At 43.0% G+C, this 60,909-nt stretch overlaps 1 protein-coding gene across 2 annotated transcripts; it reads left to right on the forward strand.

Annotated features, from left to right (window-relative positions):
* Positions 1–1,051: 1,051 nt before the first annotated feature.
* foxk2b (forkhead box K2b) lies at positions 1,052–16,574 on the forward strand. 2 transcript variants are annotated; one of them, XM_084372629.1, is made up of 9 exons: positions 1,052–1,528; positions 8,520–8,714; positions 10,680–10,833; positions 11,480–11,626; positions 11,756–11,949; positions 12,060–12,262; positions 12,349–12,594; positions 13,673–13,873; positions 14,922–16,574. In XM_084372629.1, the coding sequence occupies exons 1-9, from the start codon at positions 1,236–1,238 to the stop codon at positions 15,116–15,118; spliced, it is 1,830 nt and encodes a 609-aa protein (XP_084228755.1). In that variant the 5' UTR covers positions 1,052–1,235; the 3' UTR covers positions 15,119–16,574. The 2 variants fall into 2 exon arrangements, with proteins under 2 accessions (XP_084228755.1, XP_084228754.1); XM_084372628.1 differs by having other exon boundaries at positions 1,053–1,528; positions 14,916–16,574.
* The last annotated feature ends 44,335 nt before the right edge of the window (positions 16,575–60,909 follow it).

Raw genomic sequence — 60,909 nt, forward strand, 5'->3', positions numbered from 1 at the left:
AATTTGTATCATTATTCCCACAAACAGAAAAATTAAGTCTTGTTTTATTTGTATTTATTTTTTTTATTTAATAATTTATTTAATCAAACCAGACTCCAGCTTGCTGTTTGTTTGCTCTCTCCGGGTCATCAGTCTGATGCTAACTAACCTTCCTCCATGCTGCTTTCAATGACAACCTGTTAACGCCTGCTCATTAGTTCCCACCTTGTCAGAGGTGTTATCATCTGTGATAGAGGGCCTCGGCTGGTCACACGCGCACACACACACACACACACACACACACCACTTCCGCAGAGACAGTCCCACAGTGTTTACAAACAAGTGGCCTACAGATGGCAGGGTCACTCACCCTGATGATAACAAGGCGTGCAGACAGACAGACAGCCCGGGCAGACAGACCTGCAGCCCCGGCAGGCTGACATGATGCAGCTCTGTCCGTCTGCCCTTCTGTCTGTCTGTCTGTCAAGGCAACACGGCGTGTTTGCACTGATTACAGCCTGTAACGTGGATTTAAAAAGACATCTAACCTCATCATTATAGAGCAGCAAGGTGCTGCAAAGGGGGCGACGTGGGAAACCAGGCATGGATTCTGTAGTGGAGCAGGACGACCATCATGCACTGTGTCTTTACGCTGCTGCGACGTGGAGACCGTTTGGAGCCGAATCCTGCAAAATGACCACATACGTGTGTTTGTTTCTTCATTTTAATACGTGATCAGTCAGTGATATCGATGCATGGTCACAGATAATCGATAATCTTTCGCTGCGGTGATTATTGTGACTGATAGCACGTGTAAACTCGCCGCTCCACTCCTTCTCTGTGCGCTTGGAAAAAGTCCACTCCGCCTCTTAGTTCTCGCCAGGCAGCATATGCGCGTATCGCTACTCACCAACCGACCTTGAATGTGTCCTCGGATTAATTCTCGCCCGTGATTGGTCGCAGTCGCGGAGCTGCAACAGCTTACTGGATTCTCATTGGTGGAGCGCGCTGTCTGTCAAGTCATATCCGCCTCCTGCTTCGTTTGGTTGGATCTCTCCGCTACCCTTTCTCTCGGCGGTGGGTCGGAGCCGCTGTCCCTGGCCTCGCATGTTCCCCTCTAAATTCCTGTTTTGAATTTGATGCCCCTCTTGTAGATTTACTCAATTTTCACGCCTCTGTACGGCCACAGTCGGGCGTCTGCACACCGGTGTTTTATTTTGTCCCAACGTTTGTCGTTCAGAGAGTTTAACCCGAACATGGCCGTGGTGAGCGGATCGTCTGGGCCGGTCGCCCGGCTCGAGGGCCGTGAATTCGAATACATGATGAAAAAGCGCTCGGTGACCGTCGGCCGGAACTCGTCTCAGGGCTCCGTGGACGTGAGCATGGGCCACTCCAGCTTCATCTCGCGGAGGCATCTGGAGATATTCACCGCCAGCGACGACGGCACCGGCAGCGGAGATTTTTACCTGAGGTGTCTCGGTAAAAACGGGGTGTTTGTAGACGGAGTGTTCCTCAGACGGGGCGCCCCTCCTCTGCAGCTACCGCGAATGTAAGTTTCCCCTCCCGGTGAACATGTGGATGCTAGCGCTAGTAGCCGGTCAGCTAAAGTTAACAGTTAACAACATTGGGTTTATATCGGCTAGCAGGGTGGATGGGGACCACGTGTTTTAGCATGTTAGCAAGAACTCCGCATCCTGTTCCCAATGCCATTTTCTTTGTTGACATTTTTGCTAGCAACAGTGTTAATTAGCCGCCTGCTCTTATCCCACATTCCTCCCCCGTGGTTAAGTTAGCGTTAGCCGCATTCCTCAGTGTCTGTATCGGAGCTACCTAGCCAAAATAACTCTGCTAGCTCTTAGCTAAAGGGATGCTATTGTTGATGTTGACTTGCGGTGTGTTTTCTATCACGTGGAGACTCTCGAGACGGAAATGTACATCTGTTGATACTGTAAACAGTCGCCCTTGTTGTCATGCAAACATGTTAGCTAGCAGTTAGCCGCCGCTTCTGTGGAGTTGTGAATGGAGCTCCTCTCGACCCCTAAACGTAAACAAACCAGTCGGTCCCCGCCCTGCCGGCTCACAGCAGCAGAGCCTGCGGGACCTTTGGCCTCCATTCAAACTAACCGAAGTCAAGCTAGCCAATGTTTTTCACCAATAATCTACCAACTTTAACCATCAAACAAGAATTGGAGCTCGGTTGTTTGATTTAAAGTTAAATGAGACGTTTTTTGTAAGGGAGTCTGGTTCATCTCCTCAGAGAAAGTTTCTGGGCCATGGTGTGCAGGTTTCAGCTTGCCTGTTCAACTTTTAGGATTGTTGATAATGTGCTGTTGTGAAATGTGCTGCTTTCTAAACAAACATTTATCACACAGAGGAATCTATATCCCTGATATGAACTAATGGGCTGTAAATCTTGGCATCTGAATAAAAGTAAATATTTTTCTGCTTGCTTTGGATGTAAGTCATGCTTTAGTTGGCAAATGCAGCAAGTCACAGATGTAAGTAAGTGATAAAGTGGTAAGAAATCGGTTTTGTAACGATATGAAACTGATTTCATCAGCAGAATCCTAATCACCACCCAATCACCAACGTTATTCTGCAGCAACAACAAAGGTCGAAACATTTCCTGGTTCTAGTTTTTCAAACGTGAAGATTTGCTGATTTTTTCACTTTGAAATCATTGATCATTGAACATCTTTGTGGTTTTGGTCTGTTGGTTGGACAGAACAAGCGATTTTGTCAATGTGTTGCTGTTGGGAAAGTAACTTACAGTTTTCAGTCATGGTTCAAGTTTCTTTATTTGTCACATACACAGAGCATACAATACAATTAATCCAAGATTAGAAGAAAAATAGTAATAAAATAGAGATAAAAAAGGAATATTATGTACGTATGTGTTCATGTTATCACCGTTTCTGAAAATGAAAGGATGAATCGGTTAGTTTTAAAGTACAATAGTTACGTGAACCGACAGTGAAAATAATAATTAGCTCCACAGACAGAATGTAAACTACAAACCAGAATGGGAAGATCATCTCGACCAAAAATCAAACAAACCAGTTTGTTGACGTTCGGACCAGACAGATTTATTTGGGATTTGAGCTCGCCAAAGAGTGGCTGCAGTTTATTCACTGGAGTGACTTGTAATGTAGACAAACCTACCAGGCTCTGCCAACTCTGGCCAGACTTCCCACACTGCTCTCAGCTATTGTGCAATCCCTCAATGTGAAACCACTTTTTTTTTTTTTCTTTGTACGCCACAAAGAAAAAGCTTGTTTTGACTTGATGCAATTTCGGCACCACCGAACTGTTTCTTTGCACTTAAATATTTTCAGCGGCTGAACGTGTTTTGTGTTGAGGGTGGTGGTTAAAACGGTCGCTGCCCCGCTCGTCGCCACATCAGGCGTGTACCAGTGCATTTCTTTCTACCGGTTCAGCCACCAGGAACAAGGAAGGAGGAGCAGCGGTGGTTTCAGGTTCTTGTATTGATCGTTGCCAACTGCCAATAAAGAGCTTTTAATCAGCTGCGCTCTTCACTGCATCCACTTCCATAAGTAAGACGCTCATGCCACATGCTTTACTGTAATCCTCAAGCCAGATAGGACACTTAAAGACCCTCACTGTCCACGATAAGTCTGCTGCAGCCAAAGACTGACAGCATGAGAGAAGTGGTTGAGCTGTGGCCCGGGGGACGGCTCGGTTGTGTTCCAGGGATTCCTCTTTGGTGATGTAAACAGTCTGAACTGAAAGGAGCAGCCTTCCCTTCCCCTCTCTCTCCCCCACCTCCCCGTCCTCTCCCACACCCGCAAATTCTCTCCGAGTTGGTGCTCTTCCCGTCTTGCTGTCTTCTTTTGTTTACATTCTTGTTTTTTAGCGGGGCGGGTGGAGGGGGGAAAATCAAGTGAAAGTTTTCAGCCCAGCAGGCTTTGTTTTGTTGCCGTCCTCGCAGCTTAGCAGCATAGCAACTGTGCGTTTTGTGTTTTTGGAGTTCGGGCCTCATTGTTCATACAGGAGAGAAATGGGGTTGATAAAGAGGCTTCAGTGAATGCTCGCTTTGAGGGGGGATTCTCAACAATGCGGACGCAGTTTTCCGGACCACCAAGCCTCACCCAGACAATTAAAAATGCCTGATTATGAATTAAAAGTGATGCATGTAGTGCTGTTTAGTTAAATTAAGCAATTAGTTAATGCTAGGACTGTGTATGGCTTGTTTACTTGTTGATCAAATTAACTTGTCTAAAACATGAAGCATTTCGGACTATTCCTAGATGTATAGACATCCGGACAATAACTAGGAAAGAATAAGAGCACTATTTTATTTTACTGGTACTGGTGGATCGGTATCTTTTTAGGACTGACGCCTAAAATTTTCCAAATGAGAATCAACCCCTTGATCAAACAAATGTCCCTTGTTTTGGTCATTAAGATGCAGGAAATAACAAACTTTTGCTGGTCCAAGCTTCTCAAATGTAAAGTTTTATATCATGGCGAAAAACATCTTTGGGCTTTGAGCACTTGTCAACATTTATAGACAAAACATGTAATTAACTGTGAATTAAATAAATGGTTTATACAGGTTAATCAGATGCAAAGACCTATTATTTTTTTCAATGATAAACGCTACAAATAAAAGGAAGTAATCATATTAAATAATTTATCTCCTCATATTTAGAACCTGTGTGCACATTTTGATTTAAGCATGCAACAAAATATCAAATATTAATGTATAAATATTCGATCTCTGAGACTTTTCATGCTCAGACCATCCATAGCACAGAAGTAGCTCCTCTTTTATGTCCTTGTTTAGTCTCGGCTGGTCGCACGCCTCCTGTTCTGTGACACGTTCACTGTCCTCCATGTTTGTGTGTGTTGCCTTCATGTAAATTTCCTGACTGCATACAATATTTTCTTTACACCAGCAATCTTCAAGTCCCGCCCTAAACTGCCTCTGATTGACTTGTGTTCATTGCCTTCATTACTTTGGTTGGTTAGGATCGAGGATTAGTCAACCTGATAATAACGAGCGGGTCTTCGCGGAAATACCGGTTGGGGAAAAGAAATGCTGCGTGCATCCACGTCAAGAAATATTGCTGTAACGAGTGAGATTTGTTACTGAACCGAAAAAGGAGCATTTTCTGAAATAACAGATATTGTCACATGAGATAAACGTCATATCACACAGCCCTATGGTGTATTACTTGATAATGGTCAGCCCCAGTTGGAGAGATAAAACATTTTATAATGAAAGATTTGATCATCTTCTCAAAAGTCTCATTAAACAATAAACCAACATTAAGTCTCGTCCACATACCAACCAAAAAATGTTCATCGTACAGAGTATCAAACACAGCCGAGTGTCAAAGGTTTGAATCTAATCCAGTCAAATATTTCTTCCATCTGGTTTATTTAGTATTTGATGATAGTTCCTGACCTAGTTCTTTGGTTTAGTACAGAAAGAGCATGCATGTGTCCCTCAAACCAAAGCAGTGAGACACATATTATTTGCTAGCAGAGACGGACCACTTCCTGTGGAAGAGAAGACCGCCTTCACTAATATACAAGAATCAAGTCTTTATTGTCATTGTGCAAAACAACGCAACAGCAAAGCATCTTTCTGAGCGGCGTAGTGCAGAATCTAGATGGAAGTAGTGATAATAAAATAAAATGGCTACTGAAGAATGAAATTGATCCCAAAGATAAAAATGTCACCCAGAGCTGCTGCTTCTCTGTGAACAGTGAAGGCCACAAAAACCTCTGTTTCCTCGAGGAGACCCTGAGAAATATTTCATGCAGTCTGAACCAACCTACGCTGCCTGTGTACGATACTGTATACAGCCCTCGTGATTTAATATTCCCGTATCAAAGTTGCCCGAATGGCTGACAGCCGAGCTTGTTTGTGTGGTGACTAATATACAGCGGTGCTCGCTGACAGCGCGGTGAACCACAGGGAAGAGCATAAAGGAGCATGATTGTGTTTGATGATTTATTATTTATCGGTATATTTAGATCATCATTGTCCCCACTCTGTCAGTTAAACACAGCCTCCAGATATTGAGATCGCTCTGATGTTATTTAAGGATCCTCCGCAAACTTCATCAGATCCACAGAGAAGAGTCTCTCTGCCGTTCCTGAAAGGGTGCTCGGAGGGCACAGGCATAATGAAAGCGTCTCCCCTCAGCAGCCCGGCTCCAGGAAGTGTTTCGGTCTCCTCCTGTGAGTGGCAAAGCTAATTTGAGATGTAGGTGTCGGGGAAACAGTTCTCTCAGCAGATGCCAGCTCTGTGAGGGCCTGGCGAAAGAAACTGTGCCTGGCACCGTTTAACTAAACGAAAACCAAATGCGTGCCCGCTCCGTCTCCGGGATGTTGAGAAGGCTTCCTTCTATTCACTGTTATCTGCCAAAGACTTACCTTCATCCGTCAGATATAAATGTTTACAGTCGTCCAAATGACGAGCCACTCCAAAGTATTTTAATTAGAAGGAAACCACCTTTTTAAAATGTGCTCAGTTTCTGTTGGCAGCTGCCACGCATTCCTGACTCCATCTTGTTTCTTGTTGTAGTTTTATAACTTGATAACATCGAAGAGAGACGCGATGGTCGCTCTCATGTCCAGCAGTAGACCCCAGTAATAAACGTGAGGGGTGCAGACCTGTTGCATCAGACTGCACAGATACTCATAACACCAGTCTGTAAGTCAGTCATCTGTAATCATGTCACATTTTCAAAAAATCAAGTTTGAACGAATGAGTGTGTTGTCTCTCTTTTTCTGTCCACATGCACCGTTTACCTGCATGCAACCAAAGCCTGCTAACACATGGTTGGTCAGAACTACTTGGACTACAAATCAATTAAAAAATGGAAACCAGAACACTTCAGATACCAAAATCTTGACTTGACATTTATAAGCCAATTAAATATTATCGGTTTTTGATATTTTTTGTTTATCTTGAACACATAACAAACAAGTGTTTTTGGTAAGGATCCCTCATAGTGTCGTCAGAAGTATTGAAACATCAAAGTAATATCGATACTGAAAGCGTTTCAATAATCATTTCCACAGTATCGATTCTGATTCTAGCTGCGCTTTCTCAATCTCGACACACACACACACACACACACACACACACACACACACACACACACACCACTGCAGTTCCTATATAGGCCCGCCTCCTCACACCCAGTTACCTAAAATGCCTAACACAGAGTACACAAGCCCTGATATGTTTATCCTCCAAGTTGTGAGCATCCATATTTATCACATTTACCATATTTAAAAAAAAAATAGCAGAACATTTCTACAGTCTTGTGTTTTGTTATATATCAGCAGTCATACAGGCAGATACTCTGGATCTGTGCTCCGCTTTATCAGCCTGACCGTCAGCTGTTGACGTAGCTTCAGTCTGTGTTGCGGTTGGTTGTTTAGGCGGTTGCGGGTTTGAACGCAGCCTCACCTGCGTCCGGGATTTTTCCGTCTGTGGTGTCACAACCAAGATGCGTCGGCACGTCACTCCTCAGATGGTTCGGCGTCATGACGATTGACTCGGCAACACAAGCTTTTTGCCATAATGAGGAGAACAGCAGTAACTTTATTTTATTGAGGGCAGCAGGATGTGCTATAGGACGGTTCTGGAGGTACAGGTACCAGATTCTGTTGGAGGCAGCCTCATTGGACCACAAGGTGTGTTGGGAAAGTGGAACAAGTCCTTAGCCTGTTTTCAGCAACGCTTTGAAAGTCATTGTTGTGGATGAAGTAAAGGTTCAGAGGATGTTGGAGGAATAACAGTGAAATCGCAGGTGGCTGATAACGGTCTTAAATAACTGTTTTGAGATGAAAATGAGATAAAATGTCAGAAACTGACAAGTAATATGGCTAATGCTGTTTCCTGGAGCCCACCGTCATGTCGTCATGTGTCTTATTTTGTCCGACCAACAGTCCAAAACCAAAAGAAAATCAACTTGCAGACAGAAAATCAGCAACTCGTCACATTCGAGACACTGGAAGTAGTCACTATTTATCATTCTACACCTGATATGTCTGTTATCAGTTCATTTGTTCTGAATCAATTGACACATTTTAAAGCAGAAGTTCACCTTGTCATCTGAGACGTGTTTCTAATTTGCTGGCATGATGCTGAGGCCACTGCGCTGTAAGCACACTTTATATTTACCACTCGGACTAATTTAGGCCTGTCCTCCATTGAGGCCACCGCTCCCCCAGAGCAGCCACACCACAGCAGCTTCACTCCTCTGCAGTGGAGCAAAGTGGAGCCATCTAATAAATCCTTCCTCTGCTGCCTCCAACTAAGAGTTTGAGATGATGCTGGTGGAAGACGGGAGCCTCATCAAGCATCAGTATTCAGATTTAATTAACTTGCACGTCGTCTCTCTCGGCTAATTAAAGTCGGTCAGTCAGTCGGCAAACGGTTCCACCTCAGCTGCAGTTGATGTGTCGTTATCAAGCGCTCGCTGATTTGATTCTTCCCTCGTGTTTATAAAAGAAAACAGTTTGTGAATCTTGTGTTTGTTTTCCTTTCGCAGGTGCACGTTCAGGTTCCCCAGCACAAACATCAAGATCACATTCACAGCCCTGTCCAGCGGGAAGAAGGTGAAGCGTGAAGCTCCAGAGTCCCCAGTGAAACCAGTGCAGCCCCAGATCTCCCCACTGACCATCAACATTCCAGACAACATCGCTCACCTCATGAGCCCCCTGCCATCGCCTACCGGCACCATCAGGTACTGCAGGTTATCACGTGTGTCACAGGCAGGAAGTGACTTTTCTGCATGTGACTCAAAGATTCAGCTGCTGCTGAGATGTTTTACTCAACAGATTAGTAGGAAGTCTGCTCACAGATGATTGTGAAATGTTTAGTGAGTGTCACAGCAGAGATGTGTTAGTATTTAGCAGTTTGCTTCCCTGGTTTGAGGCGAGTTTTGAAGCTTAATCCATATGTTTGATAAAGTTGAAGGTCGTCGACGTCTTGTTGTTTTATTGATTGATATTTCTGATTGTCACACTAGTGTAACTTCAGTACAAGACCTTGGAAAATATCTATCGATACCATGTTAGATACCACAGGGAAGAACTGGCACAACTTTGAGGGCAAAACATTTTTTATTTTAATTAAAAGATAAATATATCAAGGCGTGTGTTCTGTGTGATAAGCACAACAGCTTTTAAGGTAACTGGGTTCAAAATATGACGTCCTGACAGACAGGAAACTTTACATAAACTTAAAACAACATTTTACCTTGAAACCAGTAAATCATTGCAACACCAGTCAAACATTGTCTGTCTCCATCTTGAACGAGGTTGGTGGACTATGAATGGATTATGGGCCGGTCCACATGTACACGTGTATTTCTTTAAACAAAGCATTTTCTGTGTGTCCGGTCTTTAGTTCATGTAAAAGAAATAATAAACTGTGTCCAGGCTGAAGATGTTCAGAAGCTCAGTTTGAGTGTTTAGAGTCTGGACGACAGAAATAAAGGTTGTTTTCATTAAAACCTCATTAAAAACATGTGGACAAGGCCTGAGGTTCATCCTACCTACTGGAGCGGTGAACGTTTCCATCGCATGAGAACCGTACGTGATGGCAGTGATTGTTCTGCTATAAACACATGAAAATATAAATGAATGGTGTAATTTATTTTCTTTGGCAAGTGACCATGGTATAAGCGGGATAATGACCTTCTTCAAGGTGTCTGTAATCAGGAATTAATGGGCCCAATTAATCTGGCTCCCCATTAATTCCTGATAATGAACACCTTGTTGGGCATTATCCCTTACGTATTACAATGTTGTTAATAAACTAAATATCAGAAGTCGTGCTGTATCGGTTTCCCAGGAAGAAGACTGTTGGACCTTCTTCCACCAGTTTTCTGAATCTGCGACCTTCAGTGATCAGCGCAGGGTGGCGAGGAGTCACTCCCACACGCCCCTGGGTGACCTTGACGTGTCAGCTGACCTTGATGTGGCCCCTGCATGGTGATCAGCTTAGGCTTAGTTCAGCAACTGCAGGGCTCAGAGAGAGAGCCGGCTCCATCTCAGACTCTTAGATCCTCTCAGCCCCCTGATCTCAGCCAGATGGCTGAAAACCAACCAGGTTTCTTCCGTCATACGAGGCCCATTTGAAGGTTATATGATAAAACATGTTTACTGTTGGCAGATAAACAGACAGTGTAATGAAGGAGGCAGCAGGTGCAGCACATGTTCCTAAATCCTGCGCTGCTGCTGCTGCGTCTTTGTTTGGTTTACCAACATCTCCGCTGTCCCCCGAGTGCTGAAACACACATTAAATATGGAGATGGTTCTTTACATTAAGTCTCTTCATCCCCTGGTTATTCACAATATTAACCGGGATAATTAGAAGTGATTAAGGTTTGAATGCGTCGTAGCTTTAGGCCTGATTGTGGCTCCTGAAGTGACTGCAGTGTTTTGAGACGATCTGGGAGGTGGTGGTGTGATTTGCATAGAAGTCGGCCAAAAGCGTGCCACTGCAGCACAGACTGCGGATGAGCCGAGCCAGGAAACATAAACTGTGGCCCTTCTGGGACACGACGGGCTAGTTATGTTTTAGCTCCGAGCTCTTAATCCAAACCTATTGTTGGTTGTTTATTTCTGTAAATCATCTCTGCACTGAGTCTCCTGGCAGCTGACGGTCTTGTTCTTGTGTGTTTTTTTTTTTTTTTCTCCTGCAGTGCTGCTAACTCGTGCCCCTCCAGCCCGCGAGGCGCAGGCTCGTCAGGCTACAGGATGGGCGGCCGCATGGTCAGCTCTGCAGAGCTGCAGCTTCTAAACGACAACTCGCAGCCTGAGAACGACAAAGACGCCTCCGGAGGGGACAGTCCCAAGGTGAGAGCGGGACTAACAGTCCGGTCGCTCTGCCAGAGTGTTTCAAAACCTGACCTTTAGTTTGAGATGCTGCTCAACATGTCATCACTTATTTCACTGCCCTTTCATACGCAGCCACAGGGCAGTTTGTTCCAGCTCCAAACTGGTTCTCAATGCGTCTTTAAATACTGCTGTCTACACACAATATGTCATCCTCTGTCACAGCCTTTGTTATCGTCTGCCTCGTCATGCTTACCGAGTATATTGGAAGACGAATTTCTCCCACATTCAACTTGTAATAATCAACAGGAAAACATTTTTATGTTTACATTTCCCAGAGCAGGTTCTTGTTCTGACCAACAGCTTTACTAGTGTCAGACGAGGAAAACATTAAAATGCACAGTATGCAATTTCTGGCACTTTTCACTCCTTGTTAAAACATTAACAAGCCAATAGAGTACATCATCAGATTCACTGATCGTTAGACATATATCTCCTGTGATTTAAGCCCAACTGTCTGTAAATATATTTTTCCCTGCTCAGTTTTAAGTGCTGTGTTTACATATTTGACAGCTGCAGTCGTCTGCTGTTTGTTTTCATTGTGGAGGAGCCTCCTGGTGTTTGTAGATACATAATTCATAATGTGTGTTTATGCTCTGCTCCACAGGACGACTCCAAACCTCCGTACTCCTATGCACAGCTGATAGTCCAGGCCATCACACTGGCGACGGACAAGCAGCTCACACTAAATGGAATCTACAATCACATCACAAAGAACTACCCTTATTACAGGACTGCAGACAAGGGCTGGCAGGTGAGTCTGTGTGCGAGAGGACGATCTGACTGTTTGCATGATGGCGGTATAACTCGCCTGTTCCAAAACAATGTGCGTTTTCCCAAAAATGCCTCGATAACAAACCTTTTTCTTTCTCCTCCGTTGCAGAACTCGATCCGTCACAACCTGTCGTTGAACCGTTACTTCATCAAAGTGGCGCGGTCGCAGGAGGAGCCGGGCAAAGGTTCGTTCTGGAGGATAGACCCGTCCTCGGAGGGCAAGCTCATCGAGCAGGCCTTTAGGAAACGAAGGCCCCGGGGAGTCCCCTGCTTCAGGACCCCACACGGACCCCTCTCCTCCAGGTCAGCACAGGAACCTTTTTTACTTCTTACACTCAAACAGTCATCGATCACCTCTTAACTCTCTACCTGGATACATATACTGACATGTGACTGGCCTGTCTGACCCTCAGGAGTGCCCCAGCGTCTCCCAATCACTCGGGGGTTCTCTCCGCTCACTCCAGCGGCGTCCAGACCCCCGACAGCCTATCACGAGAGGGCTCCCCGGTCCCCCTGGAGCTGGAGACCTCCTCGGCTCCTGCCCCGACCACCACCACAGTGACCCAGCCCAAACTGGCAGTCATCCAGGAAGCACGCTTTGCACAAAACACACCAGGTATGAGCCCCTCTCTCTCTCTCTCAGCCGTCTGATTGGCCTCCTCTCTCTGACTTCAGAGGTTTACAGCAGTGTTTGTGTCGCAGGCTCGCCTGTTAACAACCAGCCGGTACTCATAGCAGTCCCGCGTCAGTTACCTCAAACCATTAAGCCAGTGACCTACACCATGGCCTCCCCCGTGAGCACCAGCACCTCCCAGCCTGCTGTCCAGACGGTCCACGTCCTGCAGCAGATCCCAGCAGGGTCCCTCAGCTCCGCCGTCATCGCCCAGCCGGCCACCATCATCAACAAGAGCGAACTGCAGGAGAACGGAGAGCACACAGAGGTCAAAGGTGAGGCGGGAGGGGAATAGTCTCATCTGCTGCCGTCAGAGGCCTGTTTATCAAGATTTACCAGGATTGTGAATGGGCATTATGCTTGAACAGCGCTCTGTCTTCTCAGGCACTGAGAAAGTACAGTTTTGGTATCAAGGCTAAGATGTTTCTATCGATACCGTCGACAGCAGCCGCTGCTCCCAGAGCCTGATCACTTAAAGTCTCTGAATCCCTGTTATTTTCTTGATTCATTAGTTGTTTGGTCTTTAAAGTGCTGGTTAAAATGTTAAAAAATGTCGATCAGTGTTTCCCAAAGCCACAGACAACATCCTCAAACATTTTGACTTTGTTTTCCTTTAAATTTACTCAACCTGATTAATTGATGATCAATAATGATGAATTGCTTTGAGTTCATCGCAGCTGTAATGCTTTTATATTTAATTACAAAGATGAATGAAAGTTTGGAAAGTGCTTGATTTTAACCGCTATGTTTTCAAGGTTGGGAATATGCTTGAATTTAATCACAGTCCTTGATGAAATGCTTAATTTTTTAATATAATCTGGTGTTTCATCATCATTCATGTCAACAAAAACATCTTTTTTAATATTTAAAAGGACGTTTGATCAAAACATGCAGTCAGAGTGAACAGATGGTGAAATGAATTTCTCAATCAGCAAAGTAGTAAAAAATGTAAATACAGTTTGTGTGTCTACAAAGCAGCTCTAAAGATGCAGCTTAACATTTAGTTTATGCTTCATAACGTATTGTTTATAATTTAAAAGGAATGATATCAGTTTGTTTCATAACCCTCAACTCTCCATATGACTTGTGTAACAGTTCAGTCTGTACTCGGCTTATTTTTATAACAACTGTTGTCTTTTTCTGAGAGTAATGAGATGAAGTGAAGATGGAGGGGGGGGGGAGGGGAACATCTTCCAAACTTTGATCTTTCAGTATATAAATGAGACTCACATGACAGTCAGAGTTTTTTAGTTTTGATTCATTGTTATTTGCTCAAATGTTCCCCAAAAAATTCCCCTGCCACACGAACCTTCACTGGAGTCACTGTTGAAACGTCTCGTGTCCTCCTCTCAGTCAAAGTGGAGACGGTCCCCACCATCACCTCTATAGGCGGCTCCAGTCGCATCATCCAGAGCACCCAGTCGGCCACGCCCCTGCAGACTGTTACCATAGTGCAGTCGGCCCCCATGGGTCAGCACCAGCTGCCCATTAAGGCCATCACGCAGAACGGCACCCACAGCATCACCACTGCCATCCAGGGACCCATCAGCTCAGGTGAGACACGTCAGCTGTGTTTATTTTCATGTTCGCGTGCAGTTATTGCCGTGTCTCTTCACCACCATCCTTAAAAACTGTTTTAAGAGTCCTAAAGTGAATGTAAACATCCCAAAATCATCAATAGTTGTTAGTTACAAGTATTCACACTGTACTCAGCTGAAGAACTTTATTTACTCCAAACTTGTGTTGTCTTTCTGTGTTTTGCTGTTAGCTGCATTAGCTCTTTTAGCTTTGTTAGCTGTTAGCTTCCTTAGCCAAACACACCACAAGGCTCAGCTTCCCACAGCTAGTTAGCTGCCCAACAACGAAGCAGCTCTCCTGCTGATGTCAGCATAGTGTTTGTGTTTGATGAAGCATCGGGGGGAAAAAGGATTTGTCGATGTTGAGTTTCGGGTCTCAATGAGTCATATTTTTCAGGTCTCGCTATGAGTAGACATTCAGTCATAGTAACTACATTACATTATGAGAAGAGGCGCTTTGTTGTAATGAACATCGGTTGAGTTTGTCTTTTGCTCAGCAACAGTTAAACATCGTCCTGGACAAGATCTCCGTTGACGCAAACACTTAATTTAATCATCTGATCTTAAAAATGTCAGAACATGTTAATGATCACAGCTCTCTGTGACGTCTTCAGATAGCTGGTAATGTCTAAAATCCAAAGATATTAAATTTACAATCACATGAGATGAAGACGAGAAGAAAACTTTCATGTTTGAGAAAATGAAACCAGAGAATTTTTGTCACTTTTTCTCTAAAATCTTTTCATCACCTCACTGAATGACGGACTTCTCCTTTAAACTCTAGTTTAAAGTCTTGAGTTGTAATCGTTTCCACTGTGGTTACTAACTCTTCAGACTGAAGTTAACCACAAGGCGTCTGTCAGTAAGCGAGATGTTAAACAATAAAGACTTTCTGAGCCTCCAGTGAATCACGAGTCTTTGTTATCCGCCCGTCGGTTAACCACAGTGTGAACAGCTCTGGCAGTCGAGTGTTTCCCCTGCTAACCTGCCACTTCTCTTCTGCTTCCTCTCCCGCTCAGCTACAGTTGTGGCGAGCCCCCTCCACCTGCTGGCGACCCACGCCTCCGCCTCAGCCCTCCTCCCCACCAAACGACAGAACGGGGACCAGCTGGCCGCCGAACAGCCCGACGCCAAGCGCATCAAATCAGAAGACGACGGGGCCCCGGCCTCCTCGACCCCGGCGGACTCGTCAGCAGCTAACAACTCGGGAGCCCACAACTAGTCTGTACAACCACACACCACACGACCCTGCCCCTCCCACCACCGCCACCTCCACCTCCACCTTCTCCTCCCTCCACGGTTTCTCTCTCTCGTCCCTGTCGTTCGTTTTGTTTCTCCTCCTTCTACCACTGACTCCCGAGGTGCCAAAACGGAGAGGACTCTTTTCATTTTTCACTTTGGGTTTATCTGTTCTAGAGCATCGAAAAGGAAGAAATAATGTCCACCCCTTTAAAGACTTGGAACGTGGGTTGAGAACAAAAAAAAACAAAAAACTAAACGGGACAAAGATGAACTCAAAGGTGTCCCCTGTGAGCCACTGAAACAGGAGAGTGACTAAAAAAAAAAAAAAACCAAGACCACAGGAAGCCTTAACAACAATTAACCCTTAAGAGCTGACCTTTGACCTCAAGCGGTCCAGCGGGGAGACTCGGCTCGGGCTGGACGCCACCTTTCTGTCGCATCTACCTCAGAGCAGATAGGAGACTCCGGCAGCCAGCAGACGACACCCCCCCTCCCCCCGGACCCCCGCCGGGACGAAGCGACCAACCAAGCAACACGTGTAACGAAAAACAAAAACGGTCAACGCATTCAGAAAGGGATCAACTCGGAGCCAATATTCCTGAAACTCTGGCAGCTAGCCTCTCACAATACTGACCTTCCTTTATCGCAGCTGTACGTAGATATGCAGTATTTTGTTGTTCAGATGTGGAGCATAGGATTTTCTTCTTTTTTTTTTTAATGTATTTTCAATTATCTAGATAAGTAATTTAATTAAAGGAAGCGTACAAAACGATGAGGTCGATGACATTTCGGTAACTAAGTTAGAAAATCTCACTTCTTTTTTTTTTTATTTTACGTGGACTTCCTCCTTCTGTTCGGTGAAACAGTGTAATAGTTTTTTCGTAATATTTGTTTCTTTTCTCCCCCTCGTTCTGACATATCCATATGAAATTTGCTTAGTTATACCTACATATTTTAATACTTGCACAGATAACCGATATTAAGCATATGAAATCTCCATGTGTAGTTCCAGATGTTGACCTTGCATGTATCCGACAAACAGAGAAGTTAAACTGTAAATTGAACAGAGGAGAAAAAAAAAGGAAAAAAAAAGACCTGCTTTGTCCAAAAACCACACCTGCACTTGATTAAATGTTTGTGTTTTTCATTTCCCTCCTCCTCCTTCTTCTTCTTTTGTTTCCCCTCACACCTTCCTCCTCCTCCTCCTCCCGGTCCTGGTCCTCCTCCTGGTCCTGGTCCTCCCGGCTGTGTTGACGTTGTGGTGTTGGCAGACCCCCCCTCTCCTCCTTTTTGCTTGATTATTTTACTCTGTTCCGGCGACCTGGCGAGTCTGTTTTCTGATTGTACACGTTCCAAACAATAGTAACGAAAAAAATTGATGTTTGTTCTGCTTCAGTGGAGAAATGCTTTTTTTTTAATAAATTAATTTAAAGCCCTGTTCTGCATCCACGTCTTCTGCTTCACCTCATCAGCATCACGGGTTGTAATCCCACTCTCCTCCACCGGGGGGCAGTGCAGGAATGTTTTTACAGGCTGTCGGATGGTTGGAAAAGCAGCATGTTTGTCCTTTAACACAAGATGGCTGCATCCTAATGACACAAGAGGTCAGAGACACAAACACGAGTAGAGCAGGAACATTTTAATGCCCCTAATTAATATTATTACTCATCAAGCCATGAAATGTTAGTGTTTTTTCAGTTAACTTCAGGTGTAAGGAGACGGATCATCACTACACACTGATGTAACAGAGTTCAAAGTTTAATTTTGTATAAAATTATTCCTTTTTTTTCAATATGATGAATCTTTATTTCTACATTTGACAGCCAACAGTCTCGTTAGTGACGTCGTCTCGTTGAGCTGCTCCTGTTTATCAGCAGCTCACAGAACTGAACCAGAACCAGCTCTCCTTCCACAGATTTATTGTGATTTTCATCTTTTTTACGACCTTCTGAGACCATGTTGGTGACGATGTAGTTCACTGAGCACTTGACTTGACTTGAAAAATTGTCTTTTAACCCTCAAAGGTCAAAAAATATCTATTGTTCTAACATGTTTAACAACTTTCAAACTGCTAATCTTATCCATCTGCTTTAAACACTCATGTAAAGAGTTTCTCAGCTTTTAATTGGTGTCACACGTCTTGTTTGGGCCTTCAGGGCCTCCGTAGTGAACCTGATTACACCATCATGTTGTGAAGCACTGACTCGTAGTTTCTTCCTCTGAGCCAACAAGCGATCGTTGTCGCCGAGTTACTTTTGTCGCTCATGCACCGTGAAAAATATATTCCTCTGAAAAAAAAGTCTCTTTTGCTTCAGTGTCCTCTGTTATGATTTAATAAAGGTTCAGTTTACTTTTTGGACACGTCTACGTGGTCGGTAAATGAAAGATGCTGCTCTTCACTGCGAAACGCCAATGATGATTTAATAATAAACAGCTGTAACTTACTTACAAAAGATCAGATTAAGACAAGAGCTTGTCTGAGTTTACTGTAAAAAGACGACACCAATTTTTGACTGCTGTTTTTTTTATTCTCCGACGAAGCAGATGTAGGATTGTGACTTTAAATGAGCCGGACTGAAACATAAAGTTCTCCTGAATCAGAACAAGGAGGCAAAACTAAATAAATACAGGAGAGTCGGGCCCCGAATATGTTTTATATTATCCTGATATCCTGTCAGTCGTCCTCACGGGTCCAACATCAGGACGTCCACTGAAGATCAGTCTCATACAAACATGTCTGACAGCAATCGAACATGTAACTCTTCTTCTTCAGAGGAGAAGTTTGCAGGGATCTTGACCTCTTTGCTCCATCAGTGGTCCAGCTGCAGAGTGAACGCCCACAGGGCAGAGAGCCGCTCACCGACTCTCACATGTTGTTCTCATGTGTTGTTGGATAAACAGACGCCCTGCGACAGTGAAACAATTATCCAGTTTGCAGCCCGCTGAGTTCCAACATTCCTCCTTTTGTGTCGGACGAGCTAAATAAAGCCGCCGCGTCGAAGGTGTTTCCTCACTCGAGCTGCGACAGAAAGCTGCGAGCAGATGTGCTGAACACAGCAACAAACCTTCAGAGCGAGAGCGACGGGCTGCGGCAGCTTTCAGTCAACGCTTTCATTTGTTTATCATCTCATGTGATCGTTATCTGTGCATGAAACCAAAACTGGTGACTCTCATGACACAGGGTTGTTTTATATGGTACGATAGAAGCGAACTAATGTGCACAAACATCAGAAGATTAATCGTCTCCTGCAGGTTTGTTAGTTTATAATGAATCCGCCGGGAAACTGACTGATGATCGCACATATACAGTAATAACCAGAGTCTACTGGGACTAACACAACATATAAATAAACACAAAGCATCGTTTGCTGACATATTAACAAGGTGGAAGCTCATTAACAAGTGTGCACCACGAGCTGTTTACATTCTCAGGTACACAGATGGAGGAGCTGTGGGCAGATGTGGGTTGTACGTCAGTTAGAAAGTTGTGTATCATCTATTTCAGAGCAGAAATAAACCTGCAAGCCGGTCTAGGTGCTGAACAAATACTGCGAAAGTCTGAAGGCCCTGTTCAGACCTGGTATCAACACCCGTCCTGTGATCCGATCACAAGTGGACAGCTTTACGCCGGTCAGGTCAAACCCAATATCAACATGCGTGTACTGACTATCGAATCTCACTTACACACGTACATCGCTCGGACAAACACGATATTTTTTACACAAAGAAAGAAATATCTTCATGTATAACATTTGCCGAATTTACAAGACGGCCCAAATGATCAAGAATTTGTTGTCGACAGCGTTTCACAAGGTTTAGAAAGTTTCTGCTGACTCCACAACTCACAAAATTTATCGATTTCTTAAGGGAGTCTGGTGGCATTCACCACGGGCGACAAAAAAGTAGCCTATATTGGTTATTTTTACTTTACTTTTACAATTTTACATGCTTACCATCAATAAACCTCATAAATGTAGTGCTTATGTTCAAACAGCTGCTAAATGTCAGCAGGTGAGATGCACTTTAGACACAGAAGCAGACAGGCTGGTACAGCGATGCTGAGACAAACTGACTCTTTTTACAAGGAAACAAACAACTTCATGTTGCATTTAATGCCAAGTTTACAAGAAGGAACATATGATCAAGAATTTGTTGAATATAGTGTTTCACAAAGTTAAAAAGTTTCTCCGACCTCCACAACTCACAGAATTGAGCAATTTCTTAAGGGAGTCTGGGGATTTTCAGGATGGGCTTCAAAGAAGTATAATGTATATATTGGTTACTATTTACTGTATAAATTATGTAATGTAATTAAGTTATGAATTTCACTGAATTTTTACATGAGTGTAGTCAGATTTTATGAATACAGTAAACAGTAACTATATAGGTGCCTTTCTTGAAGTCCTTGAAGAAACTCCCCAGACTCCATTAAGAAAACACTAAAATTTGTGAGTTGTGGCTTTGTGGAGAACTTTTTTAACTTTGTGAAACATTATCGCTGACAAATTCTTAACTATTTGGGTGTTCTTGTTAATTCGGCAAACATCATACATAAAGAAGCCATTTTTTAAATTCTCTTTTGGTTTTCCAAGAAAAAATCCTGCATTTAAACTATTTAAACAACATTAACTACTTCAGTAAAGGTAATTGCAAGTATTAGCATCAAAACATACACACATATATAGCAAACCTAAAGTATAAGTACTCATTATGCAAAAAAAGGCTGATTTCAGTATAAATATAATATATATATATAATATATTTTCCATTACTGTGTTATAATCAGTGATATATTAAATGTGTGAGCGTCACTAAGCTGGTAGACGTGCAGCTCGCAGGGTTAAATTATAATGTTGTGCAGCTACGTGTGTTGAGCTTTCGTCGAATGAAAGTTTTGTAGAAAAAATGTATTTCTCAGTATGAGGTTTTGAAAATTTCTACTATTTTGATATCATTTGTGTCCCTGTTGCACCTCAGCCATGTTACGTAACCAGCTGTTCCACTGATGAGTTCGCTGGTCTGATGACGAGGCTCTGACCTCCAGACAGGAGCTCCTCTGTATGTAAACGCTCTAAACACGGAGTCTGTCTGTAAATATCCAGCTCACTCCGACATTGTGCTGATAAGTGACTAACAACGGGCAGAAGAAGCAGCAGCAGCAGCAGCATTTAAAACACTGGGAAGTGACGGGGGGTGGGGGGAGATTGACATTATGAACACATTTGTGTTGCCTCCACTGCTGCCTGTGTAGGTGGAGTCTCCATAGAAACCAGGAGCTTATTGAGACGGCCTGATTCGAGTGTTGACGCTCAGGAAGCTGCTGTCTAAAAAAAAAAAAAAAGAAAGAAAAAAGAAACACCAAGAAATCTGCTCCGCATGATTTCTTCTTATTCAAACGGTTCGCAGAATCATCTTTTCTTTGAAAGTAGGAGACTTTTTCAGACACCCCAAACCAGAGTCTGATGTCTTTTATTAGCTCATCTCTCAGGTCATGAGGTTGCCGGCTGTTTGTATCCACAGAGCAGGGAAACTATTCCAGGACTCTAATCCTCTGATAATATCTGCACTCTGCATGTTGAACCCTTAAAGCCGCCGTTTCCTCGAGGAGCCTCTGAGGATCGGGGGGTGACAGAGGAAGTGGATGTTGTTGTTTTTTTTAAACATAAAAAAAAAAGACATTTAAAGCTCGTCGGTTTGCAGAGGAACAGTCCTGGTTACACAAAAAAATCTCCCTCTACACGTGGACGTCCACTTGTGATCCTGCTATTTTAAGAGACTAAATCCAGTTATTTGGTAATTATTGCAATCCCGGTTTTGACATAACAGTAACAACAAAAAGCCTTTCAGTGTTTCCAGCCTCACAGAAGTGAGTTTATGTCCGATCAGAGCTCCGGATGCTGCGACTGGATCATAAACCAGCGTTCACCGAGTATTTACTGACGCTCTTCTCGCCATTATTGCAAACTTTTTCTACGTGCAGATAGCAAAAAAGTGGACGCATCATCACTCGTAAATTAAAGATTAACTCCAGAGTCCATGCTCACACATTGGTTGCAAGTATGGCGTTTAATGTAGTTAGCGAGACGTGTCATAATTAATGTCAGAAGACATTAGCTCTCATTATTTTTGTATATTTATACTTTTGCTGTTTTGGTATGGTTTAGTGCTGTGTTTTTAACAATGAGCATTTTGTTCTTCTGTATGTTATGTTATATTTTGTTAATTTGTGTCTTCATGAAAGACATCTGTGCAGATTTACCACTTAAGGGGGGAAACTACAAGGTTACAGGCCATCGTTGTGTTGCATTAAGTAATTCTTTGGCAGTGCAGAGGAAATGCACGAGCCACCCGCTGAACCATGTTGCTGCACAAACCAGGAGTTGGTTTTGTTGCCATGTGGAGTTACTTCTTACCTTGAGAGGCTTCAAACTCTGCCCTTGTGGCTGAACAGGCGCTGAACCAGAAAGTGTCAGCTCCAGCCGGGCTTTAGGTGTGAAAACCAGCGAGAGCGATGTTTAAGAGCGGCACTGAAGGCTTTCCTCCATGGAAAAGATGTTTTCGCTCTTCTCTCGACCGGCTTGAGTCACAACACCCAGGTGGCTCGACTGGAAGCTCTCTCCTACTGTTGATCTGATCGGTTTCCTGCCAAACTGTTTCTTTTGGTGCCTTTCTAGATGGTTTCATTGTTGTGTTGCATAAAATAATTCTTTGTTTTTGCGCCTGAACCACTTTTTTTTTTCCAACTCTTTTTTTCTGACTGTGGTGGAAACATTTATTATTGAGTTACATGAAATGCTTCTTGTGAATTACTGCAGCGCAGACGCACTCTGTCATCACTTGTAAACACTTTATCGACAACATTTCGGTCATCAGTCGTCTGATTGGTGCTTTTTCTTACGTAAAAACACAAACACACCTTTTATTCACATGAAATCTGCCTCAGATGATTATTTCAACTGACTGCAGTACTCCTGCTGACCACATGATGGCAGTGCAGAGCAGAGCATGCACACTTGCACATCCACACTCTTGGCCCACACACACACACACACACACACACAAACATAACAACACAGTCACAAGTGCTGCACCAGATACCTGAGCGTTCACAACACTACGCAGCACAAGTGCCACCTATGTCGAATCTAATGGCTGTTTTTTTTTTTGTTGCCCTCTCAGCCTCTCAGCTGCTCCGGCAGCCGAGCAGCAGCCATTTCCATGAGCGGCAGAGAGAGGTGAATGAGGACAGAGGCATGAGAGCCTGATGGAGAGAGGAGAATAGCAGTGGAAGTGAGAGATGTGTGGGTGGGTTTGAGAAGCAGAGAGGAAAAGATGCTTCACTCTGGGAGGCAGCGTGGACGCAGGGATGAGGCGCGCTGCCTGTGGTCCTCTGCGGAGACTGTAACCCCGGGTAACAGCTGCTCCACAACTGGCCCAGACCGGTTCCACAGAGCTCCCGAACTCACAGGACTTAAAAACCTCTCTCAGTTGGTTGCTAAGAGCACTCAACAGGCCTCAACAGACGTACTGTGCTGCCGCCGCTGCTGCTGCTGCTGCTGGTGGTGGTGGTGGTGGTGTTTCACGCTAATGGGATGCTAAAATCACTTGACATGCAAAGTACGAGCTGCTGCTGCTTTGTGTCAGCCTTCATGAAGAGTCTTCTGTGTCTTGACCTCCTCTCAGTATCTCATGTTGAATCTCTCGCTACGTGTCGGAGGGGCCGGGATCAAGCGGTGCCTCCGGGTCATCAAATGGTCTGAAAAAACATCACGAGGTCGTTTTGGACCGACATCAGAGGCGTCTCAGGAGTGCAGCAGCAGCAGCAGCAGCAGCGGCGGCGGCGGCGGCGTGTTCGTCCGGCCTGTAACGCATATTTCAGGAGCTTCACAAACACGCGGCAGACTGCGAGGGCGCATTTCAGTCCGCAGCCACCGGAAAGACACCGTCATAAACACAATTTGTCGCGGTCAAGAAGTGAGAACATGAGAGCAGCTCCCTGTCTCGTTGCCTCATGATATCCTGAAACCAGACTCCTAATCATGATGTCTTCATGACTTAGAACAGTTCAGTGATTGTTCTGTTCCTCTTGGAGGGAAGAAACCTTTGTCCAGACAGTCAACGGAGGTTTAAACTCTTCACATTTTTACAACCCAGACTGACTCAAGTACTTAGAAAGTAGATACCTCCACTGAGGCTGCACAGCCTGCAGAGTTCGGTATTTTAAAGCTCCTGCGTGGATAGTTTTTTATATGACTGTTCAAATTACATCTAAGGACATTTTGAGACAATCTCAGAGAAGACTGGAGCAGTTTATATGTTTCAAGTCCTTTATTTTCAGAGACTTACTACTGTGTCTTATGTCACTGGAGGGCGGTATCCAAGTTTCAAATGTCAGAAAATTGGGGGCAGCACATCACCAGAAAGTCGGAGGGTCCACCCAATCATTAAAAACAAGGAAATGTTGCGTCGTCGTTTTGCTCGCCAAGAAACGCAGGGCACAACAAAAAGGATTGCCTGGTGTCCTGCGCAGAGTAAAATGCCACATCGGTGCAGGGCAAACATGCTGCAGTGTCAGAAAACACATGCAAATATACAAAACATGAGCAAATCCAGAAAACCTCTTCATCAATCTTACAACATTTATGATATTACGAGACAAGACGAGCCGAGGCTAGCTGGTTGGCACGCTCACTTGTTGTGTTGTTTCTGCACATTCTGTCCATTTGAGGGCAGCAGAGATGGACGGAAGATGGAGATGGAAAAACAAACAGTTTATAAGTTGTTAAAGTGTTAGCAAACAGTTTCCTATTCACACATCCAGCAGACACGCGGCAACATTATTTGAAGTCTGGCCCACAAAGTTTAAAGCAGCAGTGACGAATTCCAAGAAGTCTTTTCTGGACTGGCATCAGAAACCGGTCCCTCTGCTTCAGCGCATGGCCAGAATTTTCTTCCAAATGTCATTAAGTGTGTTGTCGAGTTTCTGAGACATGTCGCTCGCCGTGAGGGCCACAGTGACCCCGCCACGGTTCCTGGAAAATTTGCTTGGACCGAAGCTTCAGTGAGGCTGTGAGTCACAAACCTGCCTCTGCCTCCATGTTTCTCATTTGCACGACGTCAAAGAAAGAAATCAGCGTCAAGGACTCGAGTATTGTTGTCTTTCATAACACAGGACTGTTGTGTTTATGATTATAAGCGTGTCTCTGCAGGTGCTGCCTCCTGATTGGTCCTTTACCCAGTGGTTGCAGAGGTGTTGATTGGCCGTAAAGAAGGTTTATGGATATGAGATCTGATGGTAAGAAGGATTTTTGTTTATTCAGCTCAGTCAGATCCAATCAGGATATCCTCTCCAAATACGGTCACTTCCGGCGATGACGACAGCCATAACGCCAAACTCGAGACTTCAGAACAGGCATCCACAAACCAGTGGGTGACATCACGCTGGTTTACACTTGATTTATTCGCATTCTTCCTTTTGGTTGTGGTTAAAAGCCCGCGGACTTTCTTTAATGTGTGAATTTTAACCAATTTCTTTCCCATTTCCAGCCCTGAAGTCATTATGATGATTGCCTTCGACGATGAAATGTGTTCATCACAAGGCAAAATATTTCCCAAAAGGAACAAACTTCTGGTGAAGCTTGATTAAGTGATTAAAGGAGGCAGACATTTATTTCATAACATTCAACTGAGCAGAACACAAGATCTCATGTCCGCTTGGCCCGTTTACAAGAATCCATGAAAGCAGAACACTGTATCTCTGTAACATCGAGTATTAACGTCCATGAGCTACGTGTCCTCCGCAGCCTGAGCCTCGCTCCCAAACCGAAAACATGTACGCTCCTTTGTGAAGAAAGCACAGCGTCATGTGTGACCTCGGGCGATGGGTTCAGTTTGTTTATCAGGAATCCATTCGATCAATAACTCAAACTGCAGCTGCAACAGACAATGAGTTTTTGTTTTCTAAGTGATGCAAAAAAAGCTTGTAATGTTCAGTGGATTGATTATTTTTTAGCGTCTTCATTTTAACCTCCAATGGAAACATTCAAATTTTAGTTTGTGAAGAAGCTCTATAGATATTCACGTTCCCCAGAGGATCATCCGCAATGATTTTGGTGACTCCAGGACCTTTTCCCTCTGTCGCCACAACTCAGTCCAAACCTTTACAGGGACCAACACTTTCCTTCATGATGAGGCATCACAGAAACTGAGCTGGTCACTGTGGCCGTTCATGGTGTTGGTTATAAACTGAAGCTTACTGGATTTTAAATAAAAACGTGTTGCACATTCACGCTCACCAGAGGACGAAGCTTTTGCATTTTGGGAACTCCGACTCTATTTTTACATGAGCTTTCAAACCATTTGATTTTGACTAAATGTAAATGTTTGTGTGGATCCTCTCACCTTTCCTCTGTCACCAAAACTCAATCCAAACCTTTACAGGGACCGATATTTTTGTTCATGACGAGATATCACAGTAACTGAGCTTTCTATGAAAGTCACTGTGGGCGTTCATGGTCCAAATCAAACCTCCAGCCTCAGTATGTGTCCAGTGCAACCTTCAGCTTCACTCCTTTAATTGTACTAATTGAATCCAAAAGAGTCCCATCCTGTCTTCATTTACTATCAGCTTTATTGCAGAACACGTTTTTGGTCTTTTAGAAGTTAAACTGACGTCTTTTTTGATTTATTTTGCTCGGTTGCATCAGTTTGTTGACTTCCAGCCCGTCAGTGGCCGATTTTTATCTGTTGTGTCGCATCAATTTAGCATTTCTACACGTTCATGAGCTGCTGGCTCGTGACATCCCTGCCCTCAGTTTGTAAGTATTCATTGAATAATGAAGGTTTCTTTGTTTCCCAGACAGGAAAAGCAGGAATAAATATCAATAATCACAAAGTAAACAATTACAAAACATCGTTCTGCATCTGCTGTCGGCCAAATCGAGAGAATTTCACAATCCATGCAGCCCTGATTTTAATTTTGTTGTTTGTTCATCCATCAGTGTGTCGTGATAACTCTGTCCTCCAGGCTTTTGGACATTTTCTGTCTGTGTTGAGTAAAAGTGCATTTTTATAATCATTTAAATGGAAAACAGGAAGCCACACTCAGCTCCTGACCTTTACAGATGTTTTCTTGTTCGTCCAAATGTTTTGACGTCTTTAAAAAATGTGTATGGACCAAAAATCAGACTTTATTATCTTAATAACTCGAGTGTCACTTTTACCTCAAATGAACCATAATAGCTCCAATTAGAGTAAAAGACTTTTAGTGCCTCTCTGTTAATGTTCTCCTCAAGATGGAGAACATCTGAAGAGAAAAGGGAAAGAAGTTGTGCACACTTCAAATAAAGTGAAGCCAAAAGCTTTATTAATAATCCCCTGCGCTTTTTGCCTTTCTTGGTTGTTTTTAATTGCATTTCTTCGCTGCGGTGACTGAAAAGCTCTTGAAGATAATTTCCTGATGCCGTGCGAGAGGTGCAGCACCGCCGGCCTCGCGCTCGCCTCTTAATTGGTCAGTGGCACTCTCTCGCAGCACTCAGCTCGGAGATGGAAAGCCTCCTCTCAGTTCCCAAGGAAACGACGAGGCCGCTCTCACACTGCAGCAGCTTTCCTTTTTTTTTTTTTTCAAGGCAGCAATCGTGGGCTTCAACACACACACACACACACACACACACACAAAGACTGCGTCTCACTGAGTGCTCTTTCTTCTTTCAGCAGTTTAGTCTTTAGATTATCCCATCATCGTCTTGCGAAAGGACCTCCTGTCGTTACAAAGCTCACATCTAACGCCACGTTTTCCATGTTGTAGCTCTTCACTTCACAACATGATGTAAAAGGCTCTGTTGAGTTTGTTGCATCATGTCTCCACGACTACCGATTCTCTGATGGCGAAGAGGCTTTCATAACACTGAGACGGCTCATGTTTTCAGGAGAAAGCACACCTGTTCACCTGTGGACGGCCGTGTGATGATACCTCACGTCTTACAGTCAACGAGTCCCTTTAAGGACCAACAATAAATGTATCTACTCACAAGTATTGTGTGCGCATTGTGTGCAACAAATGTGGGTTAATCCACCGCTGAAATAGTCCCCAACAAATGTTTTGTTTCCTAAAAACTACAGTGGCTCTTTTATGAAATTACTGATAAAAAAGTATATTTGTCAGCTGTTTTTAAAGATTCACATCTGCAGTCAGAACCAAAACATCGTCCTGTAAGTCGTCAGTGAAGCGTCAGTCCTGAACAGACCGTCAGCCAGAAACTCTGCTCTGTTGTCATTTCTTTGCTGTCTTTTATTCTTTCTGAGTTTTGCTCACCTTACATCAGCCACAGGCTTCTTTATTGAACCCCATCATACCGAAGCCCTTTTACACCTGACTGCTCCTATTTGATTTCATTTGGGAAACTTCAGAGGGAGAAAAAGTGAAGGAAAACATTTCAGTTTCATTATTACTGCAGAGGGATTTGTAAGATTTGGGATTCCCAGCTGATATTAATTTCTTCTTATGCAGTTTGAAACTGGCGACAGCAAATTCAGTTGGTTTATTGAGATTCAGTGAAATAAATGTAATCAAACAAAAAATAAGATTTGACAAAAGCTTTATTAATTTCTTCTCAATCAGAAAATATTCAGTGTAATAGTGACAGCCAGACAACAAATAAAATAAACTGAAAACATAGGATGAACACAGACGAGTCATTCGAGTCATCATGTCTCAAGTCGAGTCAAGTTGCAAGTCATCAAAATATCGACTTGAGTCCACATCTCTGGTCCATCAGCCACGAATATCTCGTGGTTACTCTCACTGTTGTCTATGTAGAATAAAAAGTTTCCAAACGGCACAGAGAAAAAACTGAAGATGTATCAGTTTGTTGTTGTTTTTTTCATTTTGTTTATGTAAAGCCAGTTTATATCCTGCACCCTCAGGATGCTGTGATGACGTAAGTGAAACACTTGAAATGAAAGAGACGAGAGAGAAGTCGAGAGCGAAGTACGTTGCTACAAAACCACGGACTGGATATTTCTCTGGGTTGCAACTTTACCTTTTTGTTTTGGGTTGAATTTTCTATTTCTTGTCACAACGCCGTGCTTCTGTTCTGGTTACACAAAAAACCCAGTAGGTTAGGGTTCAGAAAACATCATGGTTCGGCTTAAAATGCCTTTTCTTGGTCACCAGGATCATGGATGGAGATGATCCAGGTGTCCTTTAAAAATATCCAGTGGTCTGACTCAAACTGTGGTCGCCTATTCGGCAGCCTTGTTGCCCGTAATAACTAATGTCCGGCATTGAAACAAAGTAAAATCAAGCATGAAACCAGGTGGAAAGAGAGAGATTTACAGTACGTCACTGCTTTCATTCTGACGAAGACAGTCAGATGTGATTGAAAATATTAAATATTCATTTGGACGATGTCATTTTTACAAAACATCCATCAGTTGGTCTTTTTCTCAGCAGCCATTTTGACTTGGTGAGAAATCAGTTGTTAAACGAACGATGGCTCGGCAGTGACAGTGTGACATCGTGCACAATAGCGTGACCCTGAAACTGATCAGCTAAATGGGATTCAGCCATCATTCATCTAATTACATAACTCATCCTGCTGTGACATGTCAGCATGTCGTCCATGAGAATACATAACCAACAGCTACTTGACCTGCTTCGTGTTCACATGAAGAATAAAGTTGAAGGCGACTTACGCAACCAGCGACATGTGACATCGACGTTCGAGGCCAGCAGTGACCGGCGACGATGATCAACACACTTCAGCCTCTGTTGGACGGTTGGATAATACTCATTAGAAGCACAAAGAGTGATTTCTTATGTCAGCGTCCATCTACATTACTGCCTGATCCAACCCTGCACTGTGACTTCAACCATTTTATCCTTTTGCTGCAGATTATTTCAGACATAAAATGTTCCAAGATGTGTTCTTGCTCATCCTTTATGCCGTCTGACGGCTAACAAACTGAAAGGAGGGCCTTGATAATAGGATATGTGATGAATAAAGCTTGACAATCTGTAATGAAGTACTTCAATAACACGATTTGTAATGAGCACAAACGTACGTCATAACAGGACCAAGATGGAGGTTTTATTTAATTATTGTCAGTAATCAGACGCGCAGGATCAACCACTGGCAGGTGATTGGACGAACCATCTGTCTATCACCGTCTAACTTCAACCAATCGGATCAACAGTAGGAGAGCGCCACCACCAGTGGAGCCAGTTGGTTAAATGAACTCGTACCACTTCCACTTCTAATATAACTGATGCTACAGCTAGCTACGCTAACCTCCTGAGGAGCCGCCATTGTTGTTTTTCAAACCAGCCGTCGGCTTCCGGCTACTTTCTGCAAATCGTGGTGACGCAACGCCTCTGGAAACTTCTCGTGTGAAATGTCTTCAGAGTTCCCAAACAAGCTGCCATATTGGTCCGGTTTGTAGTGATTTGAATCGGGTGCAGCCAGTGAGCGTCTGTCGGAGGGTGTAGTCTGTTTTGTTCAGGCGTCTAAAGCTGTGAATGTCAAACACGAACCTTCAGAGTTCTGTCCTATAAAAGAAAATGTTGACGAGTCGAAGGTGAGCGCTGCCAAAACGTCTATAGAAAACTTTTCAAGCTGCTCAAACTGCAACAACATAAACCTTCTGATTCTTGTTTAATTGATGTCAGTCGTCACTGATCAGAAACAGTCAGTCTGTACCACAGGGACAAATCTGAAGTTGTGAAACTCGCAGCTTTTAAACAACACTGGGGACCGTTTACTGAAGTTTTTCACATTTTATTGTCTCACAACTTCGAATCAAAATAGATTTAATGCGGCTTTTTGTGACGCTGATCAACAGAACAATGTCCCTTTCTGTGTCAAAGTGAAAACGGATGTCGACAAAGTGATTAAAGTCGATCAAAATATAAAAATGTTCTGTTTTAGAAGTCGCGTAATGAGATGGATGTGTGAAGTCGAAGTTTCAGCCGATTGCAGGATAAGTGCACCTGGATCTGATGGCAAAACCTCTGAGAGAAGGTGGCTGGAGAGCACAGGTCAGTGGATACGAGAACATTTCACAGGAGTTAAATCAAACATCCATTTACCATCTGTCTCTGCGCTGCTGTTAAAGCTCCTCGTCTGCACCACGCCGCACTGACGCTGAGCTCATGCGTTGGTTTATTCATCAGTGAGAGTCTGCAGTGAACAAAGAGTCTCTGAGCGTCCGAGAACAGCTGCAGGAGACTAACCAGTGTCTTTATTTGAGGCGGAGGTCAGAGGTCAAGCCCTCTCAATAATCCGTCCTTCGGTCCAAGATAGCAGCAAAGTATTTCAGCTAATCCATGAAGAGGATGAACATCTGATAGATTACATCTGTTCAGACTCTCTGTTTGCTTTGTTTGTTTTATTCTTTATGGCTCCAACAAACAATCAACAAACACAATCTGCGACCTCTGATGCTGTTCAGAGCCTTTTTTTGGCTTTTGTTTTGGGTTATTTCCAATCAGGAACTTTCACTTTGAATATTCAGCTTTATCTATAAATGATGGAGTATTTATGTTTTGATAAGAGCTCAGCACATTTAACTTCAGGCTGTTGTGTCAGAGGTTGTTTCTGTTCACGGCCACGAGGGGCAGAAGACTGACACCAGGCTGTTTGTTCTGTTAATAAGTCACTTAACATACGAGCTCCTGGGGCAGAAGTAACTAATTAAATCTACTCAAATTACTTTAACTAAGTCATTTGTTGGAAACAGAAACCTCTTTGATTGAACATCTGCTATTGATAATGCATCAAACAGTGACGGTTAGAAAGTAACTAATGCTCTGAGTAGAGTTTTAGAGGAATATCCTACTTTTTAACTTGTAAAGGAGTAATATTTAAGTAATGTAACTGTACTTGAGTACAGATTTTCAGTAATCTTTCCACCACTGAGCTCTTTCAATTGAAGGTTGACATGTTTGTGTATTGAAAGCTTACCAATAAAAGTGCTGGAATGTAACTAAATACATTTACTCAAGTACAATTAATAGATACTTGTATTCTTCATTATCTGCAAGTACATCATTTATTGTACTTTTTTACTCCTAATACATGTATTTGATAACTTTAGTGGCAGGTCACTTTGCAGACAGCGTGCTTCATCAGAGCAGAAGTAGAACATTTTTTAAAATAATTTATTTTATTGTCATTTGCATTAAAAAAAACAGCAATTTTAATGATCAGAATATCAAAAAATACTGACTATTGGATCAGATAATGTCAATAAGTTGACCACTACTATACAGTACATACATACTTATATGTATAATTTAGTTTTACTTTACTTTTACTTTAACAAACTTTAATCAAGTCCTGTTTGTAATTTCACTTATTTTAACACGACATCTTTACTTTTACTTACTTGAGTAAATTATCTTCTGTCGCCGACTTTAATAAAAGAAAAATGGTTCAATAAATCCTCATTTTTACACATTTCTTCTTCCAGGTCACATAAATGGAGGTGAATCATCTCCCCTACAGACTGAAATAATTTCCGGACTGTCAAAGTAAAGTGTGTCTCTGTTGTTTTTATTGCTCTGACTCACACCTCATTGCTGTTATTGTGTGTTTTTCTACCTGTGTGTATATTTAACATGTAAATGTCAAGAGCTGAACTGAATTTCAAAGCAGCTGAAGTTGGCGTGACTCATCCATTAGTCGTCATGACAACCATGTCGTTTAATTAGCAAAGACCGATCTGAAGGTGCCGCTACCAGACGAGTTGTTGACGGCAGGCGCTGACAAACTGGTTTCACACCGGCAGCCCGGTCGTCCTCCCCCAGTACCGAGAACTTCAGTCCACCTCGTGTTTGACCTCGGATCTATTTTTATCAGCCAGTGAGTCCCCACATACGTCCTGCCGCTGGATGCAGAGTGCTGACGGTGTGTCCTACATTTCCCCTCGCTCATGTCCGGCCTCTGTGAGCTGAGAGGAAACGCTGGCTGTCACCTCACAGAGAAAGTGTGTGAACTAATTAGTTTTCGCTTAATTTGCCCAGCGAAGGTGTACACTGAAAGAATATCAGGCTACTCATTATGAAGGGTAATCCTCATTATCTGACTGAAGTTCATTCATTCAAGTTTCTGTAAACAGCTTTATAATAAATATAGCAACGTCTGATGAACACAGATCAATTACAGGCTTGTATTAACAACTGTTTATTTCTAGTTTAACGCCTCATTTCCACACTTCTGTTATTCGTCTAATCAACGCAAGTAAATGCATCTCTTTACGTATGGAAAGAAACACTGCTAACATTAGAGAGGCGCTAATTTTCTCTGTTATCGAGATTAAAAAAGGACCAATAATGCACGGCGACAAATAAGTGAGGTGTTTCTGAAATATTTAGTTAATCAAGTTAGTTAAATGGATCATAACAGCAAGCAAACAACTTTTAAAATGTTTGCTCCCTGAATGGAGTTCAGATCGATCAGTTATGCTGTGCTGAGACGTATTTCCAAAACTTACCAGGTAGTCTGACTTTCTCGCTCGCTTCCCCTCCACGGCACAAATACACTAAGTATCAACATGTCAACAAACCGACTCCCTCGATGTTATTATCATCTTATTTTCACTTTTCTTATGTGTTGGTGTTGATCAAAAACAAGGTCCTAAAGATTATGTTAAAGTTTTAGAGGTTTCAGAATGTGTTCGTTTGACATCTGTAGGGAAGAAAGGGGAACTCCACTGGTTTCACACCTCAAGTTTTGGGGGAGTTCCTGAGGAGTTCGACTGCATGTGTACATCTGAGGTTGTGAAGTTGATTGACGTTGAGTTTATTGTGTCTGAAGACCAAAAGTTTTGGTGTGGAGTTAGAGAGAAGAGAGCTTGACCCGGCATCAGCTTGTGTTTGTCCGTTGTTGGGCAACTTTTTTTTGTTTGGGCTCCAAATGTGACGATGTTGAACTTTAGTCGTCGGAGAGAAAATATGATGACCGCAGAGGGTTCATGTTTACCAACAGTCTGCGAAGATATGAGCCAACAGATACCAAAATAGATGAGACGTCGTTTTTTTTATGTTTAGGAGCAACATTTGAACACAGTCGATCCTCTATGAATCTCTGCTGGTGCATCGTTAAACAGAAAGTCTAAGTCCTGCTGCAGACCAGAGGAAAATGACGCATTAATATGTTCATCCAGTGAATAACTGCCTTCTGCTTAACGGCAAAATGTATGTTTTCAGCCCAGCAGAGAGCCCCCAGATGATTAAAAGTCATTAGATGTTGGAGAACTCATTAATTACTCTGATTACAAAACATAACCAGCCCTGAACAACCTGTAATCAGCTCGTTAATTACAATGTTAGGCATGTTAAATGAGACCGTAGCAATAAATCAAGGCAGTGTGATAATTATGAGTTGTGGATTGCATGATGTTTGTGTGCATTTTGTTTGTTTGTTTTTTGTTGCTTCCTGTGTCTCGGTTTCTGTCCGCACTCTGACGGAGCGGCAGAAAAACAGCCCGGCAACAAGTCTCACGTCACATCGAGGCTGCAGATGAAAGGATGCAAACAAAAAAGGTTAGAAAATAGCAGGAATGCAGAAGAGTGAGAACAGGGTCAGAAAGTTTACGTTGCCCAGATTGATGGTATGACACATGTGTGAGGCCCGGTTTCTGAACTGCATTCCTTGTGCGGGGAGGCCTCCAGGATAGGGGCTTGCTGCAGTATTCTTGTGCCTGCCTGTTTAATCACATTTGGAGGAGGCGACAAGCCGCGGTCAGGGACTCCCAGACCGACTGGATCGGACTCTGGAGCTCACATGGCATACCATGCTTTCTGCTCCGGTCTGGCACGCCTCCTTTCTCTAAATCCAAACACAAACCAATACCAGCACCCGTCCGTCAACGCTCCCCTCCGCCTCCCGATCCCCCTCGGCTCCTCCCTCGGTCCGCCGCCGTGCCGAATTCCACTCCACGTCTTCTCTCGAGCTTGTTCCCTACTTCGAAAAGTAGGTCACTGTTTGCTTTGTATTATTCAGCAACTGGAATGATTGTGCGTGAGGGCTCTTGACTGTGATCTGGGTGACATGCAGCCAGCCGGTGGTGTGCAGAGCAAAGAGAAAAAAAAAAGACAGAGGAGACGAACCGGCCAGGCAGCAACACATCCCCGACCGGTCGATTCGAGATAACGTTTGGCGCTGGAAAACAAAGTGAAACTTTACCAATCAGTTTTGCAGTCTCATGCTCCAAGTGCAGCCTCAGTGAGCGGCCGTCTCTGCCCCACAGCTCACTGTGAATTTCACGCAGAGGAAACAACACAGATCCTCAATGAACAGTCACGAGGAGGCCCATGAATATACAGTAACTAAAAGCCGCGAGGAAACGTTTTTAACACGGAAGAAATGAAATGAGGCGCCTGCAGAAACACACAGTCATCGAAGTCTCACCACGGGCCCCGAACAGCCGGCAGCACTTTGATAATCTGGCAGGAGTTTTGGTTTGTGTGCGTGCAGGTACATACAGCAGATCTGTGCCCACTCGGTCTGAAATATTTTCAGCGTTTTTGTGCAAAAAAAAAAGAAAAAATAAAGAGTCTGTATTCGGTCCACGGGGGTATTAGCTCAGGCTGGGATCCTACCTGGAATGCAGAGCTGTTGCATAACTGCAGGACTTTGGATGATCTGTGATTGATGCACTTTGCGGCATGTTGTTTTTGGAGCAGCTCCATCTGAAAATAGGCTACAGCAGCGACACACACACACACACACACACACACACACACACAAAACCATAATAAAATACATTTATTGGTTTAAGTGTTGAGCGATGAGTAAGCTCATTAATTACAATGATTTATTTTAAATGTACACTTTTATATTTATGAGAGACAAAAGGACACAAACAAAAAGTGCAGAATGCCACAGTCACACATAATATAGGAGGAGGGGGGGGGGGGTCCCTCACAATTAAATATGCCAGTTAATTATTAATTTCATTATCACAGTGTCAACTTGACCTTTTTATAAATCAATGTTTCACGATGAGGCTGATACTTGTGAACCTAGAGACTTCAAAAATACGGAGGATTTTAAAAACCAAAGCAAGTTTCTGAGGGTCGAACCCCGAAAACCCAGTGAGATTCAAGGACGGTTTCCTGCATCCTGGTGATATTTAAAGTAAGTGCCACTGCCCTGTGTTTTGTCTTCATACATGAACACAACTTTTATGACTTTTGAAGCAGAACTGCAAAATTCCAAGAAGTTGAAAAACTAATGTTAGGCTATAAACTACATCGCTGCTTCATAGCTTCAACGTCACCACCACTGAGCTTTCTCCTGCACGATGCTCAATATACACTTGACTATAAACGGATAAATCTACAAGTAGAAAGAAAGATGGTCGGCCTGTGAAGACAGACGGTTGAGCAGATGAGCCTCAGTGTTCGACAAGATCGAGATTAATGTTCCCAACAACCTTTTTTTACGTATGCATTTACGTATCTTTTTAAAGACACGTAAACGCTTTAAAATTTTGTTGTAGCACAAAATGTGAAAATCTCTTATGCTTGTGTTAATCACAGACCTTTTTGTCAGAAGTCTAACCAAAGGAAGAGGAAGCGAGAGGTGTAAAAATGCTAACTGATTTCCTTGCTTTAGGTTTCCTTCAGCACTCTATGAAGAAACATGTTCGCTAACAAATCTTCCAATTTGACAAAATCCTTCCTTTAGCAGCCAAAAAGTCGACAAGAAAGTGAAAGTTTTCCTCTTTTCCCGCCTGAGCTGTGCAGCTCTTTACCCCGGGAACAAACCGAACAAGGAGGAGGATTTATATCCACTATTACTGAAATCAAGGGAAACACTCCTGCAGTGCCACAGCAAATGAATCACTGTCCCCACTTGGACACAGGATCACAGGAGGGAGCGATATATGATGTGTGATGGAGTTTCAGCTGTAGAGGTCTGAATCTGACGGACTCGGAAACTACTGCAGGGTCACTCCCCATTCCTCCTCTCTCTGCTGAGGTGAGTGAAGTCCTTAAATCTGGTTCCCACTGGGACCAAATCAAAGAGGAGTGAATCAACATCCCGCAGAGACATCCAGGACTTATAGTCCACATTTTCTTTGGGAAGTTTTGAGAAGATTTTTGTTTGACAAACTGCAAGAAAAGTACTTGTCCAAAGGATAAAATTGGCCCATTCTGTAGTATTTGTGAAATTTCTGTCGTGTTGTGTTGCTGCCTTACATCGTTTGACGGATTCCCAACCCGAATAGTCGCCAGAATAAATGTCACTTAAGTACATTTCTGCAAAACCACAGATGAGTTTAAACTTGTCTTTCTTTCTTTTACGCTTGTTTAGGTTAAATTTTAAAAAAATTTTGTCACATCGCTATGCTTATGGTCCATTGAAACACGTGGTTAGGGTTAGGAAAACATCATAGTTTGGCTCAAACTAGCCTGTTTTGGTCTGCGCAATAACGGTCGGAAATGTACCCCAGTCGCATTAGAAAAAACACCAAGTTTTGTTGCCAGAAAAGCAACAGGAGATGGTCCACCTTCCCGTGAAAGATAGCCAGCTTTGGTCAACACAAAAACAGCTGGAGATCTCCCCACAGACTCGAACTGCGGCCGCCCTCTTTGCAGCCTTGGGGCTTGAAAAGCCTCCGTCAGTTGGTCCAAAGATTGTAAGCAGTCAGAGTACCATCAACGTGATTTTGAAGCTGTTATTTAAGGGTAAAAGTTACATAATGTTGCTTTAATAATACCATTATCTAGCTTTGAAAGGATGGTACCACAGTAATGATGAATTTGTTCTTGTCCTCCCGACAACCCCCAACTACCTTCCTCTCTATCCATTTTATAGCCACGAATAAGACTATCTGGCATTAAACTTGGTTTTCTAAGGCCTCCTCTATCTCCTGACATTGGTATTTTTTCTGACTAATTCTCGGCCTTCTACACAAAAGAGGAGAACGTTCTGTTTATATTTTCTAACCAAGGTTTTTGGAATATACAAAGAAAGAGAGGAGAATAAAAGAGTTTATCTTAGAGGAATATTCACGATGCCCCACGAGGTCAACGGCAAGAAATATTTTTTTAATAGGTGTTCCAGTCCATTACCCCAAAATATTTCATCCCCTCTGCTTTCCAGATATTAACACCACATTTGACCGAGTATGAGCTTCTATGCCCGTCCTGTGCCTGCAACAGCCAATGACCCAAGTATTAGGGGCGGTTATAACATTTATACGTTACATCTTCCGGTACATCTACAATCGAGATACCTGCTTGAAGGTGTGTCTTAAACCGATGATGCGCTTGTCCCGATCACCACAGTACTAATGAAGAATCACTGCTAACAAAGTGGCTCCGCTAATTCAATCACAAACACGTTTCATTTACAATAAAGTCCTCACAATAAAAGCTGAACCCAATGGTTCAATATTTGGCTGGACTGGGACTGGCGTTTTAGTGTAATTTTGGCTGGTAATGGGGTAATAAAAGATCATCTGCATGCGCATTTATTTTGAAATCATGATCACCAGCTAACACACGATCACACACACTAATTGTTCCAACACCAACATAAACAGTAATGGAGACGAGGGACAACTAAAACTGATGAAACAAGCTCGTGAGACGATACTTTAATCCTCCGTAAGCGCCTCAGATCAAAACCGTGTCTGGAAAAGCGTGTACAACAGCGATGGCGACCGTATTCGACCAGCGATACCGCTGCCACTGGATGCTGGACAGAGCTAGTCACATGCATAATTTGCTGGGCCCTCCTAAAATGAATTGCTAAAAGCCGCCCCGGGTAAAGCCTACCTGATCCAGGTGGATTAGAGTGGATACAACGTCTTCAATTACCATCTGTTGAATCAAACACACTGTATGTATCAGCTATCACTCTGTCTGCAGCCTTTTCCTTGATGTGAAGAGAGCTGCTGCCTGTCCTCGATTAACTCTAGTCACTGAGGCGGTGATAACCGTTCAGTCACGGTGATTGCACTTGGTTTAAAAATAGAGTCGCTGGAGTGTTTGGGATGCACAGTTTCTATGTTTTCCATAATTTCTGTTGTGAAATGTTGGTGATTTATTGTGAAAACTGTACAACAGGACGAGTTCAAAGCAATGGATCACAGTCACACGGCAGCCATTTTCCTCTTGCTCATCGTGGGAAGCTCGACTGTTGCACTGCAATCTGACAAGCCTTTATCATCAACTAACCCTGACTGATCAACAAATGGCTGTCGTGTGATTATGGTTGATGAGATGGTGTGGGAGGATGCCTTGCAGTGATGGACTGAAGAGAATTATCACCTGAATCTGCAGCTCATGGTTTCGCATCACATCACCAACTCGAATGGAGCGTGCGTTAACTTGCGATCTAGCAGCACCGATTCGCCAAACTCCTCATTTTTGGTTCCCTCTCTTTGCTTACCGCTTTTGTTTGAAGGGGAAAAAAAGCTTGAAAACCTGCGACAGCTCAACAGAGAGACACAGGTTGAGACTCGTTGGTGAACATAGTGGCGCGTTTACCGCTAAAAAGTCAGATATTTCCCTCAGGAGATGGTGGAGACCAAAAATGGAGCAACAAGAAAATGTTTAGTGGACTTACATTCATCAGGTGACACAAACATGACTCCAAATGAACGATATGTTGCTCCCTAACTTGTTTGAGTTGCCAAAAAAATGTGTTTTTATGGATTTAAGCTTAATTATAAGTCAGGAGGGAAGATCCATTAACATGTCGTGCCTGTAAATCCATCCAGTCTATCAGTTACTCTCATTCTTTCCCCTCCTGATACAATTTATTCTCATTTTCCTTGGGCTGAATAAATAACCAGTATAATAACCACAGATGATGTAAGCTGTCATCATGTTAATGCCATTGGCTGAAAGGCTGAATGCCTCCGAACACAAAGCCTGCAGGTTTCAAATTGATACCCTGGCCGGGATAAAGACAGCGGTGAGCAGGAATAAATCATCTCCTCGTCTCCTGCTGCGATTCTGATAACCTTTTCCTTTCCTCATTAACAGATGGAGATTACAGATGTTCCCCCTTTTTGAAATCTGTCATGGTTTCATCTCAGCATGATAAAAACCCATCAGACGGGGCTGTCTGATTGACCTGCCACGCTGTTTGCAGCTCCCACATTCATCTTCGTAGCTCATCTTTTCGTCATCAAATTGGATAAATACAAAAGTAGTGTGAGGATCTGGGCTTCCTGGAAAAAGAAGCGTAGCAGCAAAGATTTATCATCTGCTGTTGTAACACAGGAAGGCTGATAGAGATGCTTCAACAAACGACAGAAAACAAACCAGTTTGTTTCCTCGTGTCATGTCAAAGTTAACGACTGTCACTGACCTGTTTGATCACATAAAGTTATGAGGTACGCTACATTCCTTATTATTTTATAGGTGTGGATGAGAACAGTTTGTACACAAGATGTGTCAGGTGTCGCGTGAAAGCAGCAGGTGACATAACAATGTGCGTCCTAACAGAAACTTTTGTGATGTGTCAGTAAAGTCTCTCTTGGATGTGTGAAGTTGTGACACAAGTCGTGTGAAGGAAGGAAAAACAAAATCCTCTCAGTGAAACAAACAAAGGACGACATCAGCGCTCTTCCTTCAGCTGTGATCCTTTAACTCCCTTTCACTTCCTGATTCATACCAATACGTGAGGTTGTGTGCACCACAGAAATAACAACACAAGTCAGTTGTCAACACTCAGAATCAGAATCAGATGTGATATCTCTTGACTGCATGCGCCATGGTTTTCCTGCCCACAGAGAAGTGGTAATGAACCCGAAGCCATTTGGTAACGACTGAAAGTACCAGAGGAGCAGAAGAGTTTATAACCGGCTAACAGCTATAAACTAAACTGACACAAACACATGCATGAAGGGCATTTATGGTTTACGAGCCAAGTCAACTCCAGCCACCTCCTCACCTGTGTAGTGTGATGCTCGGTTGAACTGATCACGGACTTCAGGTTTGAACGTATGTGCTGAAAACATCGGGGAAACTTTCTTGCTGCTGCTCTAATATCAAACATTTCTGCCTTTTAAATGTCCAAAAAACTGACAAGACCTTTGTTACATACATTGTTGAGTTGTGCACTTAGAGAAATGTTATAGTTTATGAGAAACACCAGATTGTAGTCGGGGAAACACGATTAAATGAAACGTGAGATTAAAGTTTAATACATCACTTCATCTGTGAGCATTTCCGCCTGAGTCCAGAAGATAGATTTTAATCTGCAATGGAGTTTTTTTTTTTTAGCAACATCTCTCCCACGATCCCTCGCTACTTCACCAAGTCGTTAAAATACATTTTATTTTACGTGTCTCAAAGAAATGTGTCACTTTCACACGGCGACAGTTTGCTCTTGTGCAATCAGATAACTATCTGATCTCAGGGCGGACTGCGACTTTTGCTGAAAAGCAGCCAGTGTGGCCACGAGTGACTTCAAGGGGTTTAATGATAAGAGCCTGAGGCCTCGCTCACACTTACATGATGCCTGATCTGACGAGCCTGTTGATGACAGGAACGTTGGTGTATTTTGTGTCCGGCTTCCTTGTGCGTATTAAACACAAAATCCTTCCTGTAAGCAACAAGGAAAAAAATGTAGCCTGCTTTCAGAAGGGAACATGCAGCCCACACAGCTGCCTGCATGTTTCACTGTGTCTTTGTCTCTCGGCTCAGTGGTGGGTTTAAAGCTGGTGCTGTTCTCTGCCTCGTCCTCCACAGGGACCGGCAGAAAATCATCCAAAATGTCCTGCAGAGCCGGAGATGGAGGCCACCGTCTGCTCCACTTCACTTCTCTATTAGTCACATGTACAAAAAATGAGAGTGAAGCACCTGTTGGCCTTCGTCCTGAGAGTGGAGGGTCCTCCGTGGAGGGCAGCTCCATCCCGGCGATGTGTTGAGCAGTTTTTTTTATCACCTTCTGTCCTACCAGGTGGTGTCTCAATCATGCACCTGTAGACGCTGCAGAGTCTTCCTACCTGCAGAAGAAGAAGAGCTGTTGTCTCGCTGTGCTTTTTTTCATGGTGTTGTGTAGTTTGTCCAGGTGGTCCACAATCATCTCCTTGTTTTGCTGATGTTGAGACGGAGGGTGTCCCGGCACCGAGATGTCGGGGTTCTGACTTCCTCTCCGTAGGCCGCCTCATCGTCAACGGTTGTGTCATCAGCAATCTTGAAAATTGTGGCTTCGAGTTCGATGTTGAGGTGAAAAAAGCACCAAAACATTCACATAAATACTGCTTCTTTAAAGAAATATAACTTGTTTGGTCAAGTGAACATGGACTTTTGACATCTAAATTAACTCTGTGGCAACTGAATATTTAGGTTATTCACATTTTAGCAGCTAAAAACTAAACACAATGATTCAAACATTGTGGTGAAAATCTTTAGCAGTCACATATAAGCCAGCCAAATTGGGCTGAGGGCCCGAGGACCAAATCTGAGTTGGTTCGGCCTCATATTCGGCTAGATTTTGGTTACATTGGCATATTTGAACTAAAATTCAACTGCAGTTAGCGCTCGGGCTAATGCTGACGTCATGCAACGCATATGTGTAGGATGCTAAGCTGCTGTTGGGCTAAGCAATTTTGGTTACCTGGATCTGAACCATGTCGTAGAAAAGAAGGAAAGCAAGGAAACAGGTGTCAGTAGGTAGATAGAGTTCCCATCCAATACCGACACACTCTTTTGGCCGTCTACTGAAAGGCAAGACCAGGCTAACACAACCAGTAACAGGTCCTTTGGTAACAGGCTGGACACACTGGATGCCTGTGTGCTGCTGCCTGCCCTATCTGTCTACATGGAGTTTGACTTTGATGATTATCTATAAATCTGATGACGTGATTTTCCTTTACCCGGCTGAAAGAGCGAGAGGGAGAAAGTGAAGGAGTGCACAGGAAAGAAAACTACCCCTCACCTCTTCATGTCTGCGACATATTCTACACATACAGACATTAAAGCTGTAGCGAAACACTGGCTTGATGTTGATACGACTCTCTACAGGTCGATTTTTGCCGAGAATCACTTGCATGTCGCGGTAGAAATAGGCGAGACGCCGTGTCTGTAGATGATGCGATGCAACAGCCACGCATGACACGCGCGTGTAGCCGGTCGAACCTGTTAACACGGCCGCCGAAACGAAAAGCGACACGTAACGCTTCGCTTTCTAATCACTAACTGCTGCTGTCACGGTTATAACCCATGTGAGAGTTTAATACTTGTGTCTGCTTTATTATGAGTATCCAACATATTCTCACTCCAAACTCACCCTTTAAGTGTCAGTTTTGCACCTGCAACGTCCAGTTAGACTTTAAAAATCAAGCTTGCGGACAAATATTTCACATATTATGACTTTTGGAGTGTTTTTAATGTTGTCTAACTGTTGGTTTAGAGTCACTTCTGTAACTTGTGCGACACAAACCTTGATCTCCAGGTAAAGTCCTATGTATGACCCGTCCAACTAACCCCCAGCGTGGTCTTTTCTTGGTCGTTATACTCCGAAGCTAAGAGGGGTAGCTACAGCGTCAGACTTGGATGAGCAGGGCCACTGACCAGCCTGCTGTGTTTGACATGTTGGGTTGAGAACAGGTTGTATCATACTCCAGTTTCTTCTGGAAAAAAAGGAAAGAAAAAAAGCACTTTGTGTCCCGCGGCCTTGTCATTTTCCCTTTCATATGCTAAGATTCAATTTCCCTCCGTTAGTCACTGACGAGTCATAATTTAAAATCCTCTGTGGTCTGAAATCTGCAGAAAATTACCAAATGTACCAAAGTCATGGAGCGTGAAACAGCGATCAGATCAGTCATGCAATCAAAAATGGATGTTTATCTGTTCTGACGGTATAGTGCCTAATACTGTCTGCAGGATGCTGTTTGCAGACAGACAGACGGACAGCTGACACAGACGAGTCGGTCAAAATGTGGCCGGTTGCTGAACGTCGAGCCGCCATCTGCTGCGTGCCCTGAGCTCAGAGGCTGAAACCAGGAGAGAGTCTTACCCCGTACAACCCCTGAGTGCTGCTTTTATTCATGCTTACTAAGCCCGCTTCTGCCTCGGGAGTCAGACGGATAAACATGAAGAGATCAGTTTGTACCCACTGCCCGCATCATCACAGATTCACAGAACTACATCAGAACTCCCTGTTTATTATTTTCACTCGGTAGAAGAGTCACGTAGACAGCGGCCATTACTCTTAACCATTAGTTAATCATGGTGACATGTATGATAAGTGCTCATCAGGTGTCTCAGAAGCCCGGGTTCACTGTTTGACAACTGGTTCTGATGGGTTTTGCTAATGACAGATTTAAAAGGGCATTTATCAAGAGAACAAGATAAACTAAGGCTGCTCCCGTATTATTAGATCATGTTGTGGCTTTATTTTTATTATTGTTATTTTGTGATCACATGATGATGTGTTGAATCACGTGGGCAGGTTTAGGACTAGTTGATTCTACTACTACTACAAAGACGACCGTGGAGAAGAAGAGACTCTCTAAGGCTACGAACAAGAAGACTAAAAAGGAGACAAATATGACGAAGACTACAAAAACGAAAACTACAAAGAAGGCAGACTATGAAGCAGACGAAGACTATGAAGAAGACTAAGAAGAAGACAATGATTACGAAGAAGAAGACGAAGACGACTGTAGAAGAAGATGAAGACTACGAAGAAAGCAAAGACTAAGAGAAGGACGATGAACGAAACACACTGAACAGATGATGATCATCAGAGGCCGCTGACAGGATTTTATCTGACCCTGATTATTGCTTTGGTATTTTTGCATCAGCAGAGCAGTTTAAACTTCACTGAGCACACATATTTTTATTAAATCATCCACTTCACAATCCATTTATTGGCAAAACTATTAAAACTCAAGGTCCACTTCACTTGTTCCTTGTTTTAAGCGTATTATATGTGAAGCATTGAAAACTCTGAAACAGGTGAAGTAAACTTGAGTTGAGATTCTTCAATCAACATTTTCATCGTAAAGATTTACATTTGTTTTGCTTTTCATCGACGCATATCGAGCTTTCCTGAGCGTTTCTGTTCTCTTAGTTTCCCTTTCCGGGATCAATAAAGTTCATCTTATCTTACGTGTTGGTTGTTCCTTAACTTTATGGATCACTTAGAGAGAAATTACAGCCTCTCTTGAGTGCTTGGTGTTCCCTAACCCGCACCACCTGTCTGTTAAAGGTGTTTCGGTGAGTCATTGTGGGCAGTGTCACTAATTAACCCAGTTTTTCTGTTTATGTAATATCTCTCCTGCACACCAGGAAACAGCTTGCAGACGTCAGATTGTGTGAAGATTGGATTATTATCATCACATATTCTTTGTGGTTTTCATGTTTTTGCACATTTCTTGCTCGATATCTTGCACATCCCATCCTCAGTCTACAGCTCTGTAATGAAATTTTAAAAATATGCATTTATACAGATCTCTGCACCAATAAATCAGGTCAAATTCCACGTTGGTGAGCACCTCCTTGCCAACAAACCTGAATTTGATCTTTAATCTGATTATTTCAGAGCCAAATCAAACTCCTTGTCAGGTTTTAAAGACCTCTGAAGATGCTTTTAGCAGAAAAAAGCTCATTTTAAAAGCCACATTTATGTAATAAAAAATCAAAACTGGTGAGTCTCTGTTTTATTCCAGACTGATCCTCCTCCAGTAGCTGTGGAAGAACATCCTCCCACACCGCACTGTGATTGTTGTGTTGGTCAGGGATCTGTCGACGACAGAAATAGCAGCGTTATTGAAGTAGAAGTGGAGGTGGACGGGCGCTGAGGGTTAAACTGAGTGTTCAGACCTGCGGGCTAAACATGCCACTGCCGCTAATTTCTCCTCCACAGCAGAGGATACAAAAAGTGGTCAAGGCGAGTCAAAGTCGACACGTAAGTCGACCGTCGTCTGAGGAGGTGATTGGCTCAGTGTCAGAGAGCGTACATGTGAAACTAGGTCACCCTAACCAGACTACGTAAGGCAGTGAGAGCATGAACTCTCCGCTGACTATTTGGCCAGTGGTTGCCTAGAAACAGAGAAACTGCTTATTCCTCACATCTCAGGTTTTATATCGTCGTCCTTTCGGATGTAAAGACGCGTCATCGCGGCTCCTCAGGCCTGTGTGATCTGACTCTGAACCACAGCGTCTCAGCTCAGTTACTGGTTCTGTTTGAGTCACGTGCGTCTGCCATGGATTTTCGTCTCAATGAGGTGACATAAGTGCGGGGTTACGAGAACAACGACTAATCCTTTATTCTTGATCGAGCAGCAGCTGACGGGCCTGAATGTGAAGCACACGGGAAGACATTCGACACTGTGCAGCGCTGCAATAACACCGCTGCACGCTGTATTTATACGTAGCGTTTTATTCTCTTTCACTTCTGGTTCTGTTGATCCGAAGTGCCCTCCGACACATTTAGGTGGCTCGTTAAGAGTTCCAGGACACCAGAGGATTAACTAAGTAATCCTCCCATCAGCTGGTCAAAGCTAGTGGTCGACTATTTCTGCTCTGCTCATAGTACACCGTACTATTCCTGTAGTGTTTTTCTTTTCGTGGGTGAGCAGGAATACAAGCTGCACCGTGTGGATTATCGCGGGGGGACATTAACCGCGTGTTCAACTGGTGGTTTACGTGCATTAGGAGTGTTGCAAACGTACATCGGGGCTTAGATTTTTTACAATATGTGCTCAGAAACATGACACATTACTAATAAAGATACTGGTCTGTAACAGTTAACTGAACACCAGAAAATTAATCATCAGTTTTCATAGTTTATTCACATTTAAAGGTTTTTTATCAAGCAAAAATACTTTCTTATTCTCTCTGTTAAACATCATTGGAAACCTTCTCCACAGCTTTCTCACATTTTACTTTTAAGAAAAGTAGTCGCTTGATTAATAGAGAACTGCAGTTACATCAAAGCTCAGATTTTACAAAAAAAAAACCATGAGACGAATTAATAATTTAACAATGGTCCTGCAAGAATTATTGGATTTAATTACCAAACTGAGTACCAGAAAATTAATCATCACAGTTTTCATAATGAATTCACATTTTAAAGTTGTTTATCAAGTGAAAAATACATGCTTGAAAAATAATTGCTTGATTAATCAATAATTGCTGTGTTTCCCCCTCAGACAGTTGATGCTGAGGTCAAGTTACATCAGAGCTCAGATTTAAACAAAACCGTGACACAAATTAATAATTTAACAATGATCCTGCAAGAATTATTGGATTTAATTTCCTAACTGAGCACCAGACTCATTATTTAAAGTCATTTATCAAGCAAAGATACTTGATTACTTTCTCTGTATCATATCATCAGCATTTATTCACTGCTTTCTGTCATCTTGTGGGGAAAATAATTGCTTGATTGATAAGGAATTGCATTTTTCCCCCCCACAAATGTCAGCGAGTCAGTTTGTATCACTTGGTTTCAGTTGATATTGAGGCTATTTCAGTTTACAAGCCAGACCTTCAGCTTTTTATCCCCAAAAAGGTCACATAAAAAAAAAAAAAAATGGAAGTTGCTCATATTTTAGAGTGACAGTGGTGGCCCCACAAGGCCTGTAGATTAATCTCCACAAGGTTACAGGATGAAGATTATAAAGGACAGCGTAAAATGGCTTAAAGCAAGCCGATGATGTAGAGACACACCTTCACCTCCATTAGCTTTGTAGCCTGCGTTCATTTTTGAATGTTGTCTTGCTAGGCTACTAAAATGTAGAAATAAAGCACTGTCAATTTTATACGCAATGAGCTCACTGTCGCACGAAGCCATTTACGAGCTTAACGTTAGCGATGCTGAATGACTAGCTAATATGAGACGCTGATCATCAAAATGATCAGAAACATTATAAATAGCCTACTATTAACTAACTTGGCTATCGAGGCTACTACTTAGAATTGACTCTACGATAACGTTAGCTTAGCCTCCAACTTAGCAACTTCTCTATTTCACTTTTCACACTTTATAGATGTGGCTAATAGTATTTAGTCCACCATTAAGGTCTTATAGATTGGCTAACCGTTAGCGACATCAGCTAGTCACTTTGCTAACGATAGGCCGCTCTGGCTCTTTTTTACACCGACAAAACTAAAATGACCGACTCACAATGTCTTGTGACAAACCACATCCGTGAACTTGAAGAGACTGAACGTCAACACTCTGCTTTTCAGGAGCTTCAGTCTCAAACTATTTGTGATGGTATCTGGAGAATAAAACCAAGCTGAGCCCTGTTCTCACAAACTTCCTGCCCCTCACTCACACGGAGCAGATGCGGCTACATGCTTGTTACTTGTTAGCGCTGTGACATTAGCGACTGTGTGAATCACTTGGCCTGGAGGCTGACTGGCGAGCCTCCAAGGGGCTTCCGTGACAACACCAGACAGCCAGAGGACAACCGCCCCCCCCCCCCCACCCCAAACACACACACACACACACACACACACACACACATTCATACAATCACACACACAACTCATTTTCCTGGCCCTCGCTCTTCTACTCCAAATCCTCAGCTGGCTCTGCAGACGCTGGCCCGGCTCTGCTCTGGCCGCCTGAAGGCAGGAGGACGGTATCGCCAGGGCAGCAGCTGCTGTTGCTGTACCAACGCTGGTACACCGGAAATAACAGACGAGCCTGATGAGCCTGAGAGCGCTCATGGACTAACGGTGCACCATAATTTATCTGAGAGACTCTCTTTAACCTGGTTATAAGTTGACAAGTGTAACAAGAGAAGAAGAATTATCGGATTATGATAAAGGGCACTTGGCTCGCTCCCGTATTAAACTGGTTCCTGCGGCATGGAAACTTATTCCACCTTTAGTTGAGCCCACGTAGGACTCGGAACTGGAGATCTGCCAATAGATGGATTACTGAGTGCATGCAAACAGCGAACAGTCACTGTGTATATCATTTAACAGTTTATTGAGACCTCTCCCAGAAGGCCTGTTTGTTAAACATCACAGAAGCTGCAGCCAACATGCTAAAGCTAGCAGAGAGAATGATCGCGTTGTGCGTGATAACCTCAGATAATCAGTCCAATCTGAACCACAAGAGGCAAATGAGGCAGAGCATGTTTTGACAAATTATCATCTCATGCAAATTCGACATGGCGTTCAGCGCCGATCCAGGAAGTCGCATGCAGATAAAACCGCAGTGGATAGGCGTTTTCCACACTGGCATCCTGGTTAGACTGTTTTATTATAATCTCAGACAGTTGTTACCCCAGGCGCGTGTGTGTGTGTGTGTGTGTGTGTGTGTGTGTGTGTGTGTCTGTTTGGCATCTGTATGCTTCTGAACCGATCAGCCTTTAAAATTTGTCTTGTAGTTTTATGACTGTATGCTCAAGGACCTCTCATGCTTGCAGTGATTTTGTAAAAACCTAAAACCCTGTTCACGTTCAGGCTCATTTCCGCCCAACGCCCAATTTTATCTGAGTTTTTGAGTAGTTTTAATCATCTGTATGATCTCATTATGCCTGGGCACAGAGACAAACGGTTACTATAGAACAGCTCGGAGGAAATTGGACAGGAATTAAATGCGAGGTGGACGGTGGTGAAGGAAACCTGGAGGACTGTTAAAGACCGATTTGACTTTTAGCGGCGCCATCTAGTGGTTGTATGGCTCAATATCGAAGTATATGGGTCTTGATGGTTGTATAGTTTGAAATATACGTGTCTATTTTCGAGCGTAAAGGGAACAAAAATGAACCGTTGGTGTTGGCGGATTGTTTGGCTGACACTTGCCCCCGGACACACCTGGCAGAGATCCTTATCTTCGTTCTGCTGAGTGAACTCTTCTAGTTTGAACACGAACTTGGTCGTCAATAGCTTGTCGACATTTCAGTTGTCTAAACTTGAAAATATACTCTGTGATTCTCTTGTAAAGCACGTAATACTGCGTCTTAATCCCTTTAACACCATCTCTTAAAGTTAAGTCATTCGGTGACTTAAGGATTCCAGTAAAAAGAGACTTGAACTTCCTCAGACTTCGTTCATAGCCAGCGGTGACCTCATTCTGTTCTAGCGTGTGCCAGAAGTCCAAGCAACAAAGCCATTTTTATTAATGGATAATTCTGCCTTTCTTAGATTTGTTTCAGATTAAATAACCTTTGTACCTAAGTCATATCCCACCGGTCACACTGATCTTTCACTGGGTTGCATCCAAATCAGAACTGCTTCAACAGGAAATGCTCACAATGACGTTACAAGACTATTTGTTTACCAATCTTCTGCATGCATGATCACAATCGTTCATTATCTTCTGCACAGTTTCTCTAGTCATACTTGGCCACATGTGGGAATAACCTGCTGAGAAGTGTCTCGTTAATTGTATTTTACTTATATAATATTCGTACCGCAAGAAGGATGGATATGAATCACCACTGAACTTAACTCAGGTAAGTGGGTTGTATGAATGACCGATGGTTCATACTTTTCCCTGTTTGCAGTTATGACACATCGCGCCTCAAAGATCAGGATTCAATATGTGGACACCTGAACATTACAACCAGATGTGATGGTTGAACATGTCATTCCCAAACCATGGGAATTAACTCCACTCTTCTGGTTTCAAGCTTTCCACCAGATGTTGAACCTGGCTGCAGGGATTTGCTCCCATTAGGCCACAAGAGCGTGAGTGAGGCCCAACACGTCCTACTTCAAGACTAACAGGTCCCAAGTCAAGAACAACAAGTCCTGTATCAAGAGCAAAAAGTGAGACCTACAAGTTCAGACTAGTCGTAAAAGTCAAGATGAATAAGAAAATACCAACAGTTTCCAAGTCAAGATTAACAAGTCCAAAGTCAAGACTAACAAGTCTCAAGTCAAGACTAACAAGTCTCAAGTCAAGACTAACAAGATAGACAAAACCCAAGTCAAGATCAACAAGTCAATACCAACTTTTCCAAAATCAAGTCCCAAGACAAGACCAACAAGTCAAGATCAACAAAACTCAAATCAAGTCCAGAGACGGGACCAACAAGTCCCAATAGAAGACCAACAAGTCCAAAGTCAAGATCAACAAGTCCCGAGTCAAGATCAACAAGCCTAGACCAACATTTCCCAAATCAAGTCCTAAGACAAGACCAGCAAGTCCCCAGTCAAGACCAACAAGTCAAGATCAACAAAACTCAAATCAAGTCCAGAGACAGGACCAACAAGTCTCAAGTCAAGATCAACAAAATCAAAGTCACGTCTAACAAGTCAGGACCAACATTTCCCAAATCAAGTCCAAAGAGTAGACCAACAAGTCCCAAGTCGAGACCATCAAGTCCTGATTCAAGACCTTCAATCCGAGGGCATCACAACAGGTCCTAGGATTTACATTTCAAGTCCTGAACAAGTCAATAAACACTCTTCCCCAACTTTTCATGCCATTTTGGATGAAAGTCTAAAGTCAACTCGTTCACGACTCGAGTCATGTGACGCACGTCTGCAGCTCCGTCTATAACTGCAGCTATCATCCATGTTCAGTTCTCTTCTCATACGTTCACCTGCTGTGGGAGCATTGACATTTATAAGCCAAGTGAAGTTAACTGTGGTGGATAATCACTCCTTCTCTGATTGCTGCAGTCATTCCCTCACCGAGAGCTGCCGTGGCTCAACACCAATAACTTCAATCAACCGAACATTGGCATGGGAGCAGACAGCAGTCGTTTAATGAGGCGCTCTGCTGGGTCCAGATTGTTTACGCTCGGTGTCATGGAAAAATGAGAGGGGCTAAATTAAAATGTTCTGCTGTACCGTGTGGACATTCACTACCTGTTTTCTGTTTCACAACGCTCTCCTGCGAGAGGCTATAAACATGGAAATACGCCGGCAACACATGGCCGTAACGTCAACACAACAAAAGGGTTTTTGTATACGAGGCAGGGAACAGAGAGATGTAGAAACAGGAAGGAGGAAAAAAGGTCCGTCCAAATAGGGAGAGGAGAGAGGAGGCAGTGCAAAACACAGCGAGAGAGGAGACGGAGCGAGAGAGACGGAGGGCATGTGCTCGGAAACGTGTTCGTCCATGCTGACAGCATGTGACTCGGTACAAGTCTGAGAGCAGGACACAGCAGGGGAGTGTGTGTGTGTGTGTGTGTGTGTGTGAATGACTGTGTGTGATTGTGATTTTTAATGGATGTGTGTGTGTGTGTGTTCTCTCTCTGCATGTGTGAGCAGGCCCGCTTCACCAGCTCGAATACAAACCCGCTTTTTTTGCAGAATCACGCCGACTGTGAGTCCGGTCATCATGTCACTTTGACTCGGTCGACAGTATCTACTCAAACCAGCAGCCTGCGGCCGTCGTATCGGCGGGAAGGATCAGCCTGGTCTTTTCTGTTTAATCCTCGCAGGCACTGTTGTTTTGGCAGGTCGTCTCCAACAGGAGGAGGCTTCCATGTGTGATGTTGCCTCCTAGTAACACTCCCACCAACACCGACACCGCCACTCGTCCGGGAGGAAATATTATGTGCCACGTGAAGGCCGGCAAGGTGACTAGGTGGAAAAGACAGGATGCATCAAGTGAAGGCGATGATGCGTATCAGATGATGATGCACGGTTGAACACAAAAGAGGGAGAAAATAGAAGCAGATGTTTGGTAATAAACAAATCTTACCCACGAGACCCGATCTGTGGGGGAAAAAACGGAGAGCAGAAAAACAGAAATCGATTTAAAAGAGAAATAATGTAAAATTTACTATTTACAATGTTTTCATTTGTCCAATTCCACTGTGGCCAATTTTATTACTGATCAGGTCTCAAATATGTTGATGCCCTAAAGAAGACTTTGAGTTTTTTTCATGATATAATAAAATATTTTTTATTCATTATCGTCAGAGTGTCTCGGATTCAACCAATACCGTCGTCTTTCATTATAAATGAGCTGGAGAGTCATTTTTTCTTTTTTCTTACCAACTTTATCTTTCTTGACTCACTGCGGCACTTTCAATTTCTTTTAAATTCTCATCCCAAGCAACTAACTGATGGTTTGTGATTTCATGATCGCCAGAGGATGAATTTTGTGACCCTCCGACTTTAATCTACGTCAACATCAAGATAACTTTTTGTCCTATATTTAAATTAAAAACTAAATACCTGCAAAACTATTGTCATTCCCATCAGACTCGTCTGTACTTTGTATTTATTGCTAATTAACAAATATTAAAATGCTAGCTATGATTGTGAATATACATCTTAAACATTATCCTGTACCTGCTTTACATCAACATGTTGGGGGTTGTAACTGTGAGGATGTTAGTGTGCTGGTGTTAGCATTTAGCACAAAGCACCACTGTGTCAAAGTCAGTCAATCAATCAAACTTTATTCGTATTCACACTTTCCATACAGCAAAGAAACACAATCAAAACCTCCTCTTCCTTGTCCTGGTCATTGTTTACAGTCTGATTAGTCACTTAAGACACAAGAATTTCATTTTGGCAAATTTCTCCTGCCTCTTTTTTGTTCTCGACGAGAACTAATCACCTGCACGCAACCGAGGTTTGCTCGTAACTGATTGGTCAGTACTACTCAGACTACAAATGGACTACAGATGAAAAACAGAAACCTCCTGATACCAAAGTCTTTACAGAGATTAGACCTCTAAAACTAGATGGCACCGGTGTAGACTTGAGGGGAAAAGTCTGCAGGATTCGTCCTCTGGGACCCATAATTGTATGATCCAGACTCATATATCCAGTATTGTTTGGATTCCTGTGCAATTTGGGTCAAAGTAGTGGACCGACGGGCCAACTGAGAGTCTCTTTTACAGTGTTTTTCCAGCTCAACCCTCCAGTTTGCCTTGTCAGAGATTTTTTCCAAGTGTGTTGGACTCTACTGGAGGACTGAGCAGAACATCATTCTTTCAAAAACACATTTCCTGATTTGCTGTTTTGGCGACGGTGGCAGGGAGCTCCGTCGTTCAGATACATTAACTGTGAAGCTTATACCGTGGGATGTCATCTAATGATTCACTGAGCGCTGATACGCTGTAATGAAAGCATCTGAATTCACAATGTCTTCCCGCTGATTTATGCAAGTTTGCCTTAATTTGTCACGCATCTGCTTAAATAAATGATTTGATAAAACAGAAATCCTCATGTTTTGAGAGAAGGTCTGTGGATTTGATGCTGTAATCCAACAGTAATCAGTTTCATCATATATGTTATTTTCCTTTACAGCACACACTGGTGTGAAACATTGACTGTAAGATAAGCAGCCTCCACAGCGGAGGCTGATGGTCGTCCAACATCGTTTCTGCCTTTCAAGTTGTTTTCCATAATTTTTGGCCTCTTTTCTCATTAACGCTGAGAGCAGAGTTCCTTCTCCACACGACTTTCTGAAATTGAATTTCAAAACCACTGTGAGTAACTTCCTCTCGCCCAGAGCTGTCAAATCATTCACTGGAGTGTCATTCTGCGCTAACAAAAAACTGCAGCATCTGTTGCAGACAGAATAATCACTTTAATCACGTCGCTTCGGTTCAGAGAGTTTGAGCTCAGTGTGCTCTTAAAATGAAAAGTGTAATATTCCTTCATATATTTCCTTAACACAGGTCTTAATCTGTCTGCATGCTAAACAGTCAACTGCTAACAATGAAGAAACCCAGCAGAGCATAATTTTTTCCCCCTCCCACCTCTATTAATGGCCCCGACAGCACATTACAGGCTCCAGAAATATACAGTATCTGTCAGCCACTTGTTTCACCTGCAGCCCTCTCGCTGTGTGTGGGCACCTGAGTGTATGGCGGCGAGCGGGGAGGGATGTGAGTGTTTTAATGCAGTGTGTGGGATGTGGAGATGAACAACCCTACACCTCAACATCTCTCACCTGCTGGCAAGAGCAGACGATGATGATGGAAAAAGCAGAGCCGTAACTGCTGTTTCTGTTTCAGCAGGAAGCCTGAAGCTTGAAAAAACACAAGATTGTCTGTTGTTCCATGTAATTATCCTGCCACACTGTAAACATGTATTTTGTGCTTCTCCAATCTAATTTTCCTAAAAACATGGATGAAGGATGAAGTCTTGCTTCATTAACTGACTCGTCTCTCAAGATGTTATCAGGAGTGTCTCTTCTTTCTCCTCGTCTGGCGCGATAACCAGGAAAAACACGAACCTGACACTCGCCGTTGTTTCTAAATGAGTCTTTTGTCGAGGACATTCCAGAGAATTAGATCTTGTAAAAGCGTTTGTCATCGTCCAATTATGTGTCCGAGGAAGCGCTGTCAATTCTGGGAAATGTTTTTCAAATTAAACATCTGCAGAAGTATGTAAATGAGCTGGCTTGATCGTCAATATGGGGCTAATTTTGACTATAATACAACGCTGTGAGGGAAAATAACAGACGTGTCACAATAGAAAATGTCTGCAGTGAGTTTGAACCACAAAAATGCTGTTTTGTAAACGATATCGTTGATGGTAAGTTGTTTTTTTCCTTCTCTTATGTCTTATGTTCAACACAAAGCCTTTTTTCTTGGGACATTAGAAGTAAAAAAAAAAAAAATACAGTTTGAAAATGCAAATAATAAATCATAACGTACTGCTGTCGTACCTGTAAAACCAGCTCTATACTTCAACACAAGAACAATGAGTTTTAAATGAGTCAGAAACATTAAAAAGTCAGGTGGAGACGTCAGACCCCGTGAAATGATTTGGTCCGATAATATTTGAAAAGTCTGGCTTTTTTTCTAATTATGCAGCCACAAAGAGCTGATCTTTATAATAAACTCTTAACCTCGATAAGTGGGACTTTGCTTCTTCTGTAACAATAAAGTTAGAAGGTCCATAGCCTTGCGTGATGATCTGCTCATCTCAACCAGAACCACGAACAACAACAACAACAACAGTCACACCACCCTCGCTGTTCCTGAATTGAAGTGGAAGTGGAAGTAAGAGCAGTGAGCAGTTCTCCTGTATTTGCAGGCACCATATCGGAGACTCTTCCTCCTGCAGGTCATATACGTGGCCATAAGTATGTGGATGCCCAAACTTTATTGACCATGTCAGCATTCATGAGGTTGACCGCTGATGTTCTCAAACGATCTCTGATTTCGGGATTAAAGGAAACGCTCAGGAACACGTTGCAGTCGTTCTGATCCATTTTTAAACACTTCTCATGCTATAAACGCTCACTTATCATCAGATAATGTTGGTTTTTATGTGTTTCTAATCGGTCAAAAGGATGCACCATTGTAAATTTGGTCAAAATAGACTGATTGTCAAGCCTCTCGCTTTGGTTTAACTTCTGAAATAGGCCTGAAAGGAGAATAATGTGCAACTCGTGCTGTTTATCCGCATTCCAGGCATGTATGAGGTGATTACACGGGATTCCTGTGAATATTCTGCCTCTGACAGAGGCGTCGGGCCCGAGTGAAGGTCTGACAGTGTCGGCCGGGACGGTTGTGTCCTGTCAGACTCTGCTGTGACGGGCGAGGGGATAACAGCCTGTGACTCTGTGTAATTGCTTCGCTAAGTGTTACGTAACAGGAATAGTTTTGTTGCAGATTCAGGATCATTTCAGCAGAAAGCTGCAGGCTTAAAGCCTCAGTGCTGCTGGATTATTCTGGTGTATTTAATCAAGCTTATTTTGTATTCCCTCCTCCTGTTATCTCGTTTCTCAGAAAGAGAAAAACTTTGCCGTGTGACATCGTTTGACCCATTTATAACGCTGGGTTCAGGGCTTCTGCTTTTGGTTGTGATTGTTATGTAATTTTCATATTGTCAGAACGGGCAAAATGTCTTTTTATTAAAGTGTCAGGAAGATAAATGTGCAGTGGAAACATTCTGACAAACCTGTCTGCACACTTTTTTGTTTTTCTACTATGGGTTGATGTTTTCCTGGTTCGTGCACCGACAGCATTTGTGCTTTAGGATAAATATTTCAGACAATCGTGCGCTCACAGCTCGGGGAAACTTCTCTCCTGTTTCAACACGACAATGTTCCCGAGTACAGAGACACAGGTGAGGTTCTTATCTGGGTTATGATTTTGTTTTGCTTGTCAGATCCGTACCAGCAACACCTCCTTTTTTTTCCACTAATAAACAATTATTTCAGCACCAACGTGTCACAAGTCCGACAGTCAGGGAAGGCGTTTAGATGGGCTGCACTGATGAGAAGGTGATCACTGCAGAGATCGTTTAATCTGAACGTCTGTGAAGTGCAGCTTTCTCACCTCGCAATGAACACTGAAACAAACAGTCAGGGACTACATTTTTATTTTTTCATGTCGTCTGTCTGCTTTGAGCCTCCTGCAGCCCTGAACTGTCTAGAAAATGAATGAATACAAAAAAAAAAAACAACAGATCCTTCAGCTACCCAGTGATAGAGCATCAGAAATAGACTTTGTCAACAGCAGGCGGTTCAGTGTCATTTAATAACAGCTGTATGTTCAGGTGGAGGTTTCCACGGCAACCAAACAGCTCAGACAACAAAATAGGCTCGTATGAGATGAGCCAATTCGGGTCAGTGTCTTGGTGAGCGTATTGCACGATCCGTGTGACTGCAACCGCTACTCTCGTCGGGTCCCGACACGTCTGAAACAAGGCTGATTTTTTTCACGCATACAAGGTGTCGGGAGCGTTGGGTGGGGTGGATGGGTTCACCAAAATAAAAACAAATAATACAGGATTGTGTTTCTGTTTCAGTATGCAGATAGTTTCAGTGTTTATGGTCCCAGGGTTTGAGGTACAACAAGTTTCTTTACGCAACAAGTTCATCTTGTTTCCTGCGAGTTCTGATAATGTTGCAGGGGATTATTTAACAAACGTTCAAGCATTTAAAGAAAACTGCTGCAAAAGTTGTGTTTCTTTTTATTATCTTCCTTCTTAGCCCCTGAATATAAACGTGAACAAGGCCAAATGCTGTCACTCATCATGCAGGAGCACTCACTTTCAGGTTACTTGAGAAGGATTTAGTAACTTAAAAATATTTTCTTTATTTGTAAAGCAAACATAGCCCAAATATCTTGCCCTGACACTGAGCAGCAGGCCTCTGTTAAACCGTGTAATCCCCTCTGCTTCCACACACAAGTCTTTGTGCTCCGCTGTCACAGTCTGAAATCACATTTTCATAGGGCTGAACTTCTTTGAATTCGTCTTTTTTACGTGTCCTTGACTAACTTGCAGTGATTTGGGGGCATGCTGCTCCATTCAGCTGACCGCTCTCAAACAACACACGTTTTGTTCGGCTTATACGTCACAAATTTCCCTCTACAGAGTTTTTCTCACAGTGGAAAACACAAACTATTCTTGCACATATTGCATAAACACCTCAACTGCACAGAAAGACGGAAGAAATGCTCCAACATTCAGGTATTTATGTGCAGCTGACTGGCCCCATGTGACCCATAGATACAGCACATGTGTCCCGACCTTTAACCTTTGCTCCCAGTCACTCTTGTGTCTTCAGCCTCTGTTGCTGCAGGACAACAGACTTCCGTTTTGCCTCGAGTGAATAGTTGGAAAACAGCGTAAAACTAAAAATACATTTGCTCACCATCTCCGTAAAACATCATGAGACCGGTAAACGTCACTTTGTACTTTTCTTTTTTTTGCCACAGTCCTATTTTAGGACCTGACCCCCAAATAAAGAGTTCAAGAAATGGTTTTGATCCATCGATAGTGATTACACAGACGTGATACACATCAGCATACATACAGTATAAGTTAAAGATATAATATGTAAGAATTCTGCATTAAAATGTCTAAAAACGTTGATGTTTGTGTTGTTTGTGTACCTACTCAAAGTAACGGTGCGCTTCATACGGTCGCCTGCTGCTACTGCCTGGATAGCGAAGTCGACGAACAATACTAAACGTAACACGAATAAAACTTCAAAATAGGGATTTCTTCAGTCGATACCAATAATAGTTTCACATGTTTGTATTTAAAAATAAGTTAATAACCTGTAGTTTATGCACTCCTGAGGGTAGCTGTTATTCATAGCTCTAAAAAGGTTTATCGTGTTAAACTCCGAACACTTGTGTAACACGTACTGCAAGTTACATTGTGTCTTCTTCTTCTGAACTTGTAAAAACAACGTTGGCACTCCAGCGACGACTCTGTGGTCGTTGTTCTTCTTCTCCGTGTTTATTGGCAGCTGGCAAACCAACTTTAAAGGTGCATACCACCACGTACTGAGTGTAAATGTTTGGCTTTGTATTATCGGTTCTATTCATCAGCCATAATGTCTTTATCTGCCGATAATGTACGTTTTCCTTTATCGGGCCGATAATTTTTCCCTACTTCAAAACAAACAAGGTCAGTTATGACGCTTTCTATTGTAAATTTTTGATCCACGAAGGTTCGATATTTTTAAAACTTTCCTGAAGACGAGAAAAGTGATTAGCCACGTAAATAGGAAGTAAACCTGGAAGCTAGAAACTTTTTTTGGGCGCCTAGTGAGCAATTCTCGTAAGACTCTGTGACAGTTTCTTTGCATTAAGCTTCCAGTTCTATTATGAATCTATGAGCGATCATCTGGCACGTCAGGTTAGAAAAATACAACTGTCTTTGTCCAATGTGCCATCGAAATGATGAAGAAATTAGTTTCCTGTTGCCTTTTTTTTTTTGTTACTGGTAATTGTGCAACGTTTTCCAAACATATTCTTATAAAGGATCCATTTAAGCCAGTCAATTATTTGAAGAAAGCCAGGGAGATAGGTTCGTAAGACACTTTCTGTTGGAACAACAGTTCAGAGGAGATTTATAAGCACGTTCACAAAACATCAACAGTGTCCGACCTGTTTGAATTTCAGAGCACGAGAGGACATTTTCATTCGACGGGGCTTTGAATTTCTCGATGCAAAAAAACAGACTTCACGATCTTTAGTTTTGATATGGCGTGACATTTATATGAGCATGAGGACAGTTTCAGGTAAAGGGATTTGTCCCACACGCACAGTCAGCCCCTTTCAGTAAGTCTTTTGTCAAATATCTCCTCATGCAACTAGTTTTTCTTCGGCTCGACATTCCTGTCATCTCTGTTTTAGCTGGAGTTTTTGTGTAAAACAAGCGGTGCGGACGACACAGGCTTACTTATCATTTTAAAGCAAACAAACGGGCAGAGCGGAGACGAGGACTTCACTGTGACTCAGCCGTTACTATACTAGAAAGCATGAGTTTCCATGTGCCACGACCTGCGCAGATAGAATTACAGCCTGACAACACCCATTGGATGAAAGTAGGTCAAGTTTAGATTCACGTCATTCTTCGCTGTGGCACTACTGCGGATCGTGTCCTCGTTGCTCTGACTTAGAGTTGTACACAGCAGCTCTCAAGCGCTCACTTCATCATGACTGTAACTAAAAGCACACGATCACTCAGGTTGACTTGTGTGATATCTCAGTTGTTTTGGAGATTTTAAGACTTATTTCTGAGCAACACCATCTGAGAGAAGAAACTGTAGCAGTCAGGGATCAAATCTGTGTCACTGGAACAAAAGGGAGCTGCTTTATTCATAAAGAAGGACACTGGTTTTACTTTGAGAGCAGAGTTTACATCCAAATTAGCTTCAGTTGGAGGCAAGTTTGTCACAAACATTTACTGTTGCACCTGGAAAATCCATGAAATGACTGGTTGTATCTGTTGTTTTAGGTGTTACGATTGGTTTCTGTTTTGTTCCTGTCATTTTGAGTTAAGGCTGACTTGAAACGTAATGAAAGACTGCAAACTGTATACATTTACCTTGGAAACAAAGATATTTTTAGCCGAGTACACAAACAAAGTTACCAAGCACTCAGTTTTCATGGGCAGGCTGATGAAGGATGATTTAAGAGTGTTTTCAGAGGAAACTGCCCGCAGTCGTAATTTTGGAAAATGTTGGGTTGAACAAACAACCGAACAACATAAAACTAACGTTTGATGCAGCATAACTGAGGAGGTACAGTCCGCTAACAGCCCTGTCCACACATTTTAAAGTTAGCATACCTGCTCTAAATACCTTTGCTGAGCTGCAATTGCATGAAAATGACATGAGAGCAATCACAACATGAAAGACTTTTGTAATAAACTGCAACAGGAGTTCATGACAGGCAGTAAATATGATGGATGCGAGGTCAGGGTCAGCAGGTGTAAACCACAAAAACTACATTTTACACATGAACCTGTTGAATGTTGTGAAAAAAAATACACTTATCACCAATTCTGGGACATTTTGAGCCTGTTCATCATATTTACTCAAGCTTATTTAAGTCAACAACTACCGTCATCTAAGTAAACCCCGCTGCATGAATGCACACATGCACAGTACGAGAATGTCAAACACGATTTTGTATTTGTAACTGCTGCCGTTAGCTATCGTTGTCAGTTGTAGATCTTTTTCTGTCAGAGCGAGAGGGCTGGGCTGTAATCAGACACCTACGCATCCTGTGCCATGCTCATGGGCACCTCTGCAGTGCCCAGGATGTAAACAGACACCGGCACCAGCTGCCTGATCACCCTGGTCTGTGCTGACAGGTGTCTCTGGGTCATTGGCTGGCCACCCTCGGGTCCCGACGCCAAGCGGCATCGGATTGAGGAAAACAGGGGGCATCCAGATTTGAACCGGAGACCTCTTGATCTGCAGTCAAATGCTCTACCACTGAGCTATACCCCCACATGTCTGACTAACACAGCAAATAGAGGTGTCATCACTATCATGCATGAATCACAGTACAAGGTACAGGTTATGTTGGTCATGATTATAAGCAATTAAAAAAAGAAATCTAACAATATTACTATTAAAGTTTTCTTTAGAAATGTGCTTCAGTGTTACTATGACACAAATGTTACATAATACAAGCGTTTTA

This window comes from Pagrus pagrus (assembly GCF_965226575.1).
Source record: "Pagrus pagrus genome assembly, chromosome: 13".
NCBI classification, from domain to species: Eukaryota; Metazoa; Chordata; class Actinopteri; order Spariformes; family Sparidae; genus Pagrus; species Pagrus pagrus.

What these genes read in the sequence shown, in the direction of transcription:
- foxk2b (XM_084372628.1), top strand. Translation starts at nt 1,236, where the DNA reads ATGGCCGTGGTGAGCGGATCGTCTGGGCCGGTCGCCCGGCTCGAGGGC. An exon ending in CACGGACCCCTCTCCTCCAG is followed by an intron (nt 11,950 to 12,059) that starts GTCAGCACAGGA and finishes TCTGACCCTCAG; the next exon opens with GAGTGCCCCAGCGTCTCCCA. An exon ending in CTTTGCACAAAACACACCAG is followed by an intron (nt 12,263 to 12,348) that starts GTATGAGCCCCT and finishes TTTGTGTCGCAG; the next exon opens with GCTCGCCTGTTAACAACCAG.